Here is a 72,089-nt window from a genome sequence, read left to right on the forward strand (position 1 = left end):
GCAACAGAGCATGCACAATGTCGGCACTAGTACAGTGTATATCCACCTTTCGCAGCAATGCAGGCTGCTATTCTCCCATGGAGACGATCGTAGAGATGCTGGATGTAGTCCTGTGGAACGGTTTGCCATGCCATTTCCACCTGGCGCCTCAGTTGGACCAGCGTTCGTGCTGGACGTGCAGACTGCGTGAGACGACGCTTCATCCAGTCCCAAACATGCTCAATGGGGGACAGATCCGGAGATCTTGCTGGCCAGGGTAGTTGACTTACACCTTCTAGAGCACGTTGGGTGGCACGGGATACATGCGGACGTGCATTGTCCTGTTGGAACAGCAGGTTCCCTTGCCGGTCTAGGAATGGTAGAACGATGGGTTCGATGACGGTTTGGATGTACTGTGCACTATTCAGTGTCCCCTCGACGATCACCAGTGGTGTACGGCCAGTGTAGGAGATCGTTCCCCACACCATGATGCCGGGTGTTGGCCCTGTGTGCCTCGGTCGTATGCAGTCCTGATTGTGGCGCTCACCTGCACGGCGCCAAACACGCATACGACCATCATTGGCACCAAGGCAGAAGCGACTCTCATCGCTGAAGACGACACGTCTCCATTCGTCCCTCCATTCACGCCTGTCGCGACACCACTGGAGGCGGGCTGCACGATGTTGGGGCGTGAGCGGAAGACGGCCTAACGGTGTGCGGGACCGTAGCCCAGCTTCATGGAGTGGAATGGTCCTCGCCGATACCCCAGGAGCAACAGTGTCCCTAATTTGCTGGGAAGTGGCGGTGCGGTCCCCTACGGCACTGCGTAGGATCCTACGGTCTTGGCGTGCATCCGTGCGTCGCTGCGGTCCGGTCCCAGGTCGACGGGCACGTGCACCTTCCGCCGACCACTGGCGACAACATCGATGTACTGTGGAGACCTCACGCCCCACGTGTTGAGCAATTCGGCGGTACGTCTACCCGGCCTCCCGCATGCCCACTATACGCCCTCGCTCAAAGTCCGTCAACTGCACATACGGTTCACGTCCACGCTGTCGCGGCATGCTACCAGTGTTAAAGACTGCGATGGAGCTCCGTATGCCACGGCAAATTGGCTGACACTGACGGCGGCGGTGCACAAATGCTGCGCAGCTAGCGCCATTCGACGGCCAACACCGCGGTTCCTGGTGTGTCCGCTGTGCCGTGCGTGTGATCATTGCTTGTACAGCCCTCTCGCAGTGTCCGGAGCAAGTATGGTGGGTCTGACACACCGGTGTCAATGTGTTCTTTTTTCCATTTCCAGGAGTGTAGTTGACGTAGACTTCTAAATTACTCACACATGTACCGCATTTAGCATTTCTTTATGTGAATAATGTTTTGGTTTGTATTTAGTTAACCCACTGAAAATAAACTGTTATTATTGTTCTTACAATTTCAATAATGTGAACTGCAATAAAAGACGAAACAGATCTACCATGACGCACAACATAGGTCAGGTCACTGTTGCAGAGACAATGAGGAAAGCATACTAGATATAAAGGAAAGCAAAATCTCCAGCACAGACGATCATTCACAGAATCTCGAAACTTAGCACGGACTGCAATACGAAATGCTTTTAATACAAGGGCGTGCTGAAAACTAATGCCACCAAATTTCTTATTCTGTGCGCAACATCGGTTAAGATATTACGTGTCATGTATACCACTAGGTCGACTTTCCCGCTTATCTCACGCAAGTTGCAACCCTCTGCGATTAGACGGCTCCGAATTGTAGCGTGTAACATGTGTGATACCATTGTGTTTATGTTATGTTTGGGACCCTTTTCAAGTGGGCTCACAGGACAATAGAAAATATCATAAAAGAAACTGAACACATCATAAAGCAACAAGAAAAATTAAACACACCTGAATTCAATGCAAATCTAACAAGAGAACTAGTTGCTGAGGAATAAGAAAAATAATCAAAGAGAACAAAAGCACCATAAAAGAAAATACAAGGACTGCCGAAGAAAAAACCTGCAGAAAACTACAGAAAAAATTAACACAAGGAAATGCCATTATCACAAAAACCGACAAGGGTGATTCGATCGTAGTAATAAACAAACAGAAATACATTGAAAAACATTAGAATTCATCCGAAGCAACAACATCACAGAATTAAGAAGTGAGTCAACAAACCAATACAAAAGTAACTTACAGAAAACTCTTAAATCGTTGCCTAAAGGTCATAACCCTGGAATACTTTTACGTCCATTGATAAACCTTACCAAATCACCAACATACTACATAGCCAAACACACATACACTCTGCTACAGACAATATACAATTACACTGAAATAGGAAGTCTAAAGAACTCAAGTGACTTAAAAAAATAAGAAATGAAAACATAGCAAACACAGCAACATTAATTTCATTTGACATAATTTCCATTTAAACACACATCTCAACAGAAGTAACCATCATCATAGAAAGAAACCTCCAACTACAAGGAAACATACAAGAAATATCAGCCATACTAAGGCTCATCACAGAGCAAAACTACTTCACATTCAATATATACTAAATAATATATACTATATTCATATACTATATTCAGTATATACTAAATAAACAAGGACTCAACATAGCATACAGAACCAGCAACGCAATACAAAGCAGACTTGGAAGAAATACCACCAACATTGACAAATGCAGCCAGTCCAGTATATACCAACTTACTCGCAACTGCTGTCAGTCTGTATACGTGCGTCAAACAAGAAGGAATTTCAGAACCATGTGTGTAGAACATCTCAGAGCACTGAAAAGCAATAGCTCACACTCAACATTCACAGATGACCTGATATCACACAATCACCACCAACAAAAATTGAAACTGACTTACAGATCCTTAAAACTAGTGGCAGCTTATACCAGAAATTAACTTTCACAGGTACAACAACACGTAATGGCACCGAAAACTCTGCCCATGTTTGGAAACTCGTAGAACATACGTTGTCAAACAACCATAAGTCGCGGAAATCAGCATATTTACGTCGTCAAAACATATGAGAAAACACTACAACATCAAAGCCGTAAGTTACACACAAAAAAATGTGATATATACTCGTTTCCGTTCGTAACTGCATAATAAACAGAAAACAAGTTGTAGATTGTGTAGCAGGCTACCAACATAAATATCCAGTAACTTCATGCAAGGTATGTAAACTAATGCATACATCCACTCTTTCGCCAATTAATCTATAACTAGAACTTTAGACGTAATGTAATAAACAACATACAGTGCATCAGATCGTTAATACATATTATCAACTGTGAACTGTAAACAAGTGATGAAAAATATTTTACAACAATTATTCTTTCATAATTGTAAATAATTTATACCAGAAGTTTCTCTAAACATTAATATGTAACAACAATTTTACAGTAAGAAAATAACATAACACTGAAGATAGCACAGAAAGTGCTGCACCATGTCTGTGTAAATGAAACTGAAACTTCGCTCCAACTATTAGTCCTTGAGAAAAAATGAGTGGGATCTTTTATGCAGGAAATTTAATGTACTTTAAATTTGTACTGCGACACGTTCTCGGTGCCGGGTGGAGTTTTCGAGTTATTCAAGGAAATCGTACAAAATTTATATTGAATGACTTCAATCACAGAAATGATTCGGAAAAGGAATTTGTGCATATGAAATATTTTGTTTCTTGGCCACACTAAAAGCAGACATATTTATTAGTCATGTGAACTTGCAAAAGTCAAGATTGTAGAGAACTGCGAAGTAGAATAAACACAATATTATCACTTCTCTGGTTGTCAGTGAGAAAAGAATTATGTAATACAATGTGCACATCAAGAAGTCTCATCACTTCTCCGGGCAGCACAGACACCAGCGACTGTGCAACGTAACGAGCCCTTTAGAGAAGAGAACGGCCAGTTCATGTCGTGGGAGGAACACTCGCCACACCAGATTGTGTGGTTCTGATACCTCACCTCAAACGAGAGACCAGGGGACCAAATGCCTCCGTCTACACGGCGCCGAGGGCCCGTGGAGAAGAGCTTAACGGCTATCGGCGGATGGTCCTCTTTTGCCGCCAAAATTACCGAGTTAATCTCCGGAATACAAAATGGGCAAATCGCAAGACAGCACTTGAACTGTGAATGTTCTCTTTGCTATAATAAAGAACAGCTGGCTTCATCAGAAAGAGGCAAAGAGGGTCTACGTTCCACGGTGTCACCTGGGGAGATTTTTTTTCTATAGTACAATCACCAGTTGAAATAAAATTAATACTAAAGGCTTAGAAAATCAGTTTCCGAAGTTCGTGAATCACGAACGTCACGCAAGAAACACTTCTGAACGCAAAACAATCTCGTCGCGTTCCGTACTCTCAATAACAAAGACAATAATTGTTCTCGCACATCTTTACAGGACGAGAGCCAGCAAGCGACTTCTTCTGTGAAAGAGTATTGTAGGCGCACTGAATTTCTTCGTTGCGCTTACAACTCTCTTCCACATAAAAGTTATCTCTGGCTAACATCACCTTGGACTTAGCTTTCAAGATTGCAATTATCACTTGGATATTTGTCCATTAATTAAATCTGAGGTTTCTTTCTCCTCTTTTCATAACAAAAACTCTCAGTGATGTATAATGTTGTTGTTATCAAAACTTCTTGGTTTTAGCTTATCAGATGTCGTATTTGCCAAGATACCTCATCCCTACTTCAAATTATGATATTCTGTTTTAATTGACTTTAAGGGGGTCGTTGGGGTGTTATAGTAGGTGCAAGCAGTTTAATACAAAAATATCACATACTTTCACTTGCCTTCTCACCTATCCACACTTTGATACACTGACGGCGACTTTTCTAACTCAAGGCTGAGGGAATCTTTAAACCTTTTCTCAGTGCTCCACGTTCAGCCATCCTCGTATCTCCAAGCAAAACTCTGATTGCCAATGGTCTCTGGTAGCATCTCTTACTTTCAGCTAATTCGTCCATTTTAGTACTCCAAAAACCTCACAATCATAATTTGGCCTCTAACATTCTGCAAGTTCATTAGCATTCATGGATTTATACTGAATTACATAAAGTAGACATCCCATCATAGGCACTACTCTGACAGTGTTTTCCTTGCTGCCTTTGTCAACAAATATATCTGTTGCCTCCTCCTTAGCATCTGAAAATAGCACTGCATTATCTAGAGGTGCGGTGCTCTTCTTTCAGCAACTGTCAAAACTGAATACTCATAACATCTTCAGTGCACTCATTTCAGTAACCTTCATCTACATAGATCCACGGTAAACACCTACCTACCTAACATTTCATAATCGCATTTTAACCACAATAAACTGACAATTTTAAACACTACATGAAGTTCTCTGACAACTGTCCTTCTTCATTCATTCCAATTACATGTAGAAACTAATTTCGTAACCACCTCAATCTGGAGGGAATAAAAATCATAGCTCACTTATCAACAGTTCGTAAGGAAAACAGACACCAGGGCCTTCACCACATATTCACAATGACAAATACATAATAACGTCAATGGTCAATCAAGTCACAGGAGCTCTATGACAAAACATTCCTTCCCCAATAATCAACAAAAAGGGAAAAGCCAACATGATTCATAACCAGTTTTTGAACTTCTTTAATCAGTCTTCAACACATCCAACAATAGCGGATCACTTGTATTTTATGTTCTTGTAATAGCGAGATAGACTGATAGTAGAGCTACACTGACACTGATGGAGACTAGAAGGAGAGCAGGAAGAGGTACTGAACGTTACAGAATGAAGCAGTATAGCCACAGCTCAGGATCCTGTGCTCACCAATCACGTATTCATCAAAGAATAGTGCCAATAACATAATTTTACTGATACACTAATTATAGAATAAGCAAAACATTTTTCACACCATATTTAGGGCCACAAAGGCGAATATAAAAAGAGTTCCATAAGTCTCGCTAACCTGACAGGATCCAGAAGGAAAACAACGTCAGCCAACAATTGAGCAAAATTCAACTACAGCAAAAAATTCAATAGAGCAAATATTTACCTAGACAGCAAAGAATCACCAAACTCAGTAAACAATCAGATTCTTCCTAACTGCATATTTGAGTATGAACTAGCAAACCTCTAAAAACACCACCTCTCAGTCATGAAATCATCAGAGAGAAGAAAAATAAAACCTCAAAGAAATACTACATACAGCTTGTCACAAAAATTCTTACTCAAAATTTTACCAATTTTTTCATCCTAATCAAAATATACAAAGCTCCATGCAATGTCCCCAAGGTGTTTGGAACAAAACGCTATCCCAGCCGATATAACTTCAGCAAATTGAATAAGTAAACTACCATCAACAGACAAAAGCTTCACGGTAGAGTATTGACTACTTCATCCCATCAATATAACTGCTGTAAAACACATGAAATCCAAAGTTCCTACATCTACATGACACTATACAATTCAAAGTTAATTGCCTGGCAGAGGGTTCATCGAACCACCTTCAGACTGTCCTCAACCGTTCCACTCTCTAGCACCGCGCGGAAAAAAAAAACACTTCGAGCTCTGATTTCTCTTATTTTATTACGATGATCACTCCTCCCTATGTAGACCGTCGTCTGCGAAACATTTTCTCATTCATAGGAGAAAGCTGTTGATTACAATTTATTCATGTATCACATCCGTAACACTCTCTCCACTATTTCACAGTAATGCAAAACGATCTATCCACCTTTGGACTTTTCTGTGTCCTCCGTCAATCCTCCCTGGTACAGATCCAGGAGAGAACGGACAAGTGCGCTGTTGGAAGTCACTTTAGTACAACTTTTGCATCTTTCTAGTGTTCTATCAATAAAACGCAGTCACTGGTTCGCCTTTTCCACAACATTATCGTTGTGATCTATCGAATTTAAGTTTTTTGTAAGTGTAATCCCAAGGTATTTAGATGAATTGATAGCCTTTAGACATGGAAAATCTCATAAATGACGTTCAAGTATTGGAGAATTACACGAAAATCAGAGAAAACCCAACATTAACAGTTACTGCAAACTTTACACCATCCATATTACTTTTCGGACAGAGATCACATCTTCTAACACTGAGGTCTCCTTTCCCTTTGATACACAAATCTGCAACATTGATATATGTCTTTCATCCTATTGGGTTTGGAACTTAGCTCCTGGTACATCCCCTTAAGAAAACCATGATACAAAACATTTTGGAAATCAATGACTTGCATCTCACCAAATCCCCAAAATACATCATAACTTCACTCTAGTTATATGCACAACTACAATCCCCATCCACATCAGAACAAAGTTTTTATGATAGGGTGATTAATTCAACCACCATCTCATTTGACAAAAATGAAACTGAATTACTTGAGAAGGGTCTCAAATATAATATGCCACCTTTACTCACTGACAACAATATCAAAGAATTAATTGTCTGCTCTAAAATTGCATGTGACTCAGCTAAAATAAATAATAATGAAAAGATTAGTATTGGGCTGCAAGTTAAGAATATCATACACAAAAACTTACAGAATCAAAAATCAAATAACTGTGACTCCAAACTGCTCAGAAATATTAATAGAAAACTATCTGAAAACAAAGCTCTGGTAGTCAAATCTGATAAAGGGAACTCAGCGGTTGTTATGTATGAATCTGAATATATCAACAAAACTCTAGAATTTTTCAAGAATAATAACATACATGAAATATACAATGACCCCACACCCAAATTTCAGGCCCAGCTTAAGAAACTACTGAAATCTTCTGACTTCCTTTTATCTGACTTTGATGTTCTAAAATGCCTTGTCATGAACCCATCTGCACCAAAACTACGTTCACAACCAAAGATTCATAAGGAAAGTTGCCCTATACGCCCCATAGTTAACTCAAGAAACAGTCCAGCATATTTTATCAGCTAGAAACTTAAAGACATACTTAGTAACTTTTATACCTGTGAAAACAATATTTCAGTTAAGAATAGCTATGAACTTATTGACCACATCAAAGACTTACCAATACCAGAGGGTGCCAAATTTGCTTCAATGGACATAGTAAACCTTTACACCAACATTCCTGTACATGACACTATTCAGATAATTAGAAACAACCTATTAAAACACAAAAAGCTATCCAAGGCTGAGATATGTGAACTCATTGACTTACTAGAACTAGTCCTATCACACAATTATTTTATTTTTAATAACAAAATTTATAAGCAGGAAGATGGTCTTGCAATAGGCAGTAGTTCGGTAGGAATACTTGGTGATATTTACACAAACCACGTAGAAAATAAATTTTTCAGATCAGATAGTTCACTTAAAAATAAAATAATATACCACAAAAGGTATGTGAATGATACTATTATCTTGTACAATGGTACAGCTGAGGAGATTGAGAAACTTGCTAAAGGCCTCAGCAGCATGCACAACAACATCAAATTCACCGTAGAACATCAAGTAGATAAAGGCATCAATTTTCTTGACCTTACAATATCTAATGTAAACAACAAACATGCCTTCCAGATTTACAGAAAACCTACCACTAGCGATGTTGTCATTAACAACTCCTCATGTCATCCAGCACAACACAAAATGGCATTCTTCAGATCCAAACTTAATCGTATACATAAAATCCCACTCAGCCTCCATGATGAACAAAAAGAAATTAACATTATAAAAGAAATTGCACAGAGAAATGGATACAACCCAGATGTAATTGATAAACTTAACAACAAAATCAAAAAGAAACAATCCACACCTACTAAATCAGATTCACAAGAAGGAAAAAACACATTCACCTGCATACCATTTATAAGTAAAATTTCATACCAAATTGCCAACCTCTTTCGGAAAACTGGTATTCAAATTTCTTTCAGCTCTAACAACAAGCTACAACAGCACATCATCCACAACAGTAAGACAAACAACCAATGCCACCACAAATCAGGTATTTACAAACTTTTATGTGACAATTGCCCACAGTTCTACATAGGCCAAACTGGTAGGAGTTTCACTATAAGATACTGTGAGCATATAGATGCCTTCCAGCTAAATAATTTTGATAAATCCACCTTTGCAATGCACCTAAAAGACCATGGTCACTCAGCTACAGCCATTACAGAAAACCTACAAATGCTACACACTGTGAACACAGGAAAGAAAATGAATCTGCTTGAAGAACTAGAAATTTATATCCACAGCTCTAACTCACCAGACCTTGTTCTAAACGAACAAGTGGAACTTGCAAACAAATCCTATCTTCACATATTTCATGAAATATTCAAACAGTTCTAGTTGTCATTTTTAATTTTTTAATTTGTAATAGCTTTGAGTAATTTCATATATATAACAACATTGTACTTCCTAGATCTAAGTTTTCCGTCAAAAAAGTGAAAAAAAATTTCGTAATATGTGTAAAGAAATGTCTATAATAGCTTTTTAAATTTCTATATATGCAACACCTTTGCACTTCCTGTGGCTAAGTTCTTTGACCAAAACCTATGAGTTTCTGTGTGAGCAACATCTTTACATCTGCTACATCGAAGTTCTTTAACCACAGCCCACATGTTTGTACGTAAACATAGTGTAGTGCACATAACAGTGTAATATGGAGCTATACCTGATATATGGACGTGAAAATGACCATAAGTTTATAACTAAGTGGCAAAACTCTCATCACAGCATAACTGTAATAATGGTGCTTCATCTTTTTGTAAGTACAGATATATTTTCATCAAATGCTGTCTTACCACTTACAATTGTCCCACTTGTATTTGTGTAGTGACCAGAAAATAATTTTTTGTATTTATACAGTGATCTCCAACAGTACAAACATGTAAACGAATGTATAAACACTTGAAGATGGGCGCAAGCCCGAAACCGGTCGTGTGACGAATAAACAACCTTTTATTGTGACTGGTAGCGGATATTTTTCTTAAACTTCAAGCTCATTTATGATTTGTTGAAAACTATCGAGATACAGGTCTCACGACCTATGATCCCAACAACAGTAGAGGTGACATAAAATTCCTAGCACATTCATAAAATATTAGGTGGGATTTGAAGCTGTGAGGCAGATTGAGAAAAAAAAACAGTCATAATTTTTCATCTTCAAAGAATTCTTCTTCAGTATAGCGAGGGAAATGATGAGCCATTGTTGAAACTTCAGAAACTTCTTGATAAAGTCTTGGGGTACAAACTTGGTATTGGCTTTCCTCAAAGACTCAGGAGCGTTATGCCGGTCGACACTTGAACTGTTTTGATTTGGGTGTGACTTTGAATCTACGTAGCGTTGGACAGTTTTACCTTTGTAGAGATATTTTCACAAGTTACAAACAGCCAGGTGGAGCTAGTGTGTAGATTGTTAATGGTGCGCGTTTCGATTTCTGCACAAGTCGTAAGGAGTCAGCTAGAGATTGTGCCTCAGCTCTGTGATCGGGTCTGGGAATCTTTCTCACTACGATGCAATCGGATTTATGTCGTTGGCGGTGGAGTAGTGACTATTTTAACTTTGTCTCGCATATCATAGTAGGCCTCTCGAACTCGTACGAAAGTAGCAATGCTGAGAATTGAACTGGGTCCACCGATAAACGTTTCGTTGTTACCTGTTGCAATAAGGTGTGTAATTCGCCCCAGAAGACACTCATCGCTTGTGGGGTGGAAATACCAGCAGCGACGCGTCTGGGATATCGTGCGACTTCACGGAAGTCAAAACAGGAGGAATGTTAGCATTTATCGTCCCTTCAACGACGTGGTAATGAGAGACAGAATATAAGCGGTATTTACCTCAAATGATTTAGGGAAATCACCGAAAACCTAAACCTACTTTCCTGGAATGGGATTTGAACCGTTGTCCTCCCGAGTGTTATTCCAATGCCGTGATCGCTACGCCACCTGGCCGAAGTCCAGAACAGTTCCAATGTTTCTAAAACAAAAGCAAGAGACGAAGTAGAGTCACTGTTAGTGTTGTGAATAAATTATCTGTTTTGCACGGCTAGCAATCACATTACTCATTGTGGTTTAATTCAGTACACTGAGACGCGTTTCGAGCATGTTTTTCTACCAAGCATTTTATTGCATCCATACAAAAATAGAAGTATAAAGTAAAAGTAACTATTGGATATTTTACAAACAATGTGTAATTTTATGAGAAGGCAGGTTTTCTCGGCGAATCTCGATGATAAAATCTTCTTGTGTTGACAACCGAGCCAATGGGTTGTTCTACGGCAACTTTTCAGCAAGTTTCTTAATTGCCATCTTGACGCCGTTACTTCTTCTGTGAAAATAGGTTGTGGACGTTTGGTAAGGGGGGGGGGGAGACGGGGGCAGGGGAAGGAGCGTGGGAGTGTGATGGCTAATGGTGTTTGGATGTCAGACGATGTTTGAGGCACATCTTCGTGGAACGCAGAACTCATGAATAAAACTTCTCAATTCAATAAACTTGACCAATACGTTAGGTTTTTTTATTTTATTTCGAACGCAACCAGTTTCGGCAATTCATTTTGCCATCTTATTTCCACGAAAAACACTGGGACCAGCAATAAGCTGCTGCTTATTAAATTGACCAGTAAGGTCAGTGTTGATTGCTTTCAATGACCTATACACAGGAACATACCACCGAAGACGATGACGACAATAACGTCGGCGAGGCATTGCAGCGGTACATTAGTACTATAATGGCGTTATAGGCGTTAAAACAGCGTATTGGGCCAGAAGACGGCAAAATGAATTGCCGAAACTGGTTGCGTCCGAAATAAAATAAAATAAGTATACGGCTGTTGGTCACGTTTTTCGAATCGAGAAGCGAGTACCAGCCGATGTCCCCTGGACATAATGGACCGACAGAGACTCATGAATAAAAGGTCTGAAAATCAGAAATAATCTTAAAAGATGGATTCAACGTTATGAGTGATGACCAAATACGTTTTTTCGTCCAAAACAGGCCATTTTGTGCAACTCCATAATCAACAATATGCAACCCATCATCGCAACACCATCTAACATCATTGGCCGCCAAATTCTTACCCTTATTACACAACCCCCCCCCCCTTCCCCCTGCAAGCATTTTTCCCACAATAAGTGAAAGACCAAGGGTTACGTTAGACGTAGCTTGTAAGTTTTTCAAATAGTTCAGTTAGATTAATCTGGCAAGTTTTCCATACGGATGCAATAAAAGGTAAGCGTAAGTTGCTCAAAATGTGTCTCAATGAAGTAAACTAAATGACATTAAATATTATGAGTGTCAGCAGTACAAAAGAAATAATTGGAAAAATATCTGCTTATTTTAGTGTATTCCATCAAAATTCAACTTGATTTCTCTCGTACTACAGTTTTTGTGACATTCACAAAATAGTTTTTCCTTTACGGTGTGGTTATGAGTCGGCAATGGATTCAGATGTAGTTCCTGGGAGAGAAGAAGAAATCAAAACCAAGAGTCGTAATTGCCCTCATAGTGTGTACAACACAGTCCAATTGTCAACGCTCTTCAGCTTACGAAGACAAAATTACTAGTTTAGTGGTGTCGCTTCGTGTTATATGCGAACTATAACTTTTTTAAAGACTTGTGGGATGTTAACCTTACGGTTGTACAAATTCCTCAAGCAGTGAGAAGTTCCTGATATGACAGTGTTCCTGCTTTGACGCCTCAGGCCTCCTGTTACCGGACACTGGACGTGGGAGGAGACGCAAGCGCCGGCGGTTGTGGTGTGGCGTACGTGCAGTTGTTGACAAACAGGAAGGTGACGGCATGGGGCAGCGGGCACAGTGACTCAGACCGCGTCGGACGCCCCACTCAGCAAATCAGCCACTCCGCGGCGAAGTTTACTCCGGGCTGGTGCTTTTGCAACACGCAGGACACACCCCTCTTCTCCCTATTTGCTTCTGGTAGCTGCGAGAATCGGGTGGAATGAGAATGTCACATCGTCGTAATTATGTTTCACTATGATTCAGCGAGACCTGACACTAAGAAGAGGAGGAGGTATTTATTAGGACGTATTATTGCTTTACGATCTTAAACTTGCCGGAATGCGGAAAAAAATATGGTGCGGTTTCGGGGAAGGCTTGTTGTGCGTATAAAATTAATTCACGTGCTGCAAGAAATATTGCAGTTAAGCCCTGCTGGCTGGACAAAATAACGGTGTTCGTTGCACTTGGAACTCACACCTTTTTATCTACTTCCACTATAGTTTCCTTCCTTGTAATTTTATAGATACGGCACCTCCTTGCATCAGCGGACTCTCCACAAATAATAATAACTTACACGAAAAGAAAAAAGGAAATATATGAGAAAGCAAGCTTTTTCTGCAAATTTCACTGACGAAATATTCTTGGGTTATCAGCAGAATCGTGGCATCGGATTATAAAGTTTGGACGAGTTTCGTACTTCCAATCTCCACCTGAAGATGATGAGTAGAAACGTCGAACGTTGTGGCAACACGACGCCACGCACTCACGGCAAACTCTATACTGAAGCGCCAAAGAAACTGGTATAGGCATATGCGAACAGGCAGAATAAGGCGCTGCGATCGGTACTGCTGTTACAATGACAGGTTACCAAGAAAATAAGTGATTTTGAACGTCGTTTCATAGTCGGCGCAGGAGCGATGGGATACGCGATCTCCGAGGTAGCGATGAAGTGTGGATTTTCCCGTACTACCATTTCACGAGTTTACCGTGAATATCAGGAATCCGGTAAAACATCAAATCTCGTATATCACTGCGGCCGGAAAAAGATCTTGCAAGAACGAAACCAACGACGACTGAAGAGAATCGTTCAACGTGACAGATATGCAACCCTTCCGCAAATTGCTGCAGATTTTAATGCTGGGTCATCAACAAGTGTCAGCGTCTGAACCATTCAACAAAACATCATCGATATGTGCCTTCGGAGCCGAAGCACGACACAAAGCTTTACGCCTCACAGGGCCCGTCGACAGTGACATTGGACTGTTGATGACTCGAAACATATTGCATGGTTGGACGAGTCTCGTTTCAAATTGTATCGAGCGAATGAAAGTGTATGGAGGTAACCTCTTGAATCCACGGACCCTCCATGTCAGCAGGGAATTGTTCAAGCTGGTTGTTCTGTAACGGTGTGGGGCGTGTGCAGTTGGAGTGATATGGGACCCCTGATACGTCTAGATACGACTCTGGCAGGTGACCCGTACGTAGGCATCCTGTCTGATCACCTACATTCATTAATGTCCATTGTGCATTCCGACGGACTTCGGCCATCCAGCAGGACAATGCGACAACCCACACGTCCAGAATTGCTAGAGAGTGGCTCCAGGAACACTCTTATGAGTTTCAACACTTCCGCTGGCCACCACACTCCCCAGATATGAGCATTATTGAGCATATCTGGGATGCCCTGCAACGTGCTGTTTAGAAGGGAATGCCACTCCCTCGTACACTTCGGATTTACTGATAGCCCTGCATGATTCGTGGTGTCATTTCCCTCAACACTACTTCAGAAATCCGTCCAGTCCATGCCACTTCGTGTGGCGGCACTTATGCGTGCTCGCGAGGGCGCTACACGATATTAGGCAGGTGTACCAGTTTCATCGGCTCTTCAGTGTATATTCGTACATCTAACGGCACAAATTCTTACTGTTTTCTCCCAATGAGTGTAGCATTTCAGCAATCCTGTACTTCTTTGCAAAGTTACTATCAACTTGAAGAAATACGTAAGCGAATTTAAACTTGCAGAAAGGAAAATATAAGTACAGAAAAATTTAGTAAAATGCCCAGCTCTTCTGGTAATTTGCATTAACTGTGTTTGATTATCCGATTAAAGTCTGGAAATCAAACGACAAGCGATCCTTATTAAATCCTATGACATGAAGTTATTCGACATGCACCACTCACTCGTCCCTCCACAGGTAAGTGGTAACTTACAACATATTTTAACAAGTTAGTTCCTTTAAAGCCGCGACACCTCATACGACGGACCAATGAAAAGCGCGCCCTCAATACGAAGCCCGTCATATGACGGATCGGTGAAAGTGTGCCGTCACTAAAACACATTCAGTAGAACTATAAATTTAAACCAGCCAATCAATGTGTCAACTCCTTACCTTTATTTCCTCATTTTCTAACGATTACTATAGACACACTTTTATCGAAATAATCAATTCCGATCATATTTCTGTTAAATTTCTCTCTCTTTCTAGTCTATTGATAATGAAATAAACTAACGAAATTATAGCTACAACATATCGTATAAAAGCAAGAGACATTTATAAAAAAAAAAAGGACAACTGTAATTAGGACTCGCATTCTGAGAGTTCCATACAAACTAAGTTAAGTATATAGATAGTTCATATGCAAGTTTTGATGAGTGAGTTTGATAGTGTCAAAATAGGTGGCACAAATGGCCGTTTCTTTTGATTTCATTGATGTAGAAGCTTAAACTTTTTACTCCACCAAGCGATCGTAAACCTTAGTTCAAATGGATCTGAGCACTATGGGACTCAACTGCTGAGGTCATTAGTCCCCTAGAACTTAGAACTAGTTAAACCTAACTAACCTAAGGACATCACAAACATCCATGCCCGAGGCAGGATTCGAACCTGCGACCGTAGCGGCCTTGCGGTTCCAGACTGCAGCGCCTTTAACCGCACGGCCACTTCGGCCGGCGTAAACCTTAGTATTTGACATAAATTTATCTTGATAGCTCTAACCGTTCCTCAGAAAATGGGGTCTTGACAGACGGACAGACAGACACACGGAAAACAAAGTGATGCTACAAGGCTTCCGTTTTCACAGACTGAGATAAAGACCACAAAAATGGAGTAGTGATAATAATGAGACAAAAAAAATGACTCACTCAGGCATCACTAATATGTAATAGCATACATTTCTTTTACTTTTGAGCATAGTTGGATATTGCTTTTCAAAACAGCGATTTAGTAACATGTATTTGTCTTTGTCACGTAAAAATAATTTCATATTTCATGTCATAAGCAAAGGTAACTATTACGTAGTTCTAAATTAGCGAGTACTGGTTCCAAATCCGTATAAAAAAAAAAAGCACTGCATACTGGTTGAGATAAGATGCTTTCGCACCCGTATAATGACCGGGCCAAATATCTCACGAAATAAAACGAAACTCGTCTAGCTTGATGGCGCTATGGTTGGCCCGCTAGATGGCACTGCTATAGGTCAAACGGATATCAACTGCGTTTTTTTAAATAGGAACCCCCATTTTTATTACATATTCGTGTAGTTCGTAAAGAAATATGAATGTTTTAGTTGGACCACTTTTTTCACTTTGTGATAGATGGCGCTGTAATACTCGCAAACGTATAAGTACGTGGTATCACGCAACATTCCGCCAGTGCGGACGGTATTTGCTTTGTGATACATTATCCGTGTTAAAATGGACCGTTTACCAATTGCGGAAAGGTCGATATCGTGTTGATGTATGGCTATCGTGATCAAAATGCCCAACGGGCGTGTGCTATGTATGCTGCTCGGTATCCTGGACGATATCATCCAAGTGTCCGGACCGTTCGCCGGATAGTTACGTTATTTAAGGAAACAGGAAGTGTTCAGCCACATGTGAAACGTCAACCACAACCTGCAACAAATGATGATGCCCAAGTAGGTGTTTTTTTGCAGCTGTCGCAGCGAATCCGCACATCAGGTAGCAGGCAAATTGCGCAAGAATCGGGAATCTCAAAAACGTCGGTGTTGAGAATGCTACATCAACATCGATTGCACCCGTACCATATTTCTATGCACCAGGAATTGCATGGCGACGACTTTGAACGTCGTGCACAGTTCTGCCACTGGGCACAAGAGAAATTACGGTACGATGACAGAGTTTTTCACGCGTTCTGTTTAGCGAAAAAGCGTCATTCACCAACAACGGTAACGTAAACCGTCATAATATGCACTATTGGGCAACGGAAAATCCACGATGGCTGCGACAAGTGGAACATCAGCTACCTTGGCGGGTTAATGCATGGTGCGGTATTATGGGAGGAAGGATAATTGGCCCCCATTCTTCCCTCTCGTCTCTGTCCACCTCCTTCCCCTCTCTCTTTGTACATCTCCTCCTTCCCTCTTTCTATATTCATTTCCTCCCCCTCCCCCCTCTGACCAAATCCTCTTTCTCCTTCTTTCTGACTTTGAGCCTTGTTTACTGGTGCTGCAAAAGAAGTCTTGATTGGGCCATTAAAGTCGCTTAAAATGAATGAGTAAATAGGTTGAGATCATTAGTATACGGGATATGAGAGAAACCTATCCATCTGTGGGAACAGTAGGTTCAACGATAGTATTTCACATGCTTTTAAACAGCGAACGGGTAGGATTAAAAAGTTTCGGACGATGCAGATTCCATATATAATTATAAGCCAAAAAGCCTTAAATACAACTTTCATTTTCTGTTAAAACCCACTGTGAGGAATAAAACGAAACAGCAATTTGCTGTGCATACACATTTTGTTTAAAATTGTAGACGTATAAGAATATACATGAGAGAAACAATTTGTCTAACGGTTTACGTCCCTTAAAATTGTGGTTACAACTGTCTACGAGAAAGAAAAGCAACACACGTTTTCCATTTTCACAGCACAGCATTTTTGTTCTTGCACTTAACAAAAAACCTATCCATCGTCGTTTAAAAAAACACATAGCCTACGACGTAAATTTGTCAAGAACTTATTGAGATATGTCCGTCTGAACATTCATTAGATTATCATATAAAAATTTCAAGTAAGTCGTCGAGAAACTTTTCGAGATTTTGCCTAACAACTTTTCCCATTTATACAGAATATACTGGGTGGTCCATTGATCGTGACCGGGCCAAATATCTCACGAAATAAGCGTCAAACGAAAAAACTACAAAGAACGAAACTCGTCAAGCTTGAAGGAGGAAATCAGATGGCGCTGTGGTTGGCCCGCTAGATGGCGCTACCATAGGTCAAACGGATATCAACTGCGTTTCTTTTACATAGGAACCCCCATTTTTCATTACATATTCGTGTAGTACGTAAAGAAATATGAATGTTTCAGTTGGACCACTTTTTTCGCTTTGTGATTGCTGGCGCTGTAATAGTCACAAACATATGGCTCACAATTTTAGACGAACAGTTGGTAACAGGTAGGTTTTCTAAATTAAAATACAGAACGTAGGTACGTTTGAACATTTTATTGCGGCTGTTCCAGTGTGATACATGTACCTTTGTGAACTTATCATTTCTGAGAACGCATGCTGTTACAGCGTGATTACCTGTGAATAGAGCATTAGTGCAATAAATTCTCAAATTGATGTTCGTCAACCTCAATGCATTTGGCAATACGTGTAACGACATTCCTCTCAACAGCGAGTAGTTCGCCTTCCGTAATGTTCACATGCATTGACAACGCGCTGACGCATCTTGTCAGGCGTTGTCGGTGGATCACGATAGCAAATATCCTTCAACTTTCCCCACAGAAAGAAATCCGGGGACGTCTGATCCGTAGAACGTACGAACCATGGTATGGTGCTTCGACGACCGATCCACCTGTCATGAAATATGCTATTCAATACCGCTTCAGCCGCACGCGAGATATGTGCCGGACATCGATCATGTTGGAAGTACATCTCCATTCTGTCATGCAGTGAAACATCTTGTAGTAACATTGGTAGAACATTACGTAGAAATTAGCATGCGTTGCACCACTTAGATGACCGTGCGAGGTGGCGCAGTGGTTACACACTGGACTCGCATTCGTGAGGACGACGGTTCAATCCCGCGTCCGGCCATCCTGATTTAGGTTTTCCGTGATTTCCCTAAATCACTGCAGGCAAATGCCGGGATGGTTCCTCTGAAAGGGCACGGCCGACTTCCTTCCCCATCCTTCCCTAATCCGATGAGACCGATGACCACGCTGTCTGGTCTTCTTCCACAAACAACCAACCAACCACTTAGATTGCCATCGACAAAATGGGGGCCAATTATCCTTCCTCTCATAATGCCGCATCATACATTAACCCCCCAAGGTCACTGATGTTCCACTTGTTGCAGCCATCGTGGATTTTCCGTTGCCCAATAGTGCCGTTACGTTACCGTTGTTGGTGAATGAGGCTTCGTCGCTAAATAGAACGCGTGCAAAAAATCTGTCATCGTCCCGTAATTTCTCTTGTGCCCAGTGGCAGAACTGTACATGACGTTCAAAGTCGTCGCCATGCAATTCCTGGTGCATAGAAATATGGTACGGGTGCAATCGATGTTGATGTAGCATTCTCAACACCGACGTTTTTGAGATTCCCGATTCTCGCGCAATTTGTCTGCTACTGATGTGCGGATTAGCCGCGACAGCAGCTAAAACACCTACTTGGGCATCATCATTTGTTGCAGGTTGTGGTTGACGTTTCACATGTGGCTGAACACTTCCTGTTTCCTTAAATAACGTAACTATCCGCCGAACGGTCCGGACACTTGGATGATGTCGTCCAGGATACCGAGCAGCATACATAGCACACGCCCGTTGGGCATTTTGATCACAATAGCCACACATCAACACGATATCGACCTTTACCGCAATTGGTAAACGGTCCATTTTAACACGGGTAATGTGTCACGAAGCAAATACCGTCCGCACTGGCGGAGTGTTACGTGATACCACGTACTTATTCGTTTGTGACTATTACAGCGCCGTCTATCACAAAGCGAAAAAGGTGGTCCAACTAAAACATTCATATATCTTTACGTACTACACGAATATGTAATTAAGAATGGGGGTTTCTATTTAAAAAAAAAAAAAAAAAAAAGAAACGCAGTTGATATCCGTTTGACCCATGACAGCGCCATCTAGCGGGCCAACCATAGCGCCATCTGTTTTCCCCCTTCAAGCTCGACGAGTTTCGTTCTTTGTAGTTTTTTCGTTTGATGCTTATTTTGTGAGATATTTGGCCCGGTCACTATCAATGGACCACCCTGAATACCGATATATTCTCAGACTTCGATCTTATACTATGAATTTAGTTGGCAAATAATCAACAGCATGTACTCTAAAAACAAATCTACATTAATTTTGCTATTTTTACCATTCATTTTTAAATGTAGATAAAACATAGGTTGGTATGTAAATGTTTGTTTGTTATAACGGTATGTAATCGATATTACAACATAACAGAAATTTTCTAATTTTTATATTTACATATTCTGGAACCTTTTTCGCTTGATATTACGATCAAAAATCTTCACATAAATATATATCATCGGAAAATACTATATGAACCAAATATGAAAACTAATCCAAAAAACGGAACTTATCTGAACTGTATTTTGACTCTTAGATCTTTCTAGAGATCATAACTAATCTATACCTGATTGGTGCCAATTGCGGCATTCTTCTTTTGCTTTGGTTTGAGGTATCACCCAGGAAAGTTCTTTCAAATATGTGAGGGACATAAACAAAGAAAATAGCTCTAAGTTTAATGTTTTGCTATTTATCTGTGGAGCCGCATAAATACGCGTGAAACGTTAAGTAAAATTTAGAATAAATCAAGTATTGAGGCAGAATAACTGTTAACTTCACGCCAAGTCATACTGATACCGTTTTAAAAAGCTAAGTATACTTTGTATATGCCAAACGCATTATCTCTTGGACTCACAAATACATTGCTACAAAAAAGTTTCAGTTCTGATGCGTAGTTCATCAAATGTAAAATTTAAACGTTATACAAAAAGTGAGAAGTTCGTCATACGTTGCAACAAGAAACGTGATTCGTATAACCAGGCAACAGAGTTGCACTGATCCACGGACCAGTCTCCAAGATCCTGTGCACTGTGCAATCGTAACTGACGATGTCATTCAACGTGGGAATAGGTAGCGACCGTTTGTTGCAGAGACCCATGTTCAGAAATGTGCGCTGAACTTTGTGTTCCGAAACATACACGACTGCCCTTGCGTACCCCGTATTCTCACATTATGACGGTTCACCTTTTTATTTAAATGGAATGTTGCCTCGTCACTAAACTCTAAGCACGAATAAAAACTGTCACCGTCCATCTTGCCATCTTTGTCTCCTTCAAGAAGAGCTTGCAGTAGCTGAATTTTGTATGGTTTCATGTGTAAACCTCGACGCAACACACGCCAGACGGGCATCGGGGGCACGTTGAGCTGTACGGCAAACGGATTTCTGCGGACTCCTAATGTAGATGCGTTCGACATCTGTGTCAGACACTTGGGGACGGCCCGGCGATTTGCCTTTAAATAAACAACCTGTTTCTCAGAATTTTTCGTGCCATCGTCTAATGCTCTGTGCTGTAGGAGAATCCACACCATACGTAGGACGAAAGTCACGCTGAACACATATTACTGACCCGCACTGCGCAAATCGTAGAACACAAATCGCTTTCTGTTTTACCGACACCGTTTGTACTAGAACTAAAGCAGACGCACATTGCTGCTCTCTAGCGGGAACCATGTAAGACTCGAGGGTTTTCTCTTTTCAACAGTACGTTGTTCATGCACTTATCTCAAATAGCATAATAGTTATTATTTTTTAAAAATCGGATGATTCTTTCTGATACACCATCCCGCTCATAGAACCGACTATAACAAGGTAAATCTGCTATAAAACATAGTATCGGCAAATATGAGTCGCAAGGAAAATAATTATGGACACCCAACAAAGACAGCAAGCCATGTATTCCCAACCAAACTAGTAAAAACTGTCACGCCTATCAAAAGTCAAGTCAGTCACTTCAATCTGTTACATGACAAGCACTTGTATAAAACAAAGTATCCTTAGACTAGTGATTGGATAACTCAACCAACGAAACTATCATGGGAAGGACGAAACCACTCTGCAATTTAAAAAGATTGAGTTATAATTGTAAAAAGCCTTGTGACAAACTACTAGAATCAGATCAAGTACTCTTCAAAACAGGATGTCCTATATTTCTAACCAACCATAGTATATTCGTCCAACTATGCAATAAAAGAAGCGCTATAGTGCCCCACTATTACTGAAATGAAATCATCAAAGTTAAACGACCATCAAACTATATCAAAACCTATTGTTTGTAAGGAAAATTTGTAGTAGTACCAATGAAATCTAACTTTAACTCCTCGCCTGTCACCTAATCCATTTAACAGAAGCTTAACAACCGTTATTTTCATTTGATATTTCGAAATCATTCCTGAGAGAAGAAGTATGTGATCGTAACACAAGTACCATACTCTACATAATTTACAATAAAACTAGTGAGGAAACCATATCAGTGAACGTACAGTAACCACTCTACAAAAGACCATATCACGTAACACTTCAAAAGGAATCACCTCTTTGCCAAGAAGTGAACGATCGTAGCACTGGTTTGTCTGGCTGACATTCTGTAGGTCATCTTATTATGAGTATTGGTATATCCATAGATCTTGATTGTTTCTGCAACTCTCTGAATGTCGCTTTGTGACCCTCCTTATTATTGGTATGTAGCACGTTTCTATTACTGACCGTGTTTCTGTCTTTTAGAAGTAAGCTTGTACGCATTTATGAGGGGATTTTTCCTTATGTTAGTGGAGTCTTCCTGATATTTAGAACTGTGCGATTGCTGCTTTCTCCTTATGCTGTGATTCTTTGTAATGAATTCGTTTGCATACCATTATAGGCCCAAACTGACAAATTCCCTGGGTCACATGTGGGATATTTGTTGCTTCTTGACTGCATCTCGTGAATAGTGTTTAGTTAGTTTTGCATAGTTCTAGCTTTGCTTCACCATACACCTCAGGCCTTAGGGGAATGTTATGATGTTCTTACCATGCACGCGTATTTTATGGTGTTTATGGATTTTGGATTAATGTCAACCTGATGATAACTCTAAATTTTGAGTATGTTGTGTGCTACTGTTGTGAGCCACGAGTTTTACTCCCGAAACTCGTGATATATTTAGGATTGTAGTAATGCACTGTTCGTTTTATAGCCTTGGTTTTCCCCATCATTTGCAAGGTTTTGATTTAGTATTGTTGTATGAGGCCATTTACAAACTCCTTTTTTCGCCCACTATTGCTGCCCCCCCCCCCCCCAACTTTTTGCCCCATTTTGTTCCTTAGTTAGTGAGCTTATACTTTGGTGCCTTGTTGGTCTTCGCACACTTGCCTTACTTTTAGCTTGTTCCATCCCAGCACTACCTATCGCGAATCAGCTTGCAATGGGTCTGTTCCCATTTGGATATCGATAGTGTGATACCTGATATTCCCATGGAAATAGTCTTAGATTGTCAGTTGAGATTTTATAGGACTCCCCTCAGTTAATATGGATTTGAGGACTTGTTTGTTTCACACTAGTACTTGCCCGCCTATTAATTGATGTGATGAAGAGGAAGTCCCACACTCCTTGACAGAGCTAGGGGATGATGCGAGAGACCCGTAGCACTGTACTAGGCAAGGTCCTAGCGGAGGTGGTTTGCCATTGCCGTCCTCCGACCGTAATGAGGATGAATGATGACGATGAAGGCGACACAACAACACCCAGTCATCTCGAGGCGGGTAAAAATCCCTGACGCCGCAGGGAATCGAACCCGGGACCTCGTACTTTTTTTTAACAATACTCGGGAAGCGAGAACGCTACCGTTAGACCACGAGCTGCGGACATTAACTGATGTAGGGGCCACATACATAACAATGCTCTCTAGGTATTATACTGAATATTCCTCACATATTCTTTGCATACAGTTATTCACTTAATATGTTGTCGGCCGTTGGGTTCTGTGGCTGGTTGCGTTTTTGATGATGTGACAACTAATTCTGATATATCACTAGTGGTGATAATACTTAGGTGACAGATATGCACACTATTGTGTACTTCATATATTATTTCGAGACGTTTTACTTAGAATTTTGTCTCGGAAACTGACACACGGCTGGTAGAGCGTGTGCTGACCACATGCTCCCCTGTATCCGCATCCAGTGATGCCTGTGGGTTGAGTATGACACGGCGGCCGGTCGGTACCATTGGGCCTTCATGGCCTGTTCGCACGGAGTTAAGTTTTACTTTGAATAAGGATTGGTCTCCATAAGAACTAGGGTATTCCTCATCTGTGAGAATTATGTAGGTTTTTTATAAAAAAAAACAGGGCTAGACAAACTTTGTTCCTTTGTGCTTCTGACTATATTATCTGTCTTTGGTCTTTTGTAATGTTTGGAGTATTCTGTTACAATTGTGTGCTGTTAAAATAGTTTCATGCTAACCAGCATGTTTACATGTTCTACTTTGTTGTGCTGTATGTGCACAGGTATTAACGTTGCTAGTTGAGTGGTCAGCGCGGCGAAATGCCACGCCACGGGGCCCGGGTTCGATTCCCGGCTGGGGCAGGAGATTTTCTCCGCTAATGAACTGGGTGTTGTGTTGTCCTCATCATCATTTCATCCCCATCCCCGACGCGCAAGTTGCCCAACGTGGCGTCGAATGCAATAAGCACTTGCCCTCGGCGGCCGAATGGGAAACTCCCGGCCCACAATGCCGTACGCTCATTTCAACATTGCTAGTTGCATTTTGTACGTCTTAAGAACTTCTATTATTACATTTCATTTTCTGTAAAGTCAGTTGTGGTATACCTCGATATACACTAAACGTATACTTGTTTTTAATATGCAGAAGCCTGAAGATGGCATACTGAAATGCCGAAACTGGTAGTCAAAATGAAATAAATTATCAAAAAATACGGTTGTTGGGTGATTTTCCTCGGTATATATTTGATCAGCCGCTGTGCTGCGTCCACAATGGATTAACAGACATTCAATACGAATACGACGGTGCTGCCACGCTTGTGAGGTCTTTAGTTTGCTTTGCTGAGAAGCATGTGCGCAGCGGTGAACCTACCGTCGCAGTGGCAGCTACTACCACGACGACACGTGCCTACTGCGTCTGCGATGATTCTGCGGCGCAGCTGTAGGAAGGGAGGGAGGGAACGCAGTCTGCTGCGGGTGCTCACGCCGCTTCCACGCTGACCACTTCCGGAGCGGAGCGGCAGCCGTCCTGAGAAATTGCACAATGCCGCGCGGGTGTTAACTCCTGCTGTTGGCCGCTTTGTCTGCCTTCCGGGTACCGTACCGAACAATACCGCGAAGTTGCAGCCTAGGAGCGCCGCTGGCTTCCAAGTACCCTCACAATAAACTGTCGTAAGTTGATAATCCACGCAGTGCTCTCCAAAAAGAAACTGCAAAGATCCGGTCACTGTTTTACTTTTTTTATTTTTAGTTACAGTTTTCTAACTGCTCTGATGCAACGCGCCACGAATTCCCCTCCTGGGCCAACCTGTTCATCTCATAGTAGTACTTGTTGCACCCTCAATTACTTGTTGTATGTAGGCAGGGGTAAAATACAGGGAGCGAAAGGCTATTTACAATTTGTACAGAAACCAGATGGCTGTTATAAGGGTCGAGGGACTTGAAAGGGGAGCAGTGGTTGGGAAGGGAGTGAGACAGGGTTGTAGCCTATCCCCGATATTATTCAATCTGTATATTGAGCAAGCAGTAAAGGAAACAAACGAAAGATTCGGAGTAGGTATTAAAATCCACGGAGATGAAATAAAAATTTTGAGGTTCGCCGATGACATTGTAATTCTGTCAGAGACAGCAAAGGACTTGGAAGAACAGTTGAACGGAATGGACAGTGTCTTGAAAGGAGGATATAAGATGAACATCAACAAAAGCAAAACGAGGATAATGGAATGTAGTCGAATTAAGTCGGGTGATTCTGAGGGAATTAGATTAGAAAATGAAACACTTAAAGTAGTAAAGGAGTTTTGCTATTTGGGTAGCAAAATAACATGATGGTCGATGTAGAGAGGATATAAAATGTAGACTGGCAATGGCAAGGAAAGCGTTTCTGAAGAAGAGAAATTTGTTAACATCGAGTATAGATTTAAGTGTCAGGAAGTCGTTTCTGAAAGTATTTGTATGGAGTGTAGCGATGTATCGAAGTGAAACATGGACGATAAATAGTTTGCACAAGAAAAGAATAGAAGCTTTCGAAATGTGGTGCTACAGAAGAATGCTGAAGATTAGATGGGTAGATCACATAACTAATGAGGAGGTATTGAATAGAATTGGGGAGAAGAGGAGTTTGTAGCACAACTTGACTAGAAGAAGGGATCGGTTGGTAGGACATGTTCTGAGGCATCAAGGGATCACCAATTTAGTATTGAAGGGCAGCGTGGAGGGTAAAAATCGTAGAGGGAGACCAAGAGATGAATACACTAAGCAGATTCAGAAGGATGTTGGTCGCAGTAGGTACTGTGAGATGAAGAAGCTTGCGCAGGATAGAGTGGCATGGAGAGCTGCATCAAACCAGTCTCAGGACTGAAGACCACAACAACAACAACAACAACAACAACAACATTCGAATCACTGTCTTCTCGAACAATTTTTTACCCGCACCAGCTCATTCTTGTACCTTTGAAGTTATTCCCCGATGTCTTAACACATCTATCATTCTTTCAGTCTTCTCGTCAGTGTTTTCCACATATTACTTCCTTCGCCGATTCTGCGGAGAATCTCCTCATACCTTAACTTACCAGTCCGGCTAATTTTCAATGTCCTTTCATAGAGTGACATCTCTAACGCTTCGATTCTCTTTTTTTTTCATTTCCCCATAGTCCGTTATTCTCTACCATACACTGCTGTGCTCCAAACGTATTCCTAAACTTCGCCTACTCCGTGGTCATCAATTTTGATGTTAGTTTCCCGCTACGCTCCTGATTGCTTTCGTCTTTCTACCCACTATACTTTTCATTACATTCAACGAGTAGTGTATTTCATCTTCAATTTCACGGTGGATACCAATGTCATTGGCGAATCTTATCACTGATATCCTTTAACCCCGAATTTTTATCCTACTCTTCATCCTACAGGTACGATTTCATATAGTGGGACTTAGTGAAGTACGGTGCCAGGAAGAACAGGACTCCTAGTCATGGGAGTACTGGGTTATCAACACAAAATCAAACAGGAGCCGCTCTGATAATAAACAAGAAAACAGGACTCCGAGAAGCTACTACGAACATCACAGTGAACCCATTAACGTACCCAAGATAGAGACAAAGCCGAAACCCACCACACATATATGGGTTTATATTATCACTTACTCCGCAGATGAAGAGATTGAAAGAATGTATCACAAGTGAAACTGTTCCGTTATTTAACAGAGACGAAAATTTCATTACATTTTGATAGCCGGTTAAGGAACAGAAGGAAACATAGTGGGAAAACGAGGACTAGGGAGAAGGAATAAAAGGGGAAGCCACACGATAGAATTTTTCGCAGGAATCATTCAGTCATTGCTAACACTTTGGTAAACAATGAAGAACCAAGCTTATAGACTTCGAAGAAGCGTGGAGGCACCGGAACGTTTCAGACAGGTTACATGGCGATAAGGCGGAGATTTAAAACAGCAAAACATTTGTAAGGGCAGACGTCGACTCTGGCCGTAATCTAATGGTTGTGAACCGCAGGATAAAACTGAGGAAACTGCAGGAAGCTAGGAAATTAAGGAGATGGAACCTGCATAAATTGAAAGAACCAGAGGTTGCTGATATTTTCAATGAGAAGGGAACGTTGGGCAACGACTGACTGAAACAGGGGAACGCAATACAACATAAGCCGAATGGGTAGCTAAGAAGTATAAAATAGTGAAGGCGCCAGAAGATGAAATACGCAAAACGGAAGGCCACTAGGTAACATACGAGGTACTGGAATTAACGAAGAGAGGAAGGAGAGAACATAAAACTGCTGCAATTGAACAGGCAAAAGGGAATACAGATGCCTAAAAAAATGCGAAATTACGAAGTGCATAACAGAAAAGCAGGAATGGCTAGAGGAGAAATGCAAATGTGTAGCAATATGAATATGTGAAAAATAAATACCTCTTATTGAAATGTTACAGAGGCCGCTGGAATAAAAGAGACGTTCGTGGATGACTATTATGAGCTCAGATGAGACGCCAGCACCAAGCAAAGAAGGGAAGCGAGAAAGATAAGATGAGGGGAAACTAACTTTAAGACAATATTAAAGGAAGAGAAGAGAGATTAGATACAGATATGGCACCGTGAGGAGAATTTGACACAGCAATGAGAGACATAAGTCGAAACGGGGCACCTGAAGTCGAGGATAATTCCTGCGAATTACTCAGATATTTCGAAAAGCCAACCGTGACAACAGCATTATGCCCTGTGTGTAAGATATATACTCTGCAGCTTCAAGAAGAACATAAAAATGCTCGTAAGTATACTAGACAAAGAAAAATATATAACCCCACGCTCATACCGAGTAACATCGACCCAAGCCCTCACAGTGACCTCAGTTCGTCGGGGAGGAGCACACACAAGTTTGAGTTGTTGCTGTGGTCTTCAGTCCGAAGACTGGTTCGCTGCAGCTCTCCGTGCTACTCTGTGATGGGCGAGCCACTTCATCTACAAAAAACTACTGCAGCCTACATGTTTCTGCATCTGCTAGCTGTATTCATCTCTTGATCTCCCTCTACGATTTTTATTCCTCACACTACCCTCTAGTACGAAACTGGTGATCCCTTGACGTCTCGGAATGTGTCCTTTCAACCGATCCCTTCTTTTAGTCGAGTTGTGCCACAGATTTCATGTCTCCCAAATTCTGTTCAGAATTTCCTCATTAGCTACGTGATCTACCCATCTGACGTTTAGCATTCCTCTATAGCACCACATTTCGAAAGCCTCTATTCTCTTTTTATCTAACCTGTTTCACTTCCATACATAGCTGCACTCCATACGAATTCATTCAGAAAAGACTTCCTTACACTTAAATCCATACTCGATGTTAACAGATTTTTCGTCTTCAGAAATGCTTTTGTTTCCATTGCCAGTCTACTCCTTATATCCTCTTTACTTCTACTATCATCAGTTATTTTACTACCAAATAGCAAAACTTGTCCACTACTTTATATGTCATGTTTTCTAATCTGACCCCCTTATCATAACCTGATTTAATCCGTCTTTATTCCACTAGACTTTCCTTTTGTTGATGTTCACCTTATATCCTTCTTTCAAGACACTGTACATTCCATTCGGCTGCTCTTCCAAGTCGGTTGCTGTCTCTGATAGAATTACAATGTCATCGAAAAACCTCACCGTTTTGTTTCTTCTCCCTGAACTTTAATTCCTACTCTAAATTTTTCTTTGGTTTTTCTTTACTGCTTGTTCAGTGTATGTATGGAATAACATCGGGTTTAGGCTACAACCCTGACTCATTCCCATTTCAATCACTTGACTTTTACAACTGCCGTCTGGTTTCTGTTCAAGTTGTAAATAGCCCTTCGCTCCCTGTGTTTTACACCTGCTACCTTTAGAATTTCAAAGAGAACATTCCAGTCAAGATTGTTAATAACTTTCTCCAACTCTACAAATGCTACAAATGTAGGTTGGCCTTTTCTTAACCTATCTTCTAAGGTAAGTCATAGTGTGTCACCTTGAGTGTTCCTACATTTCTCCGGAACTCGGCTTCTACCAGTTTTTCCATTCTTCTGTAAAGAATTCGTGTTAGTGTTTTGCAACCATGACTTATTAAATGGATAGTTCGGTAGTTTTAACACCGGTCAGCAACTAATTTCTATGGGATTGTAATTACTAGATTCTTTTGAAGTCTGAGGATATTTCACCTGTCTCATACGTCTTGCACACCAGATGGAAAAGTTCTGTCACGGCTGGGTCTCCCAAGGTTATCAGTGGTTCTGACTAAATATCGTCTATCCCCGCGGCCGTGATTCGACTTAGATTTTGCAAAGCTTTGTCAAATTCTTCCCACAGTCTCATCAGTTATACCATGACATATCCAGCTGACGCCACTTATTGACCGTAGGATCCCGTTGATTTGCGTTCCACCAGCTGTTCTAAATAGTCCAGACATTTTCTGTGTGATCAAGATCGGATGACTTAGTAGGCCACTCGAAACGCGAAAGTGCAACTGAGTATTCGTCAGATGGTTCAAATGGCTCTGAGCACTATGGGACTGAACATCTGAGGTCATCAGTCCCATAGACTTAGAACAACTTAAACCTAACTAACCTAAGGACATCACACACATCCATGCCCGAGGCAGGATTCGAACCTGCGACCGTAGCGGCAGCGCGGTTCCGGACTGAAGCGCCTAAAACCGCTTGGCCACAGCGGCCGGCAGGTATTCGTCAAACCAGAAACGTATGTGTGCAGTAGTAATACGAGTGTTGTCATCCTGAAAGACGAGAGTATCCATATCATAGTCATCATCATGAAAATGCAGAAGAGAGGAAGCTACTGAGAATTTCGAAGTAACCGTCGTGGTTACGTTCATAGCGATTTCAATGAGGGAATCCAATCCGTGGTAAGAGCTACACTCCTCAAAAATATCATTTGTGACCTAATAGCTGAGATATTCGTCGAACATGCAGAGAATAAAATATTGAAACTGAAAGATAGTATCACAAGCAAAATTAAATTCTATTAGAGGTATGTGGATGATAGCCTTATTCTATTTGATGGAACATACGATGAAGTAAGAACCCTTCTTAATAAATTCAGTAGTCTGCATTAAAATATCCAGTTCACCCTTGAATTTGCAGAGAACAACATAATTTTTTTTTTCTTGACATCATGACACCAAAACAGAACCAGCAGGTGTCTTACACCTACTGGTACAGACACCACTACACCAACTTCTCTATAAATCGTATTTCCCACAAAAAGCTGGATGTAGTAGATCAGTGTCATACAGAGCCCAACGAGAAATGGAAACCATAAAATTTACAGCAATAAACAATGCACATGAGCCTATACTCATTAATACAATGTCTAAAACTAGAAGCTAAACTCCGTGCGAACAGGCCTCGAAAGGCCCAGTATACCAACCGCCGTGTCACCCTTAGCCTTTAGGCGTCACTGGATGCGTGTATGAAGAGGCATGTGGTCAGCACACCGCTCTAAAAAATGTTCAAACGTGTGTGAAATCTTAAATGACTTAACTGCTAAGGTCATCAGTCCCTAAGCTTACACACTACTTAACCTAAATTATCCTAAGGACAAACACACACACCCATGTCCGAGGGAGGACTGGAATCTCCGCCGGGATCAGTCGCACAGTCCATGACTGCAGCACACCGCTCTTAGGAACGTTGTAAGTTTTGGTGAGCGGAGCCGCTGCTTCTCGGTCAAGCAGCTCCTCAAATGGCCTCGTAAGTGCTGAGTTCACCACGCTTTCCAACAACGCTCGGCAGACGCGGACGGTCACCGCTCCAAGTGCTAGCCAAGCCCGACAGCGCTTTAGTTAGGTGATGTATCGATGTTACGACTGCTGCAAGACTGTTGGCATTAATGCACTCTCACAGCAGATAAAACTCGAACTGAACAAACAACAACAAACTATAAAAAAATTTCAAATGGCTCTGAGCACTATGGGACTTAACTTCTGAGGTCATCAGTCCCATAGAACTTAGAACTACTTAAACGTAACTGATCTAAGGACATCACACACATCCATGCCTGAGGCAGGATTCGAACCTGCGAACGTAGGGGTCGCGCGGTTCCAGACTGTAGCGCCTAGAACCGCTCGGCCACCCCGACCGGCCAACAAACTACACTCATAACTGACAACACCCCAGGAATGAACTATGTAAAAACGGCATACCTTGATATAATGTCTGAAAAATTACAAATTCAAAAATACAGTTGTAAAAATCAGTTTCAGCACCACCAACAACTTAACTAGGAGACTTATTCACAATGTTATACCGCCAGTTACAGATGTTAACGCATTTTGCATTTACAAAATCACCTGCAGCCAATGCAACAAATACTGAAGCGGCCAGAGTGGCAGCAATTCCGGATCTCGACCAAATAGACTGATCCACACAAGAGAAATACAGCAAATGAGCAGTAGAAACACACATTAATGACAGAAGCCACCCACTGTAGTTCGAAGGTAACCTTGAAATTTTGTGCAAAGTCGAAAAAAGTAAAATAATGGGTATCATGAAAGATACAGAAAGCCGGCCGCAGTGGCCGTGCGGTTAAAGGCGCTGCAGTCTGGAACCGCAAGACCGCTACGGTCGCAGGTTCGAATCCTGCCTCGGGCATGGATGTTTGTGATGTCCTTAGGTTAGTTAGGTTTAACTAGTTCTAAGTTCTAGGGGACTAATGACCTCAGCAGTTGAGTCCCATAGTGCTCAGAGCCATTTGAACCATTTTTTGAAAGATACAGAAATTTTCGTTCATAATACAAAAAACGGCGATAATATTCTTAATGAGAAAACATAGCTCACAAACTCAAAACTCTACAGCAGCCTTAAATCAGTACCAATGCAATAGATTTAACAAGAGCCAGTCTGAGATAAACGACTAACAGACTGTCAGTATCGCGAATATAGCTGGAAACAAACGATAGTCGATATTCAGCCACCATTTTGTTTTTAAGGAGCCGGCCGCTGTGGTCGAGCGGTTGTAGGCGCTTCAGTCCGGAACCGCGTTGCTGCTACGGCCGCAGGTTCGAATCCTGCCTCGGGCATGGGTGCGTGTGACGTCCCTGGTTTAGTTAGGTTAGGTTAGGTTAGTGTTTAACGTCCCGTCGACAACGAGGTCATTAGAGACGGAGGGCAAGCTCGGGTTAGGGAAGTATTGGGAAGGAAATCGGCCGTGCCCTTTCAAAGGAACCATCCCGGCATTTGCCTGAAACGATTTAGGGAAATCACGGAAAACCCAAATCAGGATGGCTGGAGACGGGATTGAACCGTCGTCCTCCCGAATGCGAGTCCAGTGTGCTACCGTTTAGTTAGGTTTAAGTAGTTCTAAGTTTAGGGGACTGATGACCTCAGATGTTAAATCCCATAGTGTTTAGAGACTTTTTTTGTTTTTAAGGTTTACTGTTCACTTCTATGGAGAAAAGTTTGCGCAGTGAAACTACGCCAAAGAAGTATTAGATTAAGCAATGCAACATCGTAATGCTGAACAACAGCTCCGCCAGTGTACCAACGATGCAGATGACTGTGGTGTCAATGAAACAAGGAGGCGCAGCTCCGCACCAGACAACAGTGGACAACTATCTCTGACAGCAAACTGCACGCCCCTCCCCTCCCCCAACCCACCCCCAAATACCACAATGGCCACTCCAGGAGCAGAACTGTTCTAGATTAATTTAGACAACGACAGTTTCTGTTTAAGTAATTTCAATATGCATAAATCCTTGATAATGAACAAATAAATGCTCGAAACGCATTGAAATATGTTAAATTAAAAATTAAATAAATGCGATTGGTAACAGCAAAATACAAATAATTAATCTACACTGTCACGGTTTCTCATCCTTCTATGTCAACCAAACACTCCACGAAATGTTGTTTAAACGTCTTAATGTGCCGTCGCACTCGACGCGTTGTGTCATGACTTCTTTTTCTCCTTTATAGATGTTACTGATAGATTACAAAGTAAATCAACGCTTCACGCATCATGGTGTCCTATTATTCCTGGTTGACGTTTACCTGCGACCTTATTGATACAGTCCTACTCATGTCTGGATTTATCGTTAAGTAGGAATAGGAGTGGGAGGGCTAGGCCAAGTTCCGGGAGATTGAGCAATACAGGCTCCGACAGAGATAGCGAGTGGCGCGCCTCAGTAGGGAACTCTCTCAACCCAAATACGCGCTCAAGGTACAGGGCACAAGATCACGGTTGCGTGCGGAACATCGGAAACCAATGTCGGCCCTGCAGTTATCACAAATATCGACGTTTCTTGTCTTCCCGAACCTTAAGTCGGAAGAATGTGTATATAAGGATATACCAAAATTATGTTCACTACGCAATCAAACCAACAACTGGGGCACAATTCTCAATAATGATAGGTTAATTCTCAGACCTCTTGCGACCACACACACACACACACACACGTATGTACATAAAACTAGAAAAATGTAATCAACCACGCAATAAGTCCAGAATACTACAGCTGATGGCCGTAAGCTACCAGGTGAACCTGCTGCGGGTAAGACTATTAAATGCCCAGAATTATTTTACATTTCAAACATTAACATATACAGGGTGAGTCATCTAACATTACCGCTGGATATATTTCGTAAACCACATCAAATACTGACGAATCGATTCCACAGACCGAACGTGAGGAGAGGGGCTAGTGTAACTGGTTAATACAAACCATAACAAAATGCACGGAAGTATGTTTTTTAACACCAACCTACGTTTTTTTAAATGGAACCCCGTTAGTTTTGTTAGCACATCTGAACATATAAACAAATACGTAATCAGTGCCGTTTGTTGCATTGTAAAATGTTAATTACATCCGGAGATATTGTAACCTAAATTTGACGCTTGAGTACCACTCCTCCGCTGTTCGATCGTGTGTATCGGAGAGCACCGAATTACGTAGGGATCCAAAGGGAACGGTGATGATCCTTAGGTACAGAAGAGACTGAAACAGCACATTACGTCCACATGCTAACACCTTTTTATTGGTCTTTTTCACTGACGCACATGTACATTACCATGAGGGGTGAGGTACACGTACACACGTGGTTTCCGTTTTCAATTACGGAGTGGAATAGAGTGTGTCCCGACATGTCAGGCCAATTGATGTTCAATGTGGTGGCCATCATTTGCTGCACACAATTACAATCTCTGGCGTAATGAATGTCGTACACGCCGCAGTACATCTGGTGTAATGTCGCCGCAGGCTGCCGCAATACGTTGTTTCATATCCTCTGGGGTTGTAGGCACATCACGGTACACATTCTCCTTTAACGTACACCACAGAAAGAAGTCCAGAGGTGTAAGATCAGGAGAACGGGCTGGCCAATTTATGCGTCCTCCACGTTCTATGAAACGCCCGTCGAACATCCTGTCAAGGGTCGGCCTAGTGTTAATTGCGGAATGTGCAGGTGCACCATCATGCTGATACCACATACGTCGACGCGTTTCCAGTGGGACATTTTCGAGCAACGTTGGCAGATCATTCTGTAGAAACGCGATGTATGTTGCAGCTGTTTGGGCCCCTGCAATGAAGTCAGGACCAATGAAGTGGTCGCCAATGGTTCCGCAGCATACATTTACAGTCCACGGTCGCTGTCGCTCTACCTGTCTGAGCCAGCGAGGATTGTCCACGGACCAGTAATGCATGTTCCGTAGATTCACTGCCCCGTGGTTTGTGAAACCCGCTTCATCGGTAAACAGGTAGAACTGCAACACATTCTCTGTTAATGCCCATTGACAGAATTGCACTCGATGATTAAAGTCATCACCATGTAATTGCTGATGTAGCGACACATGAAACGGGTGAAAGCGGTGACGATGCAGTATGCGCATGACACTACTTTGACTCAGTCCACCGGCTCTCGCAATGTCCCGTGTACTCATGTGTGGGTTCATGGCAACAGCAGCTAACACACCAACTGCACCCGCTTCTCCTGTGACGGGCCTGATACGGACCCGTTTGCGTGCTACGACCATACCTTGGTTCAAATGGCTCTGAGCACTATGGGACTTAACATCTGAGGTCATCAGTCCCCTGGAACGTAGAAACCTAACTAACCTAAGGACATCACACACATCCATGCCCGAGGCAGGATTCGAACCTGCGACCGTAGTGGTCGCGCGGTTCCAGACTGAAGCGCCTAGAACCGCTCGGCCACACCGGCCGGCCGACCATACCTGTTGCATACAGTTGGCGGTAGATGTTTTGTGATGTGCGGCACGTTGGATGCTCTCTGTCCGGGTACCGTTCTGCATAGACCCTGCAGGCTTCAGCTGCATTTAGTCAACACTCGCCATAGATGAGTATCATCTCCGCCTTTTCAGAGTTCGAATACACCATGGTCACAGTTCCTACAACACTACACTATCACAGACGTCTGGTAACACGGTGTACTACAGTTGGTCTACGTGCGGAGACGAATGCAGAATAACAATAACAGCAAGCGCTACATGCGGACACTGCGACAGCTAGACCAAACCACAACAGTGCACTACAGCCACGCTCGTAAACACGGTCGTCATCGTAAACATGTCCCTGCAGATGATGCTCGCAGACCGTGGTCCGTGTTTGTTACAACACGCAACTGAACGTCGGAGGTTTCAAGCGTCAACTTTAGGTTACAATATCTACGGATGTAATTAACATTTTACAATGCAACAAACGGCACTGATTACGTATTTGTTTATATGTTCAGATTTGCTAACAAAACAAACGTGGTTCCATTTTTAAAAAAGTAGGTGTGTGTTAAAAAAACATACTTCCGTGCATTTTTGTATGGTTTGTAGTAAACAATTACACTAGCCCCTCTCCTACGTTCGGTCTGTGGAATCGGTTCGTCAGTATTTGATGTGGTTTACGAAATATATCCAGCGGTAACGTTAGGTGACTTATATATATATATATATATATATATATATATATATATATATATATATATATATATATATATATATATAAACTAAAGGGTGTTGTGTGATGTCCTTAGGTTAGTTAGGTTTAAGTAGTTCTAAGTTCTAGGGGACTGATGACCATAGATGTTAAGTCCCACAGTGCTCAGAGCCATTTGAACCATTTTTTTTATATAAACTAAAACTATGTTATTGTTATCTTGCTGACAACGCTAATACGAAGGTCACTCCAAAAGAAATGCACACTATTCATTTTTAAATCCATCTTTTATTCTACGTGTTTGAAAGTTTTACAGTGTGTAGATGCATCCTTTAGGAACAATATTTTCATTTCTCCACATAATTTCCATCCCTCTCATCTGCCTTACGCCATCTTGGAACCAGCGCCTGTATACCCGCACGGTGAAATTCAGGACCAACCTGTTGGAGCCACTGTTTGGCAGCTTGCACAAGGTAGTCATCATCTTCAAACCTTGTTCCACGAAGAGAAAGACAAGTTGCGAAAACAAGAAAATCGTAAAATCTTGACCCGAATATGAGCTCTCGTAAAGTGGAAATCAAGTTCTTTAGCCCACAAGCAGATGAGAGGAAAAGCATGTTTCGGCAAAATAAGTAGATGAAAAGGTCCACTGAAGATGTCTTTAATACAAAAAGGCCAAACACTTGCGTGAAATAAAAGCATTATTATAGCGAGAAAAAGCGTCTGAATTTATAAAAGTAATACCTACAGTAACTGTCTGCTACTGACATGAGATATCAAAACAAAATTTACTGCATAGCTAGAGATTAGGACTGTCCTGCGCGATTGTGCTTATATGTGTTGGGGAAAGAGAAGAGAGAGAGAGAGAGAGAGAGAGAGAGAGAGAGAGAGAGTACTCGTGTGTCGTGTGTGTGTACACGTAGCATGGTATTCCGAAATTCAGAACTAATTCTTTCCTAGAACTGTTTCTAGACTGGAAAGGAAGTAACAGACTCTCCGCATTTCCTCTGCGTAGGGCAGTGAAGAGATGAAGAATTAGCGTACTTCAGTCAATAGAGACACTGCGATTGGTCATACAGAGTATAAGGAAAGTTGGGGGATTAGTCCTTCACGTGCTGTCGAAGCAAGAGACACAAATGGCTGGGCCGTAGGAAGCGACACGCGCGAGGCGGTGTGCGTATTTCTCAGAATAGCAGACCGCAACTGGCCAGTGTGGAAGCGCCCGTTGTGACATCAGGCCGTGCGAATTTAGCAGTTGCGGGTGTCCATTGCAGTGGATGAGGAAAATACAACACAAGTTAAATCATTCAACATAGCGAGTTTACAACATGAAAGGTGAGGCACACAACATCGAACTCCCGTAGCGGAATAACAACGAAGATTGGTTCACTGGCGAACCTGCGTTTACTTTTTAGGCTGCTTCCCACGCTCGTTTGGACAAATGATGGACTGGTCTCCACGATACATAAACAGTTAAAATGCGATCACAAAGAAAAAAAGTTTACACAGTTCTGAGACAGAGAGTGCGCACTACTTCCCACCCTTAGTTAAGTGACGACTGTGGTAACGGAGAGGGCACCTAAACGCAATTAAACATAATAAATTGGACAAAGTGCAAGTAGAACGGAGCGCATCCTAGATGGGATAAACGCTAAGAGAAGAGGGTAATGATGATGAGGAAGAAGAGGAAGAAGAAGAAGAGGAATCTCTAGAATGAAATAAGTATTTCATATTATCTTTGATATTTCGCATTTTTGTGCCAAATTTTAATCAATTGTGAATACCGTCGTTTCACACGAATAGTAGTTAAAACTGAAAATATGTTATTTTTACTGAAAAAATTGATTCAACATTTGCTAAGCAACATTTCCACTTTTTTACAAACAGTAAATTTAAGTAACAGTAGAAAAATATGCTACCTCTGAGATTGGAACTAGCAAGTTCGCGGTTACAATCCTGTTACGCTACGAACGTTTTCGCTAAACAACGCTTGGTTCATATCGTTCAAATGGCTCTGAGCACTATGGGACTCAACTGCTGAGGTCATTAGTCCCCTAGAACTTAGAACTAGTTAAACCTAACTAACCTAAGGACATCACAAACATCCATGCCCGAAGCAGGATTCGAACCTGCGACCGTAGCGGTCTTGCGGTTCCAGACTGCAGCGCCTTTAACCGCACGGCCACTTCGGCCGGCTAACAACGCTTGGAAATCTTCTATTATTTAAAGGTGACTTTTCGAGTTTTTTGGGCATTCTGTAGTACAGCCTTAAGAAATTTATGTCTAGTCATTGACCTTCATTTCTATAAGTATGAAGAAAATCACAGAGAGCCAGACCAGCTCCGTGAGGTCCCTTTCTAAGCATGCCAATCGATTGCAACCAGTCATCAGTTCCCAGTCTACAGCATTATTGTCATTCGTCAGGCTCGTGCGTATCTGGTAACAAATGATCCGGCAGGAAAATCGTGCCAACACGTCGTTACTGGAGGAGTGTGTCACTAAAATAAATAGGTGATGCGCTTCCGCTTCGCCGCGAGCTCGAGGTGAAGTGCATGCACCCTTACGGGCGCCTCTCTCCTAGCCTATTCCGGTCGATAATGCAGTATTCGCATCAGTCAGCAGCAACCTAACTGCGCAGTAACTAACACGCACGTCGCGTTCCCAACGCACGAGACGCACACAAAGGGATCTCAAGCGGCCGAGTCTGGCAGCCTCCCCTGGGTCCAGCTATACAGGCCCTTCCTCGTATAAGCGCCACAATTCAGCACCACTGCAAAAGATCATAATGCGGTTGCTTTTATCAACTATCGTACGAATGCGGAAATGGCACATATTGAGATAGTCGATTGCGGAATAGAAAGTCAACTAAAATGGAAACGCGTCTGGACACAGATGAAACACCTGTGAGGTCCTACAGCTATTATGTGAAACAACTGCTCAGTCATGTCTCCTGACTGGTTTGATGCGGCCCAGTACAAATTCCTCTCCTGTGCCAACCTCTTCATCCCAGACTAGCATCTGCAACCTACATCCTGAATAATTTGCTAGATGTATTCCAATCACTATCTTTCTCTGTAGCTTTTACCCTCTACAGCTCGCTCTAGTACCATGGAAGTTATTCCCTAATGTCTTAACAGACGTTCTGCCGTCCTGTCTCTTCTTCTTCTCAGTGTTTTCCATAAATTCCTTTCGTCGTCGATTGTCCAGAGAACCTCATCATTCCTTATTTTTATCTGTCCACCAATATCATCACATCTCTGATCGTACAATTCCCTTCTTTTCGGGTTTTCCCACAGTCTGTGTTTCGCTGCCATACATTGCAGTGCTCCAAAAATACGTTTTCATAAATTTTTCCTCAAATTAAGGCCTATATTTGCATACTAGTAGACTTCTCTTGTCCACGAATGTCCTTTCAGCTACTGCTAGTCTGTTCATTATGTTCTTCTTGCTCCGTCAGTCAAGGGTTATTTTGCTGCTTAGATAGCAGAATTTCTTAACTTCATCTACTTCGTGATCATCAATTCTGATGTTAAGTCTCTCCCTGTCCTCATTTCTGCTCTCACTACTTTCCTTTCTTCGCTTTACTCTCAGTCCATATGCAGTACTCATTAGACTGCTCATTCCATTCAGCAGATCATGTAATTCTTCTTCAGTTTCACTCAGGATAGGAATGTCAGCGATTCGCATAGCTGATATCCTATCGCCTTCAACTTTAATTCCAATCTTGAACTTTCCTTAATATTTCAGTCATTGCTTCTTCATGAACAGTACGGGTGAAAGACTACATCACTCCCTTATACTATTTTTAATCCGAGCGTATTGATCCTCGTCTCCCACTTTTATTGTTCCGTCTTGATTCTTGTCCATCTTGTATATTAGCCCTCTTTCCCTGTCACTTACCCCTATTTTTCGCAGAAATTCGAACATTTTGCACTGTTTGGCACTGTCGAAAGCTCTTTCCGGGTCGACAAATCCTACGAACGTGTCTTGATTTTACTTCAATCTTGCTTCCATTATCAGCTGCAACTTTAGACCTACCTCTTGGAGCCTTAACTTTTCCTAAGGACAAACTGTTTGTCGGACAACTTATATGCCTATATCACTGACGTCTGTTGGGAACAGAATTATGGGACCTGTTGTATACTCAAGGGTTACAATGTTTTCGAGAACGATAATCTCCATCATAAAAGTCAACATGGACTCCGCTACACAGAGATCGTGCGAAACCCAATTTGTTCGGTGCCCTCATGAAATCCATAGCACCGAACACAAAGGCACCTGACCGCGCGGCATTAGCCGAGCGGTCTGACGCGCTGCAGTCATGGACTGTGCGGCTGGTCTCGGCGGAGGTCCTAGTCCTCCCTCGGGCATGGGTGTGTGTGTTTGGCCTTAGTATAATTTAGGTTTAGTAGCTTGTAAGCTTAGGGACTGATGACCTTAGCAGTTAAGTCCCATAAGATTTCACACACATTTGAACATTTTGAACACAAAGGCACCTGGATTGATGCTGTGGTCATTTACTTACTAAAGGCATTCGATATGCTTCCGCACTGTCGTTTAGCGGACAAAATACGCGCTTACCGCGTATCGGATCAGATTTTTAGCTGGGCTGAGATATTTCTAGCAGACACAACTCAACAGGTCGCTATTAACAGGCAGTAATGTAAAATAATTTCGACGGTACACAAGGGGAAAGCTGTAGTGTCGCTATTTTCTGCATAATACAGAGTGTTTCACAGTTCCTATTGCAGGCTTCTAGGGGCTGTAGATGAGCAGTAGAGCTTTAGAGAACAACGTTTTGATAAGGAACCCATATCCGTAAATGCACCATTTGAATATAAAACAAGTTTGAAGATCGGATCACTGATATGTCTCCCACTTCACTGAGCTGTACTTAAAGGGTAGAGTTGCACAACGTATAGTATCGGCAACGTTTCCTGGATCACCTCAGTCCGTCACATAATATTTTCGTCAACGTTTGTGACAAATTGGTACGATAGGAACTAGGAGGGTTGACTGTAGTGGTCCACGAACGCGCACCATGCTTTGTGGACCGTGTGTATAAAACCATGCGTCGCAGCACACCATCTGCAACGAAGAGAAGGTTCACCAAGTGGATTGGTTCCTGTAGAGCACACACAATTGGAAGTGATCTAATTTTTAAACTTGTCACGGACAGTCTAATCAAAACTGAACATTCGCCATAACATCCAGCGCGCGTTACAGGTGGCCCCACTATTGCTACGTTTCGATACTATCACCGCTGTGGCTGGGTAACGGCGTAATGCCACATCATAGGTGCACGCAGTTGTTGGGTTATGACCTTCGTTGTTGGCGAACTGGTGTAGTGTGTTCGACCATCCGTCGTAGTATCGTATGTCTAGCGCCCACGACACGACTACTCTTCAGCCAGCTGTGTAGCAGATGTGACCTGCAAAGCACGCCCGCCCGCTACACGGACGCCGGCTATCACATGGAAACAAGTTCCTCGGGCGTGCAACCGCAACCGACGAAGGATATGCTTTAACCATATGATTAGGAAACATTGCAATATCCTTCATGCAGTCTGGATCTTTTACCGTGTGGTTTTCACATCTTTGGCGACCTGAAGAAAGACGTCACAGAGCCTCGGTTTCAGCTGAACGAGCAAGTGCAAGAGTGGGTGCGTGCGGTTGTGGAACATCCAGTGGCCGACCGCGTTCTACGAAAACAGGAACTGATCGTCTCGTCTCCCAGTGGTATAAATTTGTTCAAGCGTGTGGTGAGTCCTCTTGAAAGGTACCAATCTATCGTCCCATTGTGGCAGGTGTTACGTTTTCATTCGACTGCCTCTCGTATTTTAGGAGGCACATTCAATAACTAATGCAACACATTTTTTTTCCGAAGGCATGTTGGTTTTATTCAGAATTTCAGTACTCTATATTACTCCACACTCTTTTGGCTACAAAATCCTTTTTTTTTCAACAAGGTGGTGGTATTACTCCACCTTAGTGGGAGGACCTGTATGCCCGCGTTGTACCGTCCTACTGGTCGACGTCTGAAGCAAAGTTCTGCTGCATCAATAACCTCGCCGTTATTCACGTACTGCTTCCCGCGGAGTACACCATTCGTTGGACCAATTAGATGGACGACGGAAGATGCGAGATCCGAGCTCTACGGTGGATGAGGTAGGACAGTCCGGTGACTTTTTGTGGCCGGCAAGAGTGGCCGAGCGGTTCTAGGCGCTACAGTCTGGAAACGCGCGACCGCTACGGTCGCAGGTTTGAATCCTGCCTCGGGCATGCATGTGTGTGATGTCCTTAGGTTAGTTAGGTTTAAGTAGTTCTAAGTTCTAGGGGACTGATGACCTCAGAAGTTAAGTCCCATAGTGCTCAGAGCCATTTGAACCATTTGACTTTTTGTGAGCTCCTCCCGGGTGCGTAGATTTGTGTGAGGCCTACGCCGTTATGGAGAAGGAAAAGTTTGTTTTTCGTCTTCTTGAAAGGCAAAGAGAAAAGATGAAGCGGTAGCCCATCATAGAGCCTATGCCTACCGTCAGGTTTTTTTGATTTTCAGTTGTTAAAAAAGAGAGGAGTTTTTCTTGTAGCAATAGGAGGAAGGAAGGATTCGCGCACAGCTAGTGAACGAGTGAGAAGCACGCCATTTTAAAGCGAGTAATTGTAGACCGACATTTTGGGGTCGCTATGTTTCATATGTGCACCGTTTAGAAAATACAGTATTGCTTTATTAACAGAAAGGTCGTGTGAGTTGTTATTTCCAATAGTACGATAATTACCCCAACCCCCTCACCCATGAACCATGGACCTTGCCGTTGGTGGGGAGGCTTGCGTGCTCAGCGATACAGATGGCCGTACCGTAGGTGCAACCACAACGGAGGGGTACCTGTTGAGAGGCCAGACAAACGTGTGGTTCCTGAAGAGGGGCAGCAGCCTTTTCAGTAGTTGCAGGGGCAACAGTCGGGATGATTGACTGATCTGGCCTTGTAACACTAACCAAAACGGCCTTGCTGTGCTGGTACTGCGAACGGCTGAAAGCAATGGGAATCTACAGCCGTAATTTTTCCCGAGGGCATCCAGCTTTGCTGTATTGTTAATTGAAGATAACATCCTCTTGGGTAAAATATTCCGGAGGTAAAATAGTCCCCCATTCTGATCTCCGGGCGGGGACTACTCAAGAGGACGTCGTTATCAGGAGAAAGGAAACTGGGGTTCTACGGATCGGAGCGTGGAATGTCAGATCCCTTAATCGGGCAGGTAGGTTAGAAAATTTGAAAAGGGAAATGGATAGGTTAAAGTTAGATATAGTGGGAATTAGTGAACTTCGGTGGCAGGAGGAACAAGATTTTGGTCAGGTGACTACAGGGTTATAAATACAAAATCAAATAGGGGTGATGCAGGAGTAGGTTTAATAATGAATAAAAAAATAGGAGTGCGGGTAAGCTACTACAAACAGCGTAGCGAACGCATTATTGTGGCCAAGTTAGACACGAAGCCCACGCCTACTACAGTAGTACAAGTTCATATGCCAACTAGCTCTGCAGATGATGAAGAAATTGATGAAATGTATGATGAGATAAAAGAAATTATTCAGGTAGTGAAGGGAGACGAAAATTTAATAGTCATGGGTGACTGGAATTCGAGAGTAGGAAAAGGGAGAAAAGGAAACATAGTAGGTGAATGTGGATTGGGGGTAAGAAATGAAAGAGGAAGCCGTCTAATAGAATTTTGCACACAGCATAACTTAATCATAGCTAACACTTAGTTCAAGAATCATGAAAGAAGGTTGTTTACATGGAAGAATGCTGGAGATACTAGAAGGTATCAGATAGATTATATAATCGTAAGACAGAGATTTAGGAACCAGGTTTTAAATTGTAAGACATTTCCAGGGGCAGATGTGGATTCTGACCACAATATATTGGTTATGAACTGTATATTAAAACTTAAGAAACTGCAAAAAGATGGGAATTTAAGGAGATGGGACATGGGTAAACTGACTAAACCAGAGGCTGTACAGAGTTTCAGGGAGAGCATAAAGGAACAATTGTCAGGACTGGGGGAAAGAAATACAGTAGAAGAAGAATGGGTAGCTTTGAGGGATGAAATAGTGAAGGCAGCAGAGGATCTAGTAGGTAAAAACACGGGGGTTAGCAGAAATCCTTGGGTAACAGAAGATATATGGAATCTAACTGATAAAAGGAGAAAATATAAAAATGCAGTAAATGAAGCAGGCAAAAAGGAATACAAACGTCTCAAAAATGAGATCGACAGGAAGTGCAAAATGGCTAAGCAGGGATGGCTAGAGGACAAATGTAAGGATGTAGAGGCTTATCTCACTAGGGGTAAGATAGATACTGCCTACAGGAAAAGTAAAGAGACCTTTGGAGAAAAGAGAACCACTTGTATGAATATCAAGAGCTCAGATGGAAACCCAGTTCTAAGCAAAGAAGGGAAAGCAGACAGGTGGACGGAGTATATAGAGTGTCTATACAAGGGTGATGTACTTGAGGACAGTATTATGGAAATGGAATAGGATGTAGATGAAGATGAAATGGGAGCTAAGATACTGCGTGAAGAGTTTGACAGGGCATTGAAAGACCTGTGTCAAAACAAGGCCCCCGGAGTAGACAACATTCCATTAGAACTACTGGCAGCCTTGGGAGAGCCAGTCCTGACAAAACTCTACCATCTGGTGGGCAAGATGTATGAGACAGGCGAAATACCCTCAGACTTCAAGGAGAATATAATAATTCCAATCCCAAAGAAAGCAGAAGTTGACAGATGTGAAAATTACCGAACTATCAGTGTAATAAGTCACAGTTGCAAAATACTAACGCGAATTCTTTACAAACGAATGGAAAAATTGGTGGAAACCGACCTCGGGGAAGATCAGTTTGGATTCCGTAGAAATGTTGGAACACGTGAGGCAATACTGACCTTACGACTTATCTTAGAAGAAAGATTAAGGAAAGGCAAACCTACGTTTCTAGCACTTGTCGACTTAGAGAAAGCGTTTGACAATGTTGACTGGAATACTCTCAAATTCTAAAGAAGCCAGGAGTAAAATACAGGGAGCGAAAGGCTATTTACAATCTGCACAGAAACCAAATGGCAGTTATAACAGTCGAGGGGCACGAAAGGGAAGCAGTGGTTGGGAAGGGAGTGAGACGGGGTTGTAGCCTGTCCCAGATGTTATTCAATCTGTATATTGAGCAAGCAGTAAAGGAAACAAAAGAAAGATTCGGAGTAGGTATTAAAATCCATGGAGAAGAAATAAAAACTTTGAGGTTCTCCGATGACATTGTAATTCTGTCAGAGAGAGCAAAGGACCTGGAAGAGCAGTTGAACGGAATGGACAGTGTCTTGAAAGGCGGATATAAGATGAACATCAACAAAAGCAAAACGAGGATAATGGAATGTAGTCGAATTAAATCTGGTGATGCTGAGGGAATTAGATTGGGAAATGAGACACTTAAAGTGGTAAAGGAGTTTTGCTATTTGAGGAGCAAAATAACTGAAGATGGTCGAAGTAGAGAGGATATGAAATGTAGACTGGCAATGGCAAGAAGGCGTTTCTGAAGAAACGAAATTTGTTAACATCGAGTATAGATTTAAGTGTCAGGAAGTCGTTTCTGAGTGTCAGGAAGTCGTTTCTGAAAGTATTTGTATGGAGTGTAGCCATGTATGGGAGTGAAACATGGACAATAAATAGTTTGGACAAGAAGAGAATAGAAGCATTGGAAATGTGGTGCTTCAGAAGAATGCTGAAGATTAGATGGGTAGATCACATAACTAATGAGAAGGTATTGAATAGAATTGGGGAGGAGTTTGTGGCACAACTTGACAAGAAGAAGGGACCGGTTGGTAGGACTTGTTCTGAGGCATCAGGGGATCACAAATTTAGCATTGGAAGGCAGCGTGGAGGGTAAAAAACGTAGAGGGAGGCCAAGAGATGAATACACTAAGCAGATTCAGAATGATGTAGTTTGCAGTAAGTACTGGGAGATGAAGAAGCTTGCACAGGATAGAGTAGCATGGAGAGCTGCATCAAACCAGTCGCAGGACTGATGACCACAACAACAACAACAACAACAACGATGATTACAAGAACTGAAGCCCACCTGTGTTGTTGTTGTGGTCTTCAGCCCTGAGACTGGTTTGATGCTGCTCTCCATGTTACTCTATCCTGTGAAAGATTCTTCATCTCCCAGTACCTACTGCAGCCTACATCCTTCTGAATCGGCTTAGTGTATTCGGTAATGGACCCATGTTTCATCGCCTGTGACGATGTTGGACAAAATTTTCATGCTCAGCCTCGTAACACGCAAGCAATTCCACACAGATGATCTTGCGTTATTTTTTATGGTCTTCTGTTAGGCGCCGAGGTATCCAGTAGGCACCTGTGTACTTTGGAATCTTACGAAGATCCGATAACACGGTCAAGACTTCGAAGGTGAACACGGCGTCCAAATGTAGCGTTATAATGAAGAGTAAGCACAAATCTACAACGGACAAAGCTGCAAAATAATATGAACTAATACGAACGTATTTCCAGGCATAGCTCAGCTTATTGTGCTTGTCATTCATGGCAAAAAATTAATCTCATTAATTCAATATATTTTAAAAAGCCACGCATTTCAACATTTTATTATCATCTATTCCATTATTTTATAATATTATACAACGAACAAGCTGATGTCGTTTCTTCAATTTCCTGAGAGAAGCGCAGTACTCCGGACTGCAGCGCCAGAACCGCTAGACCACCGCGGCCGGCTAGGTAGCATAACAGAAATACTCAACAAGCTGGAGTTGCTTGTGCTACAAGAAACGGTTTGTGTATCATGAGAGGTTTATTGTTGAAATTCCGAGTGAATACGTCCAAGAAGACACCAACGATACGGTACTTGTCTCCATAGACGTCTCGCGGAATGACCACGATGAGAGAATCAAAAAAGTTACATTTCATACGGCGGTTTATTGACAATCTTCTTTCCCACGCCCCATTAGCAAATGGAATAGATAACGGGGTAAATGATAGTGCTACTGGATGTATCCTCCATCACATACCCCAAGAGGACTAGCAGCGTGTAGATGCAAGTGTCGATATCAAGCCAGATCAAACTTCATATCTACATATCGGCGAAGCAGCAGAGAAGCCAACTTTCACGTTTCAGTGTCTCGCTTTAAAATCTTCGATACTGATTACAAGATGCATCAGACAGGTAGACACTACTTTATATTACATAATTTACAAGTCACAGTTATGAGAATACTTACGACGGATTCGAATTTCATTACACCTTTGGAATTTCACCATATTCCAGAAAACTTCCGTGACATATTAGTCAGAAATATTTCTACATATCGTGATTCTCTTGAACACTTAATTCCCTCACAGTCCCACCCATTATGAAAGGATTTCTCCTAAATAATTATTTCATTCAAGACACAAAGCGTCGCTACAACAGTGCAGTCATCTGATGAATGTAAACGACTACAGTTATTTCATTCATAATTATTTCATTCAAGACACAAAGCGTCGCTACAACAGTGCAGTCATCTGATGAATGTAAACGACAACAGCAATTTTACTTCATGTATGCTGTTGAAGATTCATCAAAAGAAAGCTTAAGCAAGGATAGCAAAGAGCAACAGTGATCATGAAGAGGTGTCACATTTCAGGCGATAGGGAGGTGGATGAGGCATGATAAGCTACTGGGTTAACAAACTCGTGTACCGTTAAACGGTAGCTATTATAAAAAAACAACTGAACATTTATAATTAATAAAATACACAATTTAACTGTGAGAGTACAGATGACTAGTAAATAACTCAGTTGAACCCCAGTTCTTAAAATGCGTGGGTGCAAGGTGATGATTAAAATAATAATAGTAATAATAATATAAAGACCGCCACACGTTGGCGAACCCAAAATAAACTCGCCTTTTTTCTATTATCAAAAGAAATGACGTTCGCCACAAATAGTAAATACATGACCAGATAATTGGCTAAACAATGCCTGGTAGAGAAATACAGAACAGGGCCTCTGCTCACAATTGAATAGCGGAGGAACAATCACAAATAACAGCTAGATCTACAAGTAACTGGCATCCGTTGAGTGACACGTCAGTTAAGAACAAAATCACTGCCGATTACAGCAAAGCGCTCACCATGAAGTCCACAATATAGGCGTACAATGCTTCCTCGAGCAGGATCGCTTCCTCCAATAGTCAAGTAGCTGACAGTTAAAATCCAAACAGCGCGACAGCACCAGTAACATTTCACAGGCTAGCCCGCAGCCTTCCAACTATGTTCAGCCTAAGTAAAACCGGACCTCCAACTCTTTACACTGCAGCCAGCAAGTCACTCCTTCGTGCTTGAAGCACACACCCCTATATCCCCGCACACCGCTACTCATGCGCCCCATGGCGGGCCAGCGTCATCCAGTTTCCCATCAACGGGGCAGAGACATACCCAGGACAGATTCTATCAATAACTGAGTGCCAAGGATGTCATTCTGCACAGCACAACATTTTTAAACTATTGTGTATGGGCAGAGAACTTCACTTAGAGGCAGGAATACACATGTTGAAGCATTTACCGACTACAGTTCATGTCTCGGCTAGGTGTTCTGCTTTTTTGTATTTTCTTGCTATTTTCTTGCTACTCCACTAGTTTACTCCTCCTATTTCTTGTTTTATGCTTTCTGCTTATATTTTACGCCGTCGCTAAACTATGTAACACATAACTGTTGCGAATTGCCGGCCGGTGTGGCCTTGCGGTTCTAGCGCTTCAGTTTGGAACCGCGTGACCGCTACGGTCGCAGGTTTGAATCCTGCCTCGCGCATGGATGTGTGTGATGTCCTTAGGTTAGTTAGGTTTAATTAGTTCTAAGTTTTAGGCGACTGATGACCTCAGCAGTTAAGTCGCATAGTGCTCAGAGCCATTTGAACCATTTTTGTTGTGAATTGGCAGGAGCCAATTCACGGAGTTTGGAGGAAGCCGAAAGGCACGCGTTTAAGCTCACGCAGGCTGGCGTGAGGTCTGGAAAATGACAAGGAATTATAGTAGCCAAAATTAGTACAAAGCTTCTGGAATACTTAACTTTAATCCATAATTGGAGACCTTCGCTCTTGATGATACATTAATAACAATCTCAATATAAACTGGTAATGGCGCCTTGCTAGGTCGTAGCAAATGACGTAGCTGAAGGCTATGCTAACTATCGTCTCGGCAAATGAGAGCGTATTTGTGAGTGAGCCCTTCCTAGCAAAGTCGGCTGTACAACTGGGGCGACTGCTAGGAAGTGTCTCTAGACCTGCCGTGTGGCGGCGCTCGGTCTGCAATCACTGACAGTGGCGACACGCGGGTCCGTCGTATACTAACGGACCGCGGCCGATTTAAAGGCTACCACCTAGCAAGTGTGGTGTCTGGCGGTGACACCACAATAACATTCTTAGTAAATGAACTAAGGCTAGTGGATAAAAGCTAGTGGCATTTTTGTATTTTTTGCCAATTTAGTTTTATGAATGTCAGAAGCACGGTACAGGCAGTGGAATACTTGACGGCCAAGATCCAAGACACACTGAGACGCCAAAGAGGAAAGTACTATGCAGTCTTTGTAGCGCAGGGGAAATTGTTTGACTCACTGAATATAGGACGTCTAACAAAGAAACTGGAAAGAATGACCTGAGACGAAGACACATTACTGAGAACAATCGAGGCATGCGCTCAATGAAATTTGATCAAAATAAACAACAACGCTGAAGTCCAGGAGAAAACTGTACAGACGAGTGTCTTTCTCCAAGGAGACTGTGTGAGCCGAACGCTGCTCTACATGTATACCGCGGACATGACAAGCGTAAAAGAGCAAGACTCATAAGCACTAATGATTCGTATTAAGACGTTATGGTGATAGGATTAGAACTGGAGAGCACACATAGATGGCACCACAAATACTAAAAAATTGGGCAAAAAAAAAAACTAAAAGTAAACAAAGAGAAGACAGTTTCCTGGAGACATATGAGTCTCAACTTTATCTTCAATAAGGTAGAAGCTCAAGCACTGAATTAAAATTTTCCAATGTTGGAGAGCCTCAGCAATAATGACGATCTAAGAAGGGAAAAATGTGGCTGAAGGAGTGAATTAAAATTTGAGTTAGGGAGAGCACTGGACTACTGTAATCAGTGTAGCTGTGCAAGTCACAATGCTACGGTGATGTAGTGAGTAGCACATCTGCCTAGTAAGCAGAAGACCTGGCTTCAAGTCCCAGCCGTGGCACAAATTTTGATTCATTGCTTCATCTTCTATCCTTATTGGAGAGAAGACAGTTTATATGACATTTAGGAAGAGAGGAAAACATCAGCCAAAGACAGTATAACTCTATACAGTGAGCCTGTGAAAAACAGTAGAGGAGTATGAGTACTGGGGAGTTGTATTAAAGACAACAACAATATCTTCGGTACGCATATTCAGGAAAGGGTAGCAGCAACAGCGGCCATCAAAGCCTCATATAATATCCTGAATATAAGCAAACTGTCGAGAAGCATAGTGATGGCAGTATTAACAAACGGCTGTGGAGTCACTCGCAACGTGTGGAATAAAGATAACATGGATGAAAACGTTCGATCGCCGATATGAAAAGAATAGAAAAAGTCAAAACGATGTTCATGAAACGGATACTAGCAACAGGAAAACAGCGCCTTCCAGCCCTGCACATGAACTCATGAAAGAGACTTATTTCATAGTCGACATCAGATTACAACACTATCTTCCACAGGAACTGATTAATCTGATGCATCGGAAGAAAGAGGACATGGACTTAGAATTGTGCAAGCCACCAACCATGCTGGATGACACCAAAACTTACAGAGCACAGGTTTCATCATAAAACATGTGTCCACGAACCAAAAGAGGAGCGTAAATGTGTGCTATGCCGACAAGGGTGTAAAAAATACCGTATTACAAGGGGTACGAAGAGAACTAAAACTGTAGCAGATTTTAGCAAAGGCTAAAAATAAAAAAAACAAGAAAACAAAAAACCTTTTAAGACTTGTATAAACTTTTCTACAAATTCTCAGTCTGAGCGCACATTTCCCATTTATAATAATTAATTACGTACAGTGATGAGCCAAGACATTATGAGCACCTCATTAATGGCACGTTGGGCTGCCTTTGGAACGCAATACAGCAGCGATTCCTCGTGGCATTCATTCAAAAAGTCCTTGTTAGGTTTCCGAAGGTAAGTATCACAAGATTTCTAAGCATTGGTCATCGCAATTCTCGTAACTTACTGGTCGGTGGTTTGCGCCTGGTAGGATAACATCGCGTCCAGATTTGACGAATTTGGTTACCAAGACATCAACATGAGTTCATATCATGCTCACCAGATCATTCTGATTTGATTCTGGTCTTGTGACAAGAACATTCATCCTGATAGAAGATGGTATCGCTGTCGGGCAAGGCATCAAGCACGAAGGCACGCAGGGAGTTCGCAATAATGTTTACGTAGTCCACATCCGTCACAGTGCCTTCGTTTACTACCACAGGTCTCATGCAAGCACAACTGAATGTCCTCCATAGAAAAATACTACCCCCATAAGCCTTCGTATGTGGCGCGATGCATTTTGCGAGCAGCCGCTAGCTTCGATGACACTGTATCATAACACAATCATCGACCTAGTGTTACAAGAAATGTGATTCATCTGACCATTTGGCGCCATTTCATTGATCCACCGTCGAATTGCAGTGATCGCGTGCCCACTGCTATCATAACTGATAAATTTTCGGTACAGAAACACCCCAAGATGCAAGATTCACTTTTTATTTAATTGATGACTAGTTTCAGATTACCTGCATTTCCAGATCATCCAGACCGACAAAGCAGTATCTTCTGAAATAGCATATGAACCATGTCAAGATTATATATATACGTATAAGAAAGTCAAGTTAACCATAAATAGTGACAGAACAAACAGACATATATGTCTGCTCCATCACTGTTCGTGGTTAAACTTGACTTTCTTATACCTCGTATATAATCTTGACATGGTTCATATGCTATTTCAGAAGATACTGCTTTATCTGTCTGGATGATCTGAAATGGTTACAGGAAACCCGAAAATAGTCATGAATTAAATAAAAAGTGAATCATACAACTTTGGCTCTTTCTACATCGAAATGGTTAACAAAAGTTCCTGTCCTGCAATTAAGCCAGCACGCTGGAAATCCGTAACTGACAAAGTCGTTGAGTCAACATGGGAAAAAGTAGTGGTCTTCTGCTTGTAGCCCTATGTTCAATTATGTGCGCTGAACTGTGTAATCCGGAACACTTGAGGTTGCACCTGTACTGTGTTCCGTTCTGTCGTCTAGTCCGCCACATGTTACCACATATCCTGCTTAAGGAGCGAGCAAGCTCCCGACAAGTGCTGGGATCGTTCGTACTTTCAATAATAAGCGTAGGTGCACTACCGAGTCAAGAGGTTTTCGGAAATCGTGAAATACTGCATCTACTTGACTGCCTCTATCCATGGTTTACAGGATGTCATGTGAGAAAAGTGCGATCAGGGTTTCGCATGGTCGATAATTTCGGAATCCGTGCTGTTTGGCATGGGGGGTCATTGTGTTCGAGATACCTCAGTACGTTTGAGCTCAGAATATGTTCCAAGATTCTACAACAAATGGATCTCAGGGATATTGGAGGTTAGTTTTGTGCTTCGCTTCTGTTATACTTGTTGTAGAAGAGTATGCCTGTGCTTTCTTCCAAAGACTGGGACGGGTTCTTCTTCGAGGGATTTATAGTACATTACGATTCTAAGAGAGGCTAACTCGATTGTAAGTTTGGAGTAGAATCTCTAAGGTATTCCTGGAGCACTGTACAGTTTCAATGATGTCAGCTGTTTCTCGTAACCACTGACGCTTATACCTGTATCACTCATGCTTCCTGATATGCGAGAATCAAATAGAAGTAATGCTCCTGGACAGTACTGCACATCATTGTCGTTATTGTCAAGTACAGTAACATGAGGATTATAAAACAATATAACAAGTACGATTTACTTTAACTGGATAGGTTATTCATCACAAAATAACGTGTGTAACAAAAACGAAAAATTAGGCTGACATTGCATAGCGGTTTTTCATATTAGGACAGAGTACGCACCATAAAAGAAGGAAAAACAAGGTTTAAGCGTTAAAAAAGTAGAACCTGTGCCACATGCATATGTAAGAAGACATAGCCTACAACGTTATGTCCACAATTGGCATTCTCCGTCTTCTTCCGGCAGCAGGTTGTTTTGTTCACGTTGCTGGTCATCAGCGAGGCATCGCCGACACGGTTCGGGCGTGGCGGCTCACCGGCTCACTGCGGGCATACGAAGCGTGTCCGGTGCGCAGGGACTCGGAGTTCAGTTAGGTCCTGACGTTGTTGGTTGGCAGTTTCAAGGAATACACGGCGCAAATTTCGAAGTTTCCTGGTTGGGCGCAAATTTCACTGACTGTACTTTTCAAAATGGTTCAAATGGCTCTGAGCACTATGGGACTCAACTGCTGAGGTCATTAGTCCCCTAGAACTTAGAACTAGTTAAACCTAACTAACCTAAGGACATCACAAACATCCATGCCCGAGGCAGGATTCGAACCTGCGACCGTAGCGGTCTTGCGGTTCCAGACTGCAGCGCCTTTAACCGCATGGCCACTTCGGCCGGCAATGTACTTTTCATATACGCGTTTTGAAAAATGTTCTAATGCGTGTGAAATCTTATGGGACTTAACTGCTGAGGTCATCAGTCCCTAAGCTTACACATTACTTAACGTAAATTATCCTAAGGACAAACACACACACCCATGCCCGAGGGAGGACTCGAACCTCCGCCGGGACCAGCCGTCTAATTGTCACTTCTTTGTCACATTTTCTCCACACGCAACAGTTTTGTACAGGGTGATTATACTTGCAATTAAAGTTCCATTTTCAGAACGCTGTCAAAAAATAACCGCTACTCACGAGGACGTCATATTTGATCGCAATATTACCGAAGAAGGACGAAACGTTGTAGAAACAAACAAAAAATTAATGAAATTTTCCCAGTAGGTGGCGCTGCCAGTGTCAAAACGTAAACAGTTTCTGCTAAAAATGACAAATGAATTACAATGCGACGACTGTGGTGTGAGTTACACATCAAACCAACAGTAATGTGCAATATGCATGATCGCCCAAGTTTGGCACTCATCATTTATGGTACTATTCGTCAGAAAGTCCATCCACCACGGCAAGGTCGTACCACATTGGATGAGAAAAATCTTTTTTCAGTTGCCCTAGGGCCAAAAACCGCATAAAAAGCAAGAATGCTATCACTTTTTAACTCCCCAGAGGGCAAAAACCGCGTAAAAAGCATACATGAAATCGGTTTTCAACTGCTGTGTGACTGGCGCATTTTCAATATGTTGTCCACCTTTTTCTGCCATAAGTTGAGATAGAGAAGCAGTATGTTCCACAATAGATCGGAGTGTCCCTGGGGTCACGTTCAGAATGTGTTGCGCAATGCGTGCCTTCAGTTCAGCTGAGCTTGTAGTCGGAGCATTGAACACAGCATCTATCAGATGACCCCAAGGCCAGAGGTCACACGGTTGAAGTTCAGGTGGTCTGCACGACCAGACTGTAGGGAAATGGCGGCTGATAATTCTAGCATTTCCAAAATGCCTCAGCAGCAGCTGCTTCACTGGCTGCTCAATGGCCGGTGTTGCACTGTCTCGAATAAAACTGATTCTACCCTAACATCCAAGCTGTTGATGGGCTGGACTGACGTTCGTGAGCAAAAGAGTGTCACAGCAGTCACCGGTAAGGGTACAAGTAACAGGACCCGCATCACTCATCTCTTCGAAAAAAATCGGCCCTACGATAAACTATGCCACAAATCAGCACCACTCAGCCTTACAAAATGAAGCGGTGCTGGTTGATGTGCGAGCGGATTTTCCGCTGCCCACATTCAGAAATTCTGTGTATTACATAATCCTGGAGATGGAACTGAGTTTCGTCCGTCCACAGAATTTTCTACTGATATTCATTGTTCATTTCCATGCAAGGAAGAAATTCTAGACCAAACGTTTCTGTTACGGACAGGTCAGCATGAAGCGTTTCCTGAACACCGGTAATTAGGCAGGGTGAAGATTAATAAAATCAACAAACTTCACAGACTGGTTCCTGACTGTAAATGGATGAAAGAAGATCCTATGAACATGTGCCTGGAAACGGACCACGAGCGTGCAATGCCAAGAAATCATCTCCGAACACAGTACAAAGCTGCATCGCATCCAAGTCACAACAGATGTTCAGAATGGGCTCCATGGGATAGGAGGTGACAGGGATAGTAGCGGTTGTAATGCCGGATACAGATAATTTGACTTGCACCATGTTGCCGGGCCGCTTGTCTGGAGCCTCTAATAGGTTTCGCTCAATATACTGTAGAACCCGGTTCTCCAAATATGGTCTACGCACATTCCGCCGCCTTCCTGCCCAAAAATGGCTTGAAATATTGTGTGACGTGATCTCTGTCTGTGAGGATACTTGATTCGGGATAGCCGTGCTGCCTCTCGACCGTTTCCATGCGCTTGGCCGTACACTACCACTTGTTCCCGACGTGAGTTTCGGAACATTCCGCTGTTTACAGTACGCTGCGTCAATCACACAGCCTGTAATACACAAGAAACGCACGGCACGTGGTCAGAGAAACTGCCATTCGTCAGTGCCATCTACCGTGGCAATGATGCATTTCCGGACACATGTGTATGGGACCTTTCTTCATCCATTTCCAGTCAGGAATCCGTCCCTGCAGTTCGTCGGTTTTATTAATGTTCACCATGTACGAGGGTCACTCCAAAAGAAATGCACACTATTTTTTGTAAAAATACAGTTTTCATTCTACATGTGTGAAAGTTTTACAGTGTGTAGATACATCCTTCCCGCTTGTTTTCAAACTTAGTTCAACCTGTTCATTTGAGAAGCGCCGCCACAGCATGTCTTCAGGATTGCTGCTACACTTGACGTTCGTCAGAAGCAACGTGCTGTCATAGAATTCCTGTGCTGTGAAAACGAGACAGTGGGAAACATCCACAAGAGGTTGAAAAAGGTGTATGGAGATGCTGCTGTCGATCGCAGTACAGTTAGTCGGTGGGCAAGCAGGTTACGTGATGAAAGCGGGCACGGCAGTATTGAGGATTGCCCTCGCAGTGGCAGGCCTCGTACTGCACACACTCCAGACAGTGCGCAGAGAGTTAACGAATTGGTGACTGCTGACAGACGCATCGCAGGGAACCAATTGTCACGCTACGTTGGGATAGGGGAAGGAAGTGTTTGCAGAATATTGAAAGTGTTGGCGTTAAAAAAGGTTTGTGCCAGGTGGGTTCCCAAGATGTTGACAGTGGCTCATAAAGAGACAAGAAAAACGGTATGCAGCTAACTTTTGGAACAGTACGAGAATGGTAGGGATGAATTTCTTAGAGGAATTGTGACAGGTGATGAAACATGGCTCCATCATTTTTGACCAGAGACGAAGAGGCAATCAATGGATTGGCATCATGCAAATTCACCCAAGAAAAAAAATTCAAAACTACACCTTCTGCTGGAAAAGTTATGGCTACCGTGTTTTTCGATTCCGAAGGACTCTTGCTTGTGGACATCATGCCAACTGGAACCACCATAAATTCTGCTATGACGACACAGAAGAAACTTCAAGCTCGACTGAGTCGTATTCGACCACATCGGCAAAAGCAGTATGTTTTGCTGTTGCACGACAATGCACGGTCACATGTCAGTCAAAAAACCATGGAAGCGATCACAAAACTCGGAAGGACAACACTGAAACACCCGCCTTACAGTCCTGACCTGGTTCCATGTGACTGTCGTCTCTATGGTAAACTGAAAGACTCTCTTCGTGGAACAAGATTTGAAGATGATGACTCCCTTGTGCACGCTGCCAAACAGTGGCTCCAACAGGTTGGTCCAGTATTTTACAGTGCGGGTATACAGGCGCTGGTTCCAAGATGGCGTAAGGCAGTTGAGAGGGCAGGAAATTATATGGAGAAATGAAAATATTGTTCCTAAAGGATGTATCTACACACTGTAAAACTTTCAAACATGTAGAATACAAGATGGATTTAAAAAAGTGTGCGTTTCTTTTGGAGTGACCCTCGTATATGGATAGCAATGCAGGAGGTTTCCTAGAATTTTATGCTCCGTGCTCACAGGCAGGTCCAAAGTTTGGACAGTTCCCCGATCACTGCACGACAGACATCTGACCAACGCCTTTTTCCATACCCTTGAGTGTACTGAACTTCTGCAGAGCTACTGGCGCACAGTCATCGTTCTTTTAATGAAGCTTTACTAGCAGCCCGAGATTCTGCATTGAGAAACTTATGCCGAGCGTCTCAGACGCCAACTGATGAACAGCCGTGCAGTCAGAGTCTTTCATTTTGCAAGTTCTGCAGCTTACAGCACCATCTATTCTTAAAATTTTCGTTTTTTCCCATAACGTTTTCCCCATCTTTGATAATATTCTGTTCGAATTTGACATCACTCACAGCAGCGCTTTTTTAAATTTTTTTACAGGGTTTTGAAACTGGAACTTTGATTATAATCGTCCTCGTATATCACGATTTCTTAAAATTTAACACAAAAGTTTAAACAAAGTTAAATATCAAGAACTGTTAAGTAAACAGCTGCTTATCTTTCACAAAGTCAAAAGCGCTTATACGACGCTTTGGTTACTTGCTTTTTCTTTTCTCTGAAATGTTGAAATAGTAAACATCGCTAATTGAAACTGCGCAAGTGCCAGAGGTCAAGGAAAGGCAAAGCGACACGCGCCGGTCGCCGGCTGCTGAAGCCTATGCAGTGCATTTGATTCGCGACAGGCCTGGCAGAAAGGGGCTCCTGACAGTCAGATTCGGCGACGATTTGAATCCCAGGAGATCATCGATCGAACCTTGTATGTCTGTGGAGGCGACAGGACGACGCCTACCTGTGGGTATCTTATGCGGCAGTTTACGATGTACTACGACCTATCTGTCTTGAACAGGCTATCGTTCCTAGCTCATGTTCAGTTAAATCCCGGCGTGATATAATTTTTACTATCCGTCTGTCTGTAAGACTGCTCCGGTATGGTGTCTACACTGGCGCCACACGCCACACCTAACAGCAATACTCGGGCTTCTTACTCGGCGTAACTTTTTCCCATTCTGTTTCTCATAAACATTTAATGTTGCATGAAAACTTTTTGTTCTCAACATTGAAGGGCATAGTGGCAAAATAGATTTAAAACTGAAACACGAGGCTTATTGGTTATTAAAAAGCATTGTACGAAAGGAGAGCCGGCTGCTGTGGCCGAGCGGTTCTAGGCGCTACAGTCTGGAACCGCGCGACCGCTACGGTCGCAGGTTCGAATCCTGCCTCGGGCATGGATGTGTGTGATGTCCTTGGGTTAGTTAGGTTTAAGTAGTTCTAAGTTCTAGGGGATTGATGACCTCAGCAGTTAAGTCCCATAGTGCTCAGAGCCATTTGAACCGTATGAAGGAAATGAGAAAAAAAATACACAGAGACGTACTAAACTAGACTAACTGAAAGTTGTTTGTAGTAGTGAAATACGTCTAGTTGATAAATGATGATAGCTTTGAATTAATAAACAATTTGTCCCAGACATTCATCTCCGATTTTTATGAGTTTAGGATTCTGCAACAGCTTCGACTCCATATGAGAAACAGTTTAGAGAAATAAGTAACGATGCAATGATGCACGCTGCCGAAGTGGCAACAAGTCCAAAGGCTTGGCACAGCCTAACATTTACGTGATACTTATTTCAAATGATCTCAATGGCAGCTGTTACGAAACGTATACACCGTTGTCTGAATGTCGCGCCTCTGTAGTCGGCAGGTATGTGAGGGGGTAGTTGTAAATTTCTAATTACCGCCACGGAAATCTCTACCTCTGCCACGAAATTCTGCGACGGTGTTAGTCTTCTCTGCATATTCAACCTACCAAGAGATACATATTTTCTAACGAAGGATGACTTGGTGGACACCTTAACTTAAACAGTCTGCATTTTAGCTGTCCAAGGAACGTACCACATCTTCGTGAAACTGGAAATACCTGTCTCGCAACAGTTTGCCCATGTACGGTGCAATGTCAGGAGCATATGGGGCGGGGGGGTTGATGCAAAATCCAATAGGCGTGGCCCAAACGAGCGTCTTGTGTGACTGTATACGTGAAATGTATTCGCAGTTGCGAATAGGGTCAACCATAAGCTGTATAATGAAATGACGAAAAGAAAATTTGTGCCGGACCGGGACTCGAACCAGGGTTTCACGCTTATAGCCAGCAGTCGCCTTGCCGTTTGGCACAACTTAACGGACACACGCAAACTTTCATATGTCATCAACCATCTGTTTACAAAGAACCACGTAGCGCTCTGTATGAAAATCATCTGTGCTGTGTGCAGTCTGTGGCTGGTTGGCATTATTGAAATATTCGCTATTGTAGTGTTGGGTAGTTGGATGTGAACAGCGCGTAGCGTTGCGCAGTTGGAGGTGAGCCGCCGACAGTGGTAGATGTGGGGAGAGAAATGGCAGAGTTTTGAGAACGGACGATCTGCACGTGTGTCCATCAGAAAAAAGAAATTTGAAAGACTGGATGTCATGAACTGATATATATATATCAGGCCCAAACTCTTTGCCTCTGTATATGTCTGCTTGTGCCTGTATATGTGTGGATGGATATGTGTGTGTGTGTGTGCGAGTGTATACCCGTCCTTCCCCCTAAGGTAAGTCTTTCAGCTCCCGGGATTGGAATGACTCCTTACCCTCTCCCTTAAAACCCAAATCCTTTCGTCTTTCCCTCTCCTTCCCTCTTTCCTGACGAGGCAATTTTGTATATATATGATGGCATTTGAACACTATTAAGGTAAATACATTGTTTGTTCTCCATCAAAATCTTTCATTTGCTAACTATGCCATCAGTAGTTAGTGCCTTCAGTAGTTAGAATCTTTTATTTAGCTGGCAATATTGGCGTTCGCTGTATTGCAGTAGTTTGAGTAACGAAGATTTTTGTGAGGTAAGTGATTCATGTAAGGTATAGGTTATTGTTAGTCAGGGCCATTCTTTTGTAGGGATTACTGAATGTAATATTGCGTTGCGCTAAAACATATATATATATATATATATATATATATATATATATATATATATATATATATATATATATATATATTGTGTCAGTTTAGTGTTTATCAGAATAAGTAAAGAGAGAAATGTCTGAGTACGTACAGTTTTGCTCAGCTGTTTGAAAATCAAATAATGTAGAGGTTTTCCAGCACAAGTAATACACAATTTTCCAAAGGGGGTGTCCGTGTTGCGTGCAGAGCGAGTAGGAGAGCAAAATATCCATCGGACAGCATCATCTAGCAATAAAAAAAAAAAAAAAAAGGCAGCGTCACCTTTCCCCATGGAGGGACGGCCTCCGATGTTGTCGGTTGTGGTGAATCCACGTGTTTCCATTGCCTGCTTTGCTCCTTTGTCTAGGGATGATAGTCGTCTATGGTGATTAGGCGGCTCATCTGGATAGCCCTGCCGCAGTTACCCCGTTTCTGACTCTGCTCCGCTGCCTTTTTGAATTGGTGGGAGCCGCGACCTACGCCATAAACAAAATGTCGTTCAAGAGGAACAAAAATGATACATGATTCTCACTTATTACGAGGTACGTTCAATATGTAACGCAACACATTTTTTATTTGTCAGTTTCGATTGAAAACAGCGGAATTTGTTGTGGGACATCGCGGCATATTCATGCTTCAGTCTCTATAATTTCACGAAGTTCCTATAGGTGGCGGCACTGTAGCCTCCAAAATGGCATCTGTAATAGAGCTGCGTTTCAAGCAGAGAGTTCTCATTTAGTTTCTTTTGTCGGAAAACCAGCGCATCGAAGATGTACATAGGTACCTGCAGAATGTCTACGGAGACCTGGCAATAACAAAAGCACGGTGAGTCGTTGGGCGTGGCGTCTGTAATCATCGCAACAAGGCCACGCAAACCTTTCTGATCTCCCGCGTGCTGGCCAGCCGCACAGCGCTGTGACTCCTGCAATGTTGGAACGTGCAGACACTCTCATTCGATGTGATAGATGGATCTCAAACAACCTTGCTGCTCAACTGCGCTACTCTGTTGGTCATTGTGACGGGCTTCAAGATTCTGAAGGGGTGATTCCGTTTGATGTCCTACGTCAAGGTGCAGCTATCGACTCGGAACTGAAGAAACGACTTCAGCGAGTTCGTCGCCACAAAAACGCGAATATAATTCTCGTTCTCCACGACAAAGCAGGGCCTCACACAATACCGTGCAGCCGCCAGGAACTCACAAAACTCATCCACGCTACAGTCCGGCTCTCGCACCTTCCAACTTCCACCTCTGTGATCCAATCAAGGATGCACCCCGCGGGAACAGTTCGCCGATGACGGGGAAGATATTGAGGCAGCGAGACGTTGTCAGCCGGCCACTGTGACCTAGCGGTTCTAGGCGCTTCAGTCCGGAACCGCGATGCTGTTACGGTCGCAGGTTCTATTCCTGCCTCGGGCATGGATTTGTGTGATGTCCCTAGGTTAGTCAGGTTTAAGTAGTTCTAAGTCTAGGGGACTGATGACCTCACATATTAAGTCCCATAGTGCTCAGAGCCATTTGAGCCAAGACGGCGACCAGTGAAGTGGTACCACGCGGAAATGCAGGCCGTGGCGTAACTCTGTCGCATTGAACGCTTATGTACCCAAAAGAGTTGGAAATAACGTGATGTATTGGAATCCTGAGTAAAACCAACCTGCTTCCAGAAAAAAAGTGTTCCATTACTTATTGAACGGCCCTCTATTCTATTACCTCGTTTGTGATACGGTGGTTTTCACCCACCAAGGCTTCCTGTTTTCTTAGATATGTGCTCTGCTCTAAGTTTTTCGTTATTTAGTCGTTGTTTGACCACATCTGACGCGTCTGGGCCAACTAACCATTGTGTCTTAGGCACTCTTGCCGTACTCTTCCGCCAAATCGGTAAGGAACATTGTTGAGTTGTTCTCTTTTAAACGCAAATAACAAAGTACTGCACGATACTCCATTTTGTCAATGATTTGCGCCACTGTTTTCAGTCTTCTACATCTACATCCATACTCCGCAAGCCACATGATGGTGTATGGCGGAGGGTACCTTGAGTACCTCTGTCGGTTCTCCCTTCTATTCCAGTCTCGTATTGTTCGTGGAAAGAAAGATTGTCGGTATGCCTCTATGTGGGCTCTAATCTCTCCGATTTTATTCTCATGGTCTCTTCGCGAGGTATACATAAGAGGGGGCAATATACTGCTTGACTCCTCGGTGAAGGTATGTTCTCAAACTTCAACAAAAGCCCATACCGAGCTACTGAGCGTCTCTCCTGTAGAGTCTTCCACTGGAGTTTATCTATCATCTCCGTAACGCTTTCGCGATTACTAAATGATGCTGTAAGGAAGCGCGCTGCTCTCCGTTGGATCTTCTCCATCTCTTATATCAACCCTATCTGGTACGGATCCCACACCGGTGAGCAGTATTCAAGCAGTGGGCGAACAAGTGTACTGTAATCTACTTCCTTTGTTTTCGGACTGCATTTTCTTAGGATTCTTCCAATGAATCTCAGTCTGGCATCTGCTTTACCGACGATTAATTTTATATGGTCATTCCATTTTAAATCACTCCTAATGCCTACTCCCAGATAATTTATGGAATTAACTGCTTCCAGTTGCTGACCTGTTACATTGCGGCTAAATGATAAAGGATCTTTCCTTCTGTGTATTCGCAACACATTACACTTGTCTACATTGATATTCAATTGCCATTCCCTGCACCATGCGCCAATTCGTTGCAGTTCCTCCTGCATTTCAGTACAATTTTCCATTATTACAATCTCTCGATATACTACAGCATCATCCTTAAAAAGCCTCAGTGAACTTCCGATGTTATCCACAAGGTCATTTATGTATTTTGTGAATAGCAACGATCCTACAACACTCCCCTGCGGCACACCTGAAATCACTCTTTCTTCGGAAGACTTCTTTCCATTGAGAATGACAAGCTGCGTTCTGTTATCTAGGAACTCTTCAATCCAATCACACAATTGGTCTGGTAGTCCATATGCTCTTACTTTGTTTATTAAGCGACTGTGGGGAACTGTATCAAACGCCTTGCGGAAGTCAAGAAACACGGCATCTACCTGGGAACCCGTGTTTATGGCCCTCTGAGTCTCGTGGACGAATAGAGCGAGCTGAGTTTCACACGATCGTCTTTTTCGAAACCCATGCTGATTCGTGCAGAGTAGATTTCTAGTCTCCAGAAAAGTCATTATACTGGAACGTATTACGTGTTCCAAAATTCTACAACTGATCGACCTTAGAGATATTGGTCTATAGTTCTGCACATCTGTTCGTCGTCCCTTCTTGAAAACGGGGATGACCTGTGCCATTTTCCAGTCTTTTGGAACGCTACGCTCTTATAGAGAACTACGGTACACCGCTGCCGGGCCGGCCGAAGTGGCCGCGCTGTTCTGGCGCTGCAGCCTGCAACCGCGAGACCGCTACGGTCGCAGGTTCGAATCCTGCCTCGGGCATGGATGTGTGTGATGTCCTTAGGTTAGTTAGGTTTAACTAGTTCTAAGTTCTAGGGGACTAAAGACCTCAGCAGTTGAGTCCCATAGTGCTCAGAGCCATTTGAACCATTTGAGCCATTTGGTACACCGCTGCAAGAAGAGGGGGGCAAGGTCCTTCGCGTAGTGTACAATCGAACTGGTATCCCATCAGGTCCAGCGGCCTTTCCTCTTTTGAGCGATTTTAATTGTTTTTCTATCCCTCTTTCATCTATTTCGATATCTACCATTTTGTCATCTTTGCGACAATGTAGAGAAGGAACTACAGTGCTGTCTTCCTCTGTGAAACACCTTTGGAAAAAGACATTTAGTATTTCGGCCTTTAGCCTGTCATCCTCTGTTTCAGTACAATTTTGGTCACAGAGTGTCTGGACATTTTGTTTTGATCCACCTACCGCTTTGACATAAGACCAAAATTTCTTAGGATTTTGTGTCAAGTCAGTACATATAACTTTACTTTCGAATTCGTTGAACGCCTTTCGCATAGCCCTCCTTACACTACATTTCGCTTCGTGTAATTTTTGTTTGTCTGCAAGGCTTTGGCTATGTTTATGTTTGCTGTGAAGTTTTCTTTGCTTCCGTAGCAGTTTTCTAACTCGGTTGTTGTTCACAGCGGCATTGTGGCGCTGGTACTTCAATGTTTACCAGGTCTGCGGACATGTACCTTCAGGCATTAAAACAGCTCGTACTGTGTCGATCATTTCGCTCCCCGAGTTACTTTCCATTCTTCCGCTAGCCCAGTCTGAACAGGCTTCACGGCAGTACGACCTTGCTCCACTCGCGACATCTTGACGCCGACAGCTGCTCTGGTTCCTTGTTATTTCCGGAAACACAAAAATAAAGCGACACTACAATCTTATCGCCGGTTGTGCGTATCCGCTATACATAGCGTAGTAGGCTGACGCCACCAGCGCCTTCCGCTGTAGCAACGCATCCTCCGCTGCTTGAACTCTGTGGCACCTCCGGAGACTGTGTGTAAAGCCGTCGGCACACGGACCGTGCGTCCGAACGTTGAGCGTTGAGCGTGCCGAGTTTCTGACGTCACAGTGTGGAATAGCACGGTCGGGAGTCTTTCCGAACGTGCAGAGCAATATCTGTCAAGTCAGATATTCTGAGTGTGCGTCTCAGCGTTGACCAATGAGATGGCACAACGCCGCCTACGTCACAAGCACGCCGTCTCCCTTCAGTACAGAGTTGTGAGGCGCCATATTGGCATTCATTTCAAGCCTATATTTATATATGACGTTCCGAGCACCAGAAAATTGAGAATCACTGGAAAACCCGTTGTTAACTGTGTGATTCGTTCCAATAAAATAATGAGGAACATCATATTCGTGGCAAAAGAACTATTGTAACTTGCGTGTAATGAGAGTAGGCTATTTGAAGGGAGCTACATACTCAAGATCCACCCAAAACGTACTGTTCTTGGTACAATTTCTTATGGTTAAATTTCAGTTAGCAACATATCTACGATTAAGGTTTTTAGAAAGCAGTAAGACAGTATGATTAGATACGAAAGGTGTCATGTTGGTTTAGCGTAATGAATAGAGTCCCTGTGCCGTTGTGAGTTCTATTGTTGGGGCGGTGGTTCGCGTCCTGACACAACCAATATTTTTTCCCAACATCCGCGTTTTTATTACGTTCTGATACTTTATTATTAGTTTAATATAAGTATAGACCATAATATTTGATGTTATGTAAATACAATTTCACCTTTTTTTGAGGGGTGACTTTGTTCGATTGGCCTTACCTAAAGGACAGCTTGCGCTACTTGTATAAAGGTATTTTGCTCCTTCTTCTTTTACGCTTCGTAATTCACATGTTGCAAAGATTCTGCTACTGGGTAGGAACAGTGATCAAGTAAGACTGACCTTGAGGTTTTACTAAAATGTGGGAATGATGAAATAATGTGTATCTTATGCGGAGAAGTATTCCATATTTGTAACGCACTGTTTGTAATGGAACTTTTATAAGCCTGTGTCCTTATTGATTGGACATGGTACTTTCCTTTTCGTGGACGATGGAAGAAATGTGCGTTTTAACAGAGCTAACGTGGGAATTTTACGCTCGTCCGTTGAGCAAACAGTGTGATTTACGAACTAGAAACATCCCTCAACTGCCGCTGGAGTGCGTTGCGGTCGCGTAAACCACGTTGGGACCCACGTACCGTATGCACAAGTCGCATCGTTCCTGAGCGTTCAGCAGCACGTTGAACTTGGCACGCTCAACGTTAACGTTCGACAGCACGGTCTGTGTGCCGACGGCTTACGGATGCGCGAAGGTAATGCGCCGGGTCCACCTAGCCCGTACGCGGGTCTTCTAGACCACGCGGAACCGGTTGCTGGGGGGTCCACTGCCCACGAAAAGACACACCGGAGTTCACTGGCACTGTTCCCGCCAAGGGCAGGCGTGACTTTCTTTTGTTGAGCTGCTGCATCACAGCGTGCGCTAGCTACGCACTAGTTTCCAGAAAGCGGAGAAAACAGCGGCTCCAGGAAGAGACGATATGGTTTTATCGTGGCGTGCGGCGGCAGCGGGTAGCGTGTAAGCGAGTAGCGGGCAAGGACAACGGACGGTCGCGGAGCTTCCCGCGCTGCAGCTGTTCTGCTGACGTCACACGGCCAGCGACTCAAGGCCGATAGAGAGCATCGCGTCTTTATCTTTTCTTTCATGTTTAAATCCTGTTATTTTTGTAGCTGCATGTTGTTCTGGTTTTCAGTCCAAAGTCTGGTCTGATGCAGCTCTCCATGCTGCACTATCCTGTGCGAGTCTCATCAGTTCCGAATAACTACTGAAACCTAAGTCTTTCTGAATCTGCTTACTGTATTGAGCTCTTGGTCTCCCTCTACAATTTTTACCTCCACACTTCCCGCCAATACTAAACTGTAAGTAGACTGTATAGGTTTCTTTATTGGTAACGCCACATAGCACTCTGTATGAAAATCACTGGCTGTGCTGTGTGCAGTCTGTGGCTAGTTTGCATTGTTGTCTGCCATTGTAGTGTTGGGCAGCTGGATGTTAACAGCGCGTAGCGTTGCGCAGTTGGAGGTGAGCCGCCAGCAGTGGTGGATGTGAGGGGAGAGATGGCGGAGTTTTGAAATTTGTAATACTGGATATCATTAACTGCTATATACATTATGACTTTTGAACACTATTGAGGTAAATACATTGTTTGTTCTCTATTAAAAGCTTTCATTTGCTAACTATGCCTATCAGTAGTTAGTGCCTTCCGTAGTTTGAATCTTTTATTTAGCTGGCAGTAGAGGCGCTCGCTGTATTGCAGTAGTTCGAGTAATGAAGATTTTTGTGAGGTAAGTGATTTGTGAAAGGTATAGTTTAATGTTAGTCAGGGCCATTCTTTTGTAGGGATTTTTGATAGTCAGATTGCGTTGCGCTAAAAATATTGTGTCAGTTTAAGCACAGTCGTCCATAATTGTTCTAAGGGGACGTTTCAACACTACTGGCCATTAAAATTGCTACACCACGAAGATGACGTGCTACAGACGCGAAATTTAACCGACAGAAAGAAGATGCTGTGATATGCAAATGATTAGCTTTTCAGAGCATTCACACAAGGTTGGCGCCGGTGGCGACACCTACAACGTGCTCACATGAGGAAAGGTTCCAACCTATTTCTCATACACAAACGACAGTTGACCGGCGTTGCCTGGTGAAACGTTGTTGTGATGCCTCGTGTAAGGAGGAGAAATGAGTGCCATCACGTTTCCGACTTTGATAAAGGTCGCATTGTAGCCTATCACTATTGTGGTTTATCGTATCGCGACATTGCTGCTCGCGTTGGCCGACATCCAATGACTGTTAGCAGAATATGGAATCGATGGGTTGAGGAGGGTAATATGGAACGCCGTGCTGGATCCCAACGGCCTCGTATCACCAGCAGTCGAGATGACAGGCATCTCATCTGCATGGCTGTAACGGAGCGTCCAGCCACGTCTCGATCCCTGAGTCAGCAGATGGCGACGTTTGCAAAACAAGAACCATCTGCACGAACAGTTCGACGACGTTTGCAGCAGCATGGACTATCATCTCGGAGACCATGGCTGCGGTTACCCTTGACGCTGCATCACAGACAGGAGCGCCTGCGATGGTGTACTCAACGACGAACCTGGATGCACGAATGGCAAAACGTCATTTTTTCGGATGACTCCAGGTTCTGTTTACAGCATCATGATGGTCGCATCCGTGTTTGGCGACATCGCGGTGAACGCACATTGGAAGCGTGTATTCGTCATCACCATACTGGCGTATTACCCGGCGTGATGGTATGGGGTGCCATTGATTACACGTCTCGGTCACCTCTTGTTCGCATTGACGGCACTTTGAACAGTGGACGTTACATTTCTCATGTGTTACGACCCGTGGATCTACCCTTCATTCGATCCCTGTGAAACCCTAAATTTCAGCAAGATAATGCACGACCGCATGTTGCAGGTCCTGTTCGGGCCTTTCTGGATACAGAAAATGTTCGACTGCTGTCCTGGCCAACACATTCTCCAGTTCTCTCACTAATTGAAAACGTCTGGTCAATGGTGGCCTAGCAACTGGCTCGTCACAATACGCCAGTCACTGCTCTTGATGAACTGTGGTATCGTGTTGAAGCTGCATGGGCAGCTGTACCAGTACACGCCATCCAAGCTCTGTTTGACTCAATACCCAGGCGTATCAAGGCCGTTATTTCGGGCAGAGGTGGTTGTTCTGGGTACTGATTTCTCAGGATCTATGCACCCAAATTGCGTGTAAATGTAATCACATGTCAATTCTAGTGTAATATATTTCTCCAATGAATACCCGTTTATTATCTGCATTTGTTCTTGGTGCAGCAATTTTAATGGCCAGTAGTGTAAATTGGTGATCACTTGGTGTCTCAGAATGCGTTCTATCAATCGATTCCTTCATTTAGTCAAATTGTGCCACAAATTTCATGTCTCCCCAATTCCGTTCAGAACTCCCCAGTTAGTTACGTGATCTACCCATCTAATTTTCAGCATTCTTCTGCAGCACCACATTTCAAAAGCCTCTATTATCTTCTTGCCTCAACTGTTTATTTTGTCCATGTTTCACTTCCATACATGGCTACACACCATATAAATAACCTCAGAAAAGACTTTCTAACACTTAGATCTATAATCGATGTTAACAAATTTTGCTTCTTCAGAAACTCCTTTCTTGCCATTTCCAATCTAAATTTTGTTTCCGCTATACTTCGGCCATCATCAGTTCCTCTTATTTTGCTAACTAAATAACACAACCTATCTACTAGTTTGTCTCGTTTCCTAATCTAACTTCTGATTTCATTCGACTGCATTTCATTATCCTGGTCTTGCTTCTGTTGATGTTCATCTTATATCTTTCTTTCAAGATACTGTCCATTCAGTTAAGCTGCTGTTTCAAGTATTTTGCTATCTCTGACAGAATTACAAGGGCATCGGCAACCCTCAAAGTTTTTATTTCTTCCCCCTGTACTCTAACTCCTACTCCAAATTTTTCTTTGGTTTTCTTTATTGCTTGCTCAATGTACAGATTGAATAACATCGGCGATATGCTACAACCCTGTATCACTGCCTTCTCAACCACTGTTTCCGTTTCAGCCCCTCTAGTCTTACGACTGCTGTCTGGTTTCTGTTCAAGTTGTAAATAGCCTTTCACTCCCTGTGATTTACCCCCGCTGCCTCCAAGACTTCAAAGAGAGCATTCCAGTCAACATTGTCAAAAGCTTTCCCTAAGTCTACAAATGCTGTAAATGTAGGTTTGCCTTTCCTTAACCTAATTTTCATATATGTCAGCTACTACTTTCTTTGGAATTGGAATTATTACATTCTTCATTAAGTCTTAGAAAATTTCCCATGTCTCACACATCTTGCTCGCCATATGGCTGGCTCTCCCAAGGCTGTCAGCAGGATTGACGTTATGTTGCCTACCCCAGGGGACTTGATTCGACTTAGGTCTTGCAGTGCTCTGTCAAATTATTCTCGCGCTACCAAATCTCACATTTATCTTCATCTAAGCCCTCTTCTATTTCTATAATATTGTCTTGAATTTCATTTCCCTTGTACAAACCCTCTGTATACTCCTTCCACCTTACAACTTCCCCTTCTTTATTTAGTACTGGTGCACCGTTTTGTCCTTTCTCTAAAATTCTCTTTAATTTTCCTGCAGGCAATACCCATTTTCCCCTAGTGAAATATGGTTTTAAGTCCCTACATGTAAGGAAAGCCCGAATATCTATCTATAAACATTATAAACTGTTTTGCTCTCTGATGATACTGATGATAACACAGGGCGATGACAAGCACTAGTGAAAACTAATATGGATGGAAATGTACACTCCTGGAAATTGAAATAAGAACACCGTGAATTCATTGTCCCAGGAAGGGGAAACTTTATTGACACATTCCTGGGGTCAGATATATCACACGATCACACTGACAAAACCACAGGCACATAGACACAGGCAACAGAGCATGCACAATGTCGGCACTAGTACAGTGTATATCCACCTTTCGCAGCAATGCAGGCTGCTATTCTCCCATGGAAACGATCGTAGAGATGCTGGATGTAGTCCTGTGGAACGGCTTGCCATGCCATTTCCACCTGGCGCCTCAGTTGGACCAGCGTTCGTGCTGGACGTGCAGACCGCGTGAGACGACGCTTCATCCAGTCCCAAACATGCTCAATGGGGGACGGATCCGGAGATCTTGCTGGCCAGGGTAGTTGACTTACACCTTCTAGAGCACGTTGGGTGGCACGGGATACATGCGGACGTGCATTGTCCTGTTGGAACAGCAAGTTCCCTTGCCGGTCTAGGAATGGTAGAACGATGGGTTCGATGACGGTTTGGATGTACCGTGCACTATTCAGTGTCCCCTCGACGATCACCAGTGGTGTACGGCCAGTGTAGGAGATCGCTCCCCACACCATGATGCCGGGTGTTGGCCCTGTGTGCCTCGGTCGTATGCAGTCCTGATTGTGGCGCTCACCTGCACGGCGCCAAACACGCATACGACCATCATTGGCACCAAGGCAGAAGCGACTCTCATCGCTGAAGACGACACGTCTCCATTCGTCCCTCCATTCACGCCTGTCGCGACACCACTGGAGGCGGGCTGCACGATGTTGGGGCGTGAGCGGAAGACGGCCTAACGGTGTGCGGGACCGTAGCCCAGCTTCATGGAGACGGTTGCGAATGGTCCTCGCCGATACCCCAGGAGCAACAGTGTCCCTAATTTGCTGGGAAGTGGCGGTGCGGTCCCCTACGGCACTGCGTAGGATCCTACGGTCTTGGCGTGCATCCGTGCGTCGCTGCGGTCCGGTACCAGGTCGACGGGCACGTGCACCTTCCGCCGACCACTGGCGGCAACATCGATGTACTGTGGAGACCTCACGCCCCACGTGTTGAGCAATTCGGCGGTACGTCCACCCGGCCTCCCGCATGCCCACTATACGCCCTCGCTCAAAGTCCGTCAACTGCACATATGGTTCACGTCCACGCTGTCGCGGCATGCTACCAGGGTTAAAGACTGCGATGGAGCTCCGTATGCCACGGCAAACTGGCTGACACTGACGGCGGCGGTGCACAAATGCTGCGCAGCTAGCGCCATTCGACGGCCAACACCGCGGTTCCTGGTGTGTCCGCTGTGTCGTGCGTGTGATCATTGCTTGTACAGCCCTCTCGCAGTGTCCGGAGCAAGTATGGTGGGTCTGACACACCGGTGTCAATGTGTTCTTTTTTCCATTTCCAGGAGTGTATAATTATAGAAGTGGAAACGTTGCTGTTTGGGAAAAAAATTCGGATGTGTGTTTACGAACCGTCATTAACTTCAAGCGTGAAACATTGTCCTAGTTAGTAGGACTACTAATATATTTTAAGTGTACATATTTTTGGATTAGATTATAAAAGTCATTGTCTTGGTCACATGTTACTTCTTCGAAACTGATACTCGTAATAGCTCTAAGCCTTCGTCAGATCTAAAAATTACAGCAGCGACACACAGGCACGTTGTCGACCTATAATTTAATCTCACACAAA

The sequence above is a fragment of the Schistocerca cancellata genome, chromosome 2 (genome assembly GCF_023864275.1).
Source record: "Schistocerca cancellata isolate TAMUIC-IGC-003103 chromosome 2, iqSchCanc2.1, whole genome shotgun sequence".
Lineage (NCBI taxonomy): Eukaryota > Metazoa > Arthropoda > Insecta > Orthoptera > Acrididae > Schistocerca > Schistocerca cancellata.